Genomic DNA, 69,888 nt, shown 5'->3' on the forward strand with positions numbered 1-69,888 from the left:
CATTCCGTCTTGAGTGACTCTGCTAGGAGTTTAGTCTCTTGATAGAGTCTAGACCCCTTAAGGTATTGCTCTCAGCTTCCCTGACACACACAAACCCCATCACCACATTAAGGTGTGCATCCAGAAGGGGAGATATTATACTGCCCTTGTACAAATCCATGGTGAAACCACACTTGGTATACTGTGTACAGTTCTGGTCACCACACCTAAAAACGGGATATTGCAGAGCTTGAAAAGAGCAACCAAAATGTTCAGGGGTCTGGAGACCAAGTCCTATGAGGATAGGTTGAAGGAGCTAGGTATGTTTAGCCTGAAGAGGAGAAGGCTGAGAGGGGACATGGTGTGGAGTATTTTTCTGTTGCCCCAGAAGGTTAGACCAGAACCAACGGCTTGAAATTAAATCAAAAGAATTAAACATTAGGAAGAATTTTCTGACAGTCAGAGCGATTCCTCAGTGGAACAGGCTTCCTCGGGAGGTGGCGGGCTTTCCTTTGGAGGTTTTTAAGCAGAGGCTAGATGGCCATCTGTCAGCAATGCTGATTCTGTGACCTCAGGCGGATTGTGAGAGGAAGGTCAGGAAGGTTTGCATCAGTGCTTGCCTCTTGTGGCCCTTTCTTGCATGCCCAAGGAAATGTTAATCACCACTTTGGGGTCAGGAAGCAATTTTTCTCCAGGCCAGATTGGCTAGGGCTCCTGGAATGGTTTTTTGGCCATCTTCTGGGCATGGAGTAAGGGTCACAGGGGGTGTGAGGGGGGAGGTAGTTGTTAATTTCCTGTATTGTGCAGGAGGTTGGACTAGATGATCCTTATGACCCCTTCCAACTCTATGATTCTATAGCAACTGCCCTATGAGGAGCGGTTAAAACGTTAGGGCTGTTTAGCTTGGAAAGAAGGCGGTTAAGGGGAGACATGATAGAGGTCTATAAAATTATACAGGGTGTGGAAAGAATAGACAGGGAGAAGCATTTCCCCCTCTCTCATAATACCAGAACACAGGTCATCTGCTGAAGCTGGAGGGTGAGAGATTCTTAGGGGTCAGGCTCTGCCACGCTCTCCGGCGGATTGTCAGGTGGTGCGTTCTGTGAGACCGCCCTGCCCGGGCACTCTTGTGCCACAGGCAACCTTTCAGAACCAGGGCCCAGGCCACGCATGGGGATGTGTGGCCACGTTGCATGAGATTGCAACAGGCATGTGTGGATGTGCATGTTCTGTGCTCAGTTGCGGCCTGGCAAACGGCTGGGCTGCCAGGAGGCATCCAACACACCCCAGCTTTGGAAAAGCAATCGGGTCCTTCTTGGCAAGTCCTGCAGATGGTGGCGTCAGCCACGCAGCTGGGAAAGGGGGCCTGGGATTCCTCTGCACCCCTCCCCTCCGTCAGCACCCCTGCTGCCAGGCGCCTGGACTTTCCACTTTAATTTGTCCTGGAATGTCTTGGGGAGGAGAAGCCCCCTCCCTCTGCCACCCATAATCTGCAGGGAGATCCATTTCCTTTGGCATCTGCTGAATGCCTGCCGGGCCTCAGAGACAGAACTGGGTTGGCAGCTAGAAATCTTATTTTTCCACCCTCTAGGCCAAAGGAAGGGTCTTTGTGTCCCATGATAACAGGTATGCTCCTTCTGGTTCTTGGGAGGTCACCCCCACAGACCCCAACTGCTGTGAGATGTTTGGTCCACTCAGTTTCGAGGGGGCATCTTTCCTGCCCCTGAAACTAGCCAGACCTCCATTCCACCACCTGCTCTCGCCATTCCAGGCTCCCAGCCTGCTCAAATGCTACAGCAGAACAACGCTGCAGCTCAAGTTGACAGCCAGCCTGGCATCGTGGTTAAGAGCGGTGGGCTCTAATCTGGAGGGCGAGGTTCGATTCCCCACTCCTCCACATGAGCAGCGGACTAATCTAATAGCGGGAGATCTCCAGCCACCACCTGAAGGTTGGCAATCCTACCTGATTGGGAAACGCCCATGACTGAGGCGCTGCCTGCTGCAGAGTCAGGGTTTTAGTCAACCCAGCTAGGGTTGCCATCCTCCGGGAACTAGCTGGAGATGTCCCGCTATTACAATGGATCTCCAGGCGAGAGATCAGTTCCTCTGGAGAAAATGGCCACTTTGGAAGGTGGACTCTATGGCATTATACCCCCACTGAAGTCCCTCCCCTCCCCAAACCCCGCCCTCCTCAGGCTCCACCCTCAAAATCTCCAGGTATTTCCCTACCCAGAGCTGGCCACCCTAAACCCAGCTCAGAATTATCTGCTCTGTCTGGCAGCTAATCTTCAAGGTGGAGAAAAGTCATTCCCAGCAGCCACTACCTGAGATCATAGAACCCTAGAGTTGGAAGGGACCACCAGGGTCATCTAGTCCAACCCCCTGCACAATGCAGGAAATTCAATGCAGGAAATTCAATGTAGGAAATGCAGGACATCTCCTTGGAGACCTACTGCACACAGAGTGGGTGTTCTGCTGCCACACTAAGTCCCTAAGAGGGTGGGCTGTATGGCATTATACACCCTGCAGTGGTCCCTCCCCTCCTCAAACCCCCACCCTAACCCCAGGTTCCACCCCCAATCTCCAGGAATTTCCCAACCCAGAGCTGGCAACCCTTGTCAGACCTGTGGTTATGGTTGCCAACCTCCTGGTGGGGGCTGGAGATCTGCCACTATTACGACTGATCTCCAGGAGACAGAGATCAGTTCCCCTGGAGAAATTGGCTGCTTTGGCAATGGGATTGAAGTCCCTCCCCTCTCAAAACCCCGCCCTCCTCAGGCTCCACCCCCAAAATCTCCGTGTATTTCCCAACCCGGAGCTGGTCACCCTGACCCTTGGTCCGCCCACCCCAGCACCAGCTGCTGTGGTGGCTACAGGGTCCCCAGGCGCTTTGGTTGTGAAAGACTTTTCCCATCTTCTGCCACTGGTGGACCCTGTAGGTGGACATGTGGAGGACCCAATGAGGGGTCTTCTGAGTGCAAAGCTGAGCTGCCCCCCCCCCCCCACTGTCAAAGGATGCTTCAGTCTGGAGCTGACAGCCAGTCTAGGAGACAGCTCATGGCGGAGCATTACCTGAATAACACCCACAAGAAGACATAAGAAGTCCCTTCGTGTGAATTTGAGCCACCTCTGCCGGCCCTGGGCTCCTGACTTTTAGGGGAAATCAGAAGATTATTTCTTCATTGAAGGTGCGCCCACTCGCCAGCCCCGTCGCTCGCCAACTGTGCTCACAAGATTTAAGGGCATTTTGAGTACTGAATAAGCAGTTCTGCCTCCTGCCAAAAGAGCTGCAGCAACAGCCATTAGCCTTTTATGTTTTTGTGAACTGTAGCCAAAGTTTGATTTACAACAATCATTATACATTATTCTGCCTACGTGAAGCTGGCAAAGGGAGTTTTGACTCTCAGAAGCTTATACCCTGGAAATCTTCTTTTTGTTTCAGAAAAGAATACTATACAAACATACATTTAGACATTATATTACAACAAAAAATCATAATACTAGAACACGGGGTCATCTGCTGAAGCTGGAGGGTGAGAGATTCAAAACAGATAAAAGGAAGTATTTCTTTACACAATGCATAGTTAAATTGTGGAACTCCCTGCCCCAGGATGTTGTGATGGCTGCCAATTTGGAAAGCTTTAAGAGGAGAGTGGACATGTTCATTGAGGAGAGGGCTGTCCATGGCTACTACTCAAAATGGATACTAGTCGTGGCGCATACCTATTTCAACCCGTTCATTCTAGTCCAGCCTTCTGGGGGAACAGAAAACAACTCGGCACCCTCCTCTATATGACAGCCCTTCAAATAGTTGAAGATGGTTATCATATCCCCTCTCAGTCTTCTCCTCTTCAGGCTAAACATACCCAGCTCCTTCAACCTTTCTTCATAGGACTGTGTCTCCAGACCCCTCACTATCTTTGTTGCCCTTCTCTGGACATGTTCCAGCTTGTCTACATCCTTCTTAAACTACGCTTCCCAAAACTGAACCCAGTACTCCAAGCGAGGTCTAGCCAGAGCAGAGTAAAGTGATACCATCACTTTGAGTCATGTGGACAGTATACTTTTGTTGATGCAGCCCAAATATTATAGATGAACAAATCACACTGGCAAATGCTAAAGCTGTTTAAAAATAAATGAGCATACTGGCTGAATCCAGATCTGAGACGTTCCTATATCACATAGTGCTAGGAGTTTATATAGTGTGTGTGAAAAACTACGTTCCTGCTAAATTGTCTATTTTATGATATTCCTCTGAGTATAGATGTGATGCTTTTGCAAACTGAAGGCTTAGTGTGTGTGTGTGTGTGTGTGTGTGTGTGTGTGTGTGTGTGTGTGTGCCTCCAAAATGTCCTATCTTTGACAGCCTTGCTCAGGTCTTGCAAACGGAGGGCCGTGGCTTCCTTTACAGAGTCAATCCATCTTTTGTTGGGTCGTCCTCTTTTCCTGCTGCCCTCAACTTTTCCTAGCATGATTGTCTTTTCCAGTGACTCTTGTCTTCTCATAATGTGACCAGAGTACGACAGCCTCAGTTTAGTCATTTTAGCTTCTAGGGTCAGTTCAGGCTTGATTTGATCTATAACCCACTGATTTGTTTTTTGGGGCGGTCCAGGGTATCTGTAACACTCCTCCAACACCACATTCCAAAGGAATCTACTTTCTTCCTACCAGCTTTCTTCATTGTCCAGCTTTCACACCCATACATAGTAATAGGGAATACGGTGGCATGAATTAACTGGATCTTGGTGGCCTGTGAGACATCCTTATACTTAAAAGAGTCTTTTCTAGCTCCTTCATGGCTGCCCTTCCCAGTCTCAATCTCCTTCTGATTTCTCGGCTGCAGTCTCCCTTTTGGTTGATGATGGAGCCAAGGAATAGAAAGTCTTGAAAAATTTAAATTTCCTCATTGTCAACTTTAAAGTTGAGTAATTCTCCTGTAGTCATTACTTTTGTCTTAGAATCATAGAATAGAATCATAGAGTTGGTACCACCAGGGTCATCTAGTCCAACCCCCTGCACAATGTAGGAATTTCACAACCACCTCACCCCCACACACACCCAGTGACCCCTACTCCATGCCCAGAAGATGGCCAAGGTGCCCTCCCTCTCATGAACTGCCTGAGGTCATAGAATCAACATTGCTGACAGATGGCCATCTAGCCTCTGCTTCAAAACCTCCAGGGAAGGAGAGCTCACCACCTCCCGAGGAAGCCTGTTCCACCGAGGAACCACTCTAACTGCTAGAAAATTCTTCCTAATGTCTAGATGGAAACATCTTCTTGATGTTCAGCTGTAGTCCTGCTTTGGCACTTTCTCCTTTATTCTGTTTCCTGGGATTTGTGCTGGTAGACAAACAGCTATTCATAAGAAGTGACTTCCACTATTCTCAGAACTGGTTGTTGCTAGCTGAATAAACTTCGAAAAGGTTGCTGACTATGCATCAGAACAACGGTGGCCAAAATGCCTGGCTGAAATTGTTACAGGAACTCCTAGACAGATTAAGTGAGCCATTCTTAATTCAGGCTAATTTATGCTAACTGATGAAGCAAGGCCTATAAAAATACATACATTCAACATACCATTTTTCATTAAACCCCACAGCAGAGGGGTTTGTTGCCTGGGAGGTAACTGTGATAAAACCACTGCCCCACATAAACCAGAACCCCTGCACGTATTCAGGGTGTGGGGGGCATACTTCAAAGGCTGACTTTGGACAGATCAATCAACAGAGGCTCAAAAGTCTTCCTTTCAGCACCTCCTGGGGGGCTTTAGAGTAGGGTTACAGGCTCCGGGTTGGGAAATACCTGGAGATTTTGAGGGCGGAGCCTGAAGAGGGTGGGATTTGGGGAGGGACTTCAATGCCACAGAGACCAATAGCCAAAGTGGCCATTTCCTCCAGGTGAACTGATCTCTATCGGCTGGAGATCATTTGTAATAGCGGGAGATCTCCAGCCACCACCAGGAGGTTGGCAACCCTACTTGAGAGGCTGATGGGGCTGGGCAACAAGCCCTGAGCCATCTTCACCACAGTGGGCCCCACAAGCAGCTTCACAATTTCTCCCCTTACGACTCACCCCTTGGGAGGATGGGGGAAATGCTCACGGTGATATTGGTAGGAATGCAATAAAACTTGGGAGCGAGAAGAGCATTGCAAAGGACACCAAAAGGACCAGGGCAATGGGATAACTTTAGAGAAGGGGGAAAGGAACAGGTGCTCGTATGCCGGTGCTCAAAGGCGGTGCAGGGGGAGTGCTTGGTGCTCAATGACCACGTCGGTATAGCGGGTGACTCAGAAACGTGGCAGAATGGGGAAAATCTTATGCCGGGCCGTGACAGTTACTTAAAAGAAAGGATGTATTATTACCCACCCACCTCCCGAACAAACCCTTGAGGCTGATCTTGAGATGCAGCAGGAAATAAGAGAGGTGACTAAAGCAGAAAATGTTGCAATACTGGGTGACTTCAACCACCCTCCCACTGACTGGGCCCGTATGTGCTTGAGTCATGCCATAGAAACAAGCTTTCTTGGCATCATAAGTGACTGTGCTTTGAAGCAGCTGGTCACAGAGCCAGCTAGAGGTGTAGCAACTCTTGACTTGGTTCTGAGCGGGGGTTGACACCTGATGCAAGGTGCTGTTGGACCAATTGGGAACACTGACCACAATGCCATTAAGTTCAGCATTCTAGTCAATGGAAACTCGCTCCCCCCCAAAGTCCAAAACTATCACGCAGAACTTAAAAGAGGGGATTCTGCCAAAATGAGGAGACCAGTCAGAAAGGAGTTACAAATTCAGAGAATGAAATCCCTCCAGGATTCCTGGAAAATGTTTGAAACGACACAAACGGAGGCCCAGATAGAATGCATACCTCATATGAGGAAAGGCATCACCAAGGAGACCTCCATGGTTAACAACTTGAGTCAAGGAGGCCAAAAAGGTCTAAAAGGCTTCTCTTAAAAAGTGGAAGGTTGAACACAATGAGCTTATTGTGGGTACGAGGAATCAGGTGGGGGGTTGCCTAAGACGGACGTCACCTCCCAGGAGCCCTCTACCACCCAAGGCCCCCTGTCTGGCTGCAGCCTCTCTTGACTGGGGGTTCAAACTAGGGAGGGCCAGAGTACCCCCTTCCCTTACCCCCTCCACCGGTGAGGGCGTTGCTGAGCTTGAGAGGGGAGGGCCCAGGCCGACGAAAACAAACTGAGTCATCGCCAAACAGGTGGGATGCAAAAGCACTTGTGAGCATGCATAATTTTATAGACCTCTATCATTATAGACCTTAACCGCCTTCTTTCCAATCTAAGCATCCCTAAGTTCTGTAACCGCTCCACATAGGGCAGTTGCTCTAGTCCCCTAATCATTTTGGTTGCTCCTTTCTGCACCTTCTCAAGCTCCACAATATCCTTTTTGAGGTGTGGTGACCAGAACTGTACATGGTATTCCAAGAGTGGTCTCACCATAGATTTGTACAAGGGCAGTGTGATAGCAGCAGTCTTATTCTGTATTCCTCGTCTTATTATGGCCAGCATTGAATCTGCCTTTTCCACTACCATCCCAAGATCCATTTCTTGGTCCATCACGGCCAGCACAGATCCCATCAGTGTAGATGTGAAGTTGGGATTTTTTTGCCCCAGTATGCATCACCTTACACTTGCTCACATTGAATCTCATTTGCCCTTTTAATGCCCACTCCTCCAGTTTGGAGAGATCCGTTTGGAGCTCTTCACAGTCCAATTTTGTTTTAACCACCCTAAATAATTTAGTGTCATCTGCAAACTTGGCCTCCTCACTGTTTACCCCCAATTCCAAGTCATTGATGAACAGGTTGAAAAGCAACGGTCCCAACACAGATCCCTGAGAGACCCCACTGCTTGGTTAAATGACAAGAAGCAGAGCGCAAGAATAAATGGAAGCTTCTCCCAGTGGAAGGGAGCAAGCAGTGGGGTCCTGGCCAAGTCTTCAGACGGGCCAAAATTTTTCCGGATGGTGAAAACCAAGGCAGGCTGCGAAGAGCTCCAGGAGGATCTCCACAAATTGGGTGAGTGGGCAAAAATGTGACAGATGTCAGTTCCATGCAGGTAAGTGTAAGGTGATGCACACTGGAACAAAAAATCCCCCCCCCCAAATCCCAACTGTAAGTGACTGATGAGATCATTGTGGGTGGGGTTGTAGTGGACAGCTCAGTGCAGAAGTCAGCCCTGTGTGCCACAGCGGTGAAAACGGCAAAATCTATTCCTGGGGATTATTAGGGAAGGGACTGAAAATAAAACTGCAAGTGTTGTAACACCCTTGTATAGACCTATGACACCCCTCCGTTTGATAATACTGTGTGCAGTTCTGGCCACCGTATCTCGAAAAGGACATTGCAGAGTTGGGAGAAGTCCAGAGAAAGCAACCAAGATGATTAGGGGGATGGAGCTCCTTCCCTATGAAAAAAGGCTGAAGAGTCGGGGACTTTTCAGTTTAGAAAGGAAATGACTAAGTGGGACATGAGAGAGGTTGATCAAATTATGCATCCCCCAAAATACTAGAACTGGAGGGCATCCAATGAAGCCGATGGGCAATAGATGTGGAATTTGCTGTCAGAGGATGTAATGATGGCCACAGGCATAGATGGCTTTAAAAGGGGGATTAGACAGTTTAATGGAGGAGGGGTCTGTCAGTGGCCAATAGCCTTGGTGACTAAAGGGAACCTCCACATCCAGAGGCAGTCAGCCTCTGAATTCCAGTACCAGGAGGTAACATCAGGGGACTTACCACCTCCCAAGGAAGCCTGTTCCACTGAGGAACCGCTCTAACTGTCAGGAAGTTCTTCCTAATGTCTAGGTGGAAACTCTTCTGATTTCATTTCAACCGGTTGGTTCTGGTCCGACCTTCTGGGGCAACAGAAAACAACTCGGCACCCTCCTCTTTGTGACAGCCCCTCAGGTACTTGAAGATGGTTATCTCATGTCCCCTCTCAGCCTTCCCCTCTTCAGGCTAAACACATCCAGCTCCTTCAGCCTTTCCTCATAGGACTTGGTCTCCAGACCCCTCACCATCTTTGTTGCCCTCCTCTGGACACGTTCCAGCTTGTCTACCTGGAGAAAATGGCCACTTTGGCAATTGGACTCAATGGCATTGAAGTCCCTCCCCTCCCCAAACCCTACCCTCCTCAGGCTCCGCCCCAAAAGCCTCCTGCCAGTGGCGAAGAGGGACCTGGCAACCCTAGTCTAGAGGGGCCCTCACTGGTCTGACCCAGCAGGGCTCTTCTCAAGTTCTCATCTTCTGACACAGGCCCCAAAGGCAGGGGGGGCTTGTCTGTGTGACTCCGTGGGGTCTCCCTCCTGCATGGAGCTGTGGGGGGAAAAGTGGCTTCCTTTTCAGCCCCCTTCCCAAAGCCCCGTGCTTCGAGGGTGCCATTTGTACCATAACCGTCTGATTTATTGATTGATGAAAAGCCTGCTCTCCCACCTTTCCTCTTGGTCCAGGCAGGGATGCAAAGTGAGATCCCTTTTCCGTCCTGTTGGGAGATTGGCAGGGACCGCGGAGGAGTCACGGTGACGTTGGCTGGCCATAGAGAAGCCAGCAGGGGCTGCGCTGAAGGCCGAGCCGGACAGCAGGACAATGATCGGACCCTGACCCCCCCCCCCCCCGCACATGTACACACCCATTCTTACCTAACCACCCGTGTGTAACTCAAGAGCCTCGAAGAATCCACCGACGGGGCCTTACAGTATCTCCCCGCCCGGCCGGCTCTCTAATTACCCTTCTCTCCGCAAAAGTCCATCTTAATTTACTTCAGACTCATCTCCTCTTATTTTTAGCCTGCCCTCCTTCCCTTGGAGCCCCCCCCCCTCCCTCTGGCCTCGCACACCTCTGCTCCGGTCCCCCTTTCTTAATAAGGCGATAAGAAAATGCCGTCAAATTTAGGCCATGAGAAGACCAGGCAGAGAGGACAGGAGAGGGGAGGGAGGGGGCTTGGATGAGAACACACCCAGGGAATTTGGGGGTCTCCAGCAGAGCAGCCCACGACACCCCTCCCACACACACGCATAAACACGCATGTACATGCATGCGTGGCACAGGCAGGCGTTTTCAGCGGGTCCCCGCGGTCGAGGGATCCTGGCGGCCCAGGTTAGGGAGCCCCGCAGCTTACAAGGCTCCCGATCGCCCATATACATATATAGGCAGGGAGTGAAGGGGTGGGGGGCCTGGGCATTGCCAAATGCCTCCGGCTGCGACAGCCCCCCGGCCCCAGGGCCCTCCCCCTCCAGCTGCATTTATGGGCTGCCTGTCACTTTTCTCCTTTGCTTGTGGAGCTTTGCGCCCCTCGGAGTGGCTGTCACCACCCGGGAGCAGGGCCCCCTCCTCCTCGAGCTCGCCTGGCCTCCTCCTGTGTCAGCAAAGAGCCAAGAGCCTCGACTCTGGTTCCCTGCCCCGCCAGCCACCTTAAAGAGAGGAAGGGAGCAGGCGAGGCAGGAGAGAGGGAGGGGAGGAAAGAAGGAACCCAAGAAAGAAAGGAAGGAAGGAAGGAAGGCGGGAAGGAAAGAAGAAGAAGGCAAGAACCAAGAGGACCCCCTCTTCCCACCACCATCTTTTGGGGCGCTTTGGTCTCTTCATCCACAGGGGAGGGGGAAGGACCAAGGAACACAGGAGCATCTCTTTCCCTCTCTCTCTCTCTCTCTCTGCCCCTTGGCTCTGGGCACCGCACCCCACCGGATCGGGATGAAGTGGGTCGGGCTGGCGTTGGCAGCCCTGCTGCTGGCCGTAGTCAGCCCCCTGGCCCGGGGTGAGGATGGGCTGGATTTCCCGGAGTACGACGGCATCGACCGGGTGGTGGACATCAACGCCAAGAACTACAAGGCAGTTCTGAAGAAGTACGAGGTGCTGGCCCTGCTGTACCACGACCCCGTGGAGGACAACAAGGCCTCGCAGCGGCAGTTCGAGATGGAGGAGCTGATCCTGGAGGTAAAGCTCAGGGGTGCCCACGTTGGAGCCAGCTGGCAGGCACGGGGCCGCCCGTGGTGGCGCATCTGGCAACTGGTGAGGGGTCTGGAGACCAAGTCCTAGGAGGAAAGGCTGAAGGAGCTGGGTGTGTTTAGCCTGGAGAGGAGAAGACTGAGGGGGGACATGAGAACCATCTTCAAGCACTCGAAGGGCTGTCACATAGAGAGGAGGGTGCCGAGTGGTTTTTGTTGCCCCAGAAGGTCGGACCAGAACCAACGGGTTGAAATTAAATCAAAAAAGTTTCCATCTAGAGATGTTAGGAAGAACTTTCTAACAGTCAGAGCGGTTCCTCAGTGGAACAGGCTTCCTCGGGAGGTGGCGGGCTCTCCTTCTTCGAAGGTTTTTATGAAGAGGCTAGATGGCCATCTGTCAGCAAGGCTGATTCTATGACTTTAGGCAGATCCTGAGAGGGAGGGCATCTTGGCCATCTTCTGGGCAAGGAGTAGGGGTCCCTGGGGGAGTGTGGGGGGAGGTAGTTGTGAATTTCCTGCATTGTGCAGGGGGTTGGACTAGATGGCCCCGGTGGTCCCTTCCAACTCGATGATTCTATGGCCATGATGCAAGCCCGCCAGGCAGCTGCTTCCGAGTGGCGCTCTGGGCACCGAGGAGCGAGGCCAGGAGTGGAGTCAAGGGAACAGAGCAGTTGGGGCCAAGTGGGAAGGGGGGAGAGGAGCTGTCAGAGGTGGGGGGGCTGAAGGTTGTGGTGGGGCTGTTCTCCGTTGTTCCGCTGCTCACCGGGCCCCTTTGCTGGCTTCTTCTGGCCAGGCCGGCTGCTCTGTGGAACCCGGGGGGGGGGCTTCTCCCACATCCCTGGGTGAGGGTGCCAGGCAAGGGCTGCCTTTCTTTCGTGGCAATTCACCCGTCTCTGGGGAGGAGCAAAGACTTGGAGACCAGAGGAGGCAGGAGGGACTGGGGCAGACCCCCGTGGGGCTTCAGCCCAAGCTTGCGGCTGGCTGCACTGCTGGACTACGGGGCCCAATCCAGCAAGGCACCCCTTGGGTCCTCGGTGACCCTTTGAGATGGAATTGCGAGGAGGGGGAGACATTCACTAGGCTGTAATGAGGGCCCCCGGTTTGTGGTGGGCATGGAATCGGGTCTCTGAGCAGCAGGGGGGGCAATATCCGGCGGTCACAAACCACCCCACCACCCTCATCTGGCTGCTGGGAGATGGCGCTGAAACTCCTCGCATAATCTGCAGCAAGGCCGGGCACCCTAGTGCCATTAAGCATGCCCACGGTCCTGGTTCAAACCATGCCATCTCCAGCTAAAGAAGCACCAGGGAGGAGGGTGATGGGAAAGAGCCGCTGTCAGTCCCAGGAGGCAAGATTGACCTGGGGGGGGGTTAGGGTTAGGGTTAGGGGGGGCAGGGTCTGACCGGGAGGAGGCAGCTCCGGGAGGGTGCCCCCCCCTCCCACCTCCTTCCCCAGAGCCAGGGGGCAGCAGAACGGGAGCAGCAACGGGGCTAAATCTGCCCTCGCCGTAATTGGAGTCTTGCTAGGACAGGAACGAGAATCTCACCCTTGCTCTGTCCTTAAAGGCCTGGAATAGTTTCCTTGCAAATCTGGCAGTGGGGGGTGGAGGGGCTGGGGGCTGGAAGTCTGCATGCCAGCTACAGGCACAGGTTTGTGGAATGGACATTCTCAAAGGGACTCGCCAGGGTGTGCGGCTGTCCCTTTAGGGAAGTGTTAGTTGGGCATTCCTCAGACTTCCACCCCACCCACCCACCCCAAGCCAAGGAGGGGATTAAGAGGCTGGAGAGGGAGGAGGGGTGATTAAAAGGGGTCAAAGGGGAGGAGGAGATCAGATGGGGGGGTCTCCTGCCACAGAACATGGAGGGATCCAAAGGGTGCGATCCGGCTCCTTCCCTCCCTGCCCCCCCGGCATTCTGGCCTGGCCATGGGGGGGGCGGGGAGGATGCGCTGCTGCCCCTATTGCTCCAGCCGGGGGGGGGGCGTCTGTGCTGGGCCCCACTTCTGCCTCTGGTCTCACGGTCAGGATTTGGCAGCATTGCCCAAACCTGCCGAAGACGTTTGCCGTGAGAGAGAGACCCCAGTGGGAAATGATGCCCGGAAAGCTACACCATTCGTCTAGGCTGGGGCATCTTTGCCCACTGAGCTGAATGAGGGGTGGGGGCCGAGGGAGAGCCCGCTGAGGCTCGACTCGCTTCCTGCGTCGCGTCCAGCCTGGAGTTCTGCAGTGGCCAAAGGATGCCCGGGGGCCCACGTGCCAGCCGTCAGGGGACAGGAAAGGCAAGGTGTGTTTGGAGACCTACTGGGGGTTGCAACCAAGCACTTGGAAATGCAGGTCCCTCCCCCTGGATGCCTACAAGGGGGAGGGGTCTTCTGCTAGTCACTGGCCAGCCTGTGTGGCCCCTGCCCTTCTCTCGGACCCCTGCCCCTGGTTCTCCAGAGCTGCCCACTCCTGAAGCGGCATCCTCCACCTCCTTGGGCACTGATTGGTGCATCGGGCAGGGGAGGTGGTGTATTACCCATGGTTCGGTAAAGAAATGATTCCAACAGGCAAGTGTTGGGGAAAACAAAGTACACAGTTTTATTAAACAAAAAATACACCCTTTTACCCAAGCTAAGTAATCTTTCAACAAAAATAACCTTTTATCCAGGCTGAGTCTGAAATAAGGATGGGAAGTTGTCTCCTGGGAGGCAAGCAAGCTGCTTCTTCTCTGGCAGCCGTCCTGGTTCTCCAGACGCCCTCCTCCTGGCTGGCTCCTTATCTGAAGCCCTCCCCTTCTTTTAACAGAGAGTGAAAACTAACCTTTCCCCCCATCACCAGGTGCTCATCATTTACAGTGCTGTGTGAAAGTTAACTCTCTAATGACCTGAGATTGCTCTCACATGGGGAAGGGCTGCATTGATCACCATCTACCTCCTCGTAATACAATGGTCTTCCACAGTTTCCACTACAGTGGCTCCATTGCCCCCCCCCCACATGCCCCCCCATTCCCCCCCCCCACATGGTCCAGCGTGCCCTGGCTGGCGGCCTCACTAGGAGTCCTTTGGTGCCCGGAGGAGGAGGAGGACGGCGTCAGGGGCAGCCTGTGCCGGCCCTTGAGCATGGCTGAGATTCCTCTGGAATCCGCCGGATCCTTGGAGCAGGATTCCAAGAGCGCCCGAGAGTGAAGTCAGCTCCTCTCCTAAAATATCCTCGGAAGTCTGCTATTCCCACTGGGCAGGATCTCTCCAGGAGCAGAAGGAGATCCGTTCCAATCCAGTGACTGAACCACTATGGAAAGATGCAGCAGAGAGAAGACCCTGGGCAGATGCCCCTCGCCTCTGGCTCTGCCCTCGCTTGTACCCAAAGACTGTGCCCGAAGCACTCTGATTCTGGGCACTGCCTTCTGCAGAATTTCCACCCACCTGAGACAGGGTTCCCCTGATATTCAGTCACCCGAAACGCATTGCCTAGAAATGAAAACTGTCTGTCCTTCGCCTCCTCAAGAAGTCGGTATACTGGCTGGAGAGAACAGCCGAGGTGGGCTATCCCGCTCTCCTGACCCAGCAGCTGTTTAGGGCAAAAAGGGCCACCCACCCTGAACACATGAAGCTGCCTTATACTGAATCAGACCATCAAGGTCCATCAAAGTCAGTATTGTCTACTCACACTGGCAGAGGCTCTCCAGGGTCTCAGGCAGAGAGGTCTTTCACATCACCTGCTTGCCTGGTCCCTTTCAATGGTGATGTCTGGGATCGAACCTGGGACCTTCTGCATGCCAAGTGGAGGCTCTCCCACTGAGCCATGGTCCCTCCTCAACCCTGCAACATCCACACCAGACCTGCTTGCTGTGTCTAGGTGATGGGAGGTTGCATGGGACGAGGGCTGGGGACAGCGGGACAACATGGTGTGGGCCTCAAGCCTCCATCCTAGCGATGTGGTCAGGCATTGAGGCCCAGTTCCCCACTGGCCATTCTCCACAGAGTCAGCATCACGTGCTTGCACGGCCAGGGGAGTGCCAATTGAGTGCCGCCTTGGGGTCAGGAAGCCATTTCCCTCCAGGCTAGATTGGCCAGGGATCCTGGAGGGGTGTTTTTTGCCATCTTCTGGGCATGGGGTGGGGGGTCACTGGGGTGTGAGTGGGGGTGAGGCAGTTGTGAATTTCCTGCATTGTGCAGGGGGTTGGACTAGATGACCCTGGTGGTCCCTTCCAACTCTATGATTCTATGAAATGTTAGGGCAAAGGTCAGCATCAGTCTTGCTAATATGCCACTGCATTTGATAGTTGGCACATAACGGCTGTTGGCACCATGACACAGACACGGGCATTGTGGGAGAGGGGGCTGCCGATGCTAGCTGATAAGCAGACGGCCACAGTCAGCAGTCACGTTCTGAACTGAGACCAAACTGAACACCAGCGCTGTTCATTTTCTTCTTCTAAATCTGATCTCAAGGGCCCAAGGGGGTTCTGGTGCCAAAACCCCTGCTCAGATCCAAGTATGAGTGTCTCTGACCATATGCAGATTGCATTTCTTGCACCCCTGACAATCAACAGCCAGATTTGCATGACAGAAGGAACGGGCAGGAGCTTGTTGTGACTTCCACGCCTGCCTGAGCCCTGGTACCTCTCTCGACAGACACAAAGCACCCTTTGGAAGTGATCAGTATCCCCTGCCTCACAAAGCACAGGAAGAGTGGGAGGGGGCTGTCAGCTCACCTTCTCAATGTTCAGAAACCTTTATGCAGGTGTGTACCTATGGTGAGGGGAACAGAGCCCTGGAATGGGGCCATGTGTGAATGCAGGCTTCAAAGCATTGCACAGCACAAGGGCAATCATTCTTTCTGGGAGAGACCCCCTCCCCAGTTCCTTTCACACCCTTGTGAGGGTTGGGCGTTCCCACCCTCCAAAATCCAGTGGCCCAAACGGACCTGCTGCTTTTCTCCCTGATGTGTGCCATCATGCTCTGTCTGCATCCTCTTCCAGGCCCAGGAGCTCGGCCACAGTGGGATGGAAGGAAAGCGGCAAACAGGTGCCCAGACAAGGAAGCCCCGTGGCCCTCCCCAACCCCCTCTCTTGCAGAGGGGCCTGGACCTCCCCTTCTCCAGCCAGCCAGGAAACAGGGGGACAGAAGGCTGGGATCTAGGGAACCGGGCACCCATTCCAAGTCAGACTTCACCTGGGACTTTGGTTGCCAACTGACCAGGGGGAAAACCCGCCTGGCCTTCTGTTGTAATCGGCCAGAACCAGCAGGCAAAGCTTCTCACAGCCGGCACGATCTCTTGGTCTGTTCTGGAGCCCAAGCTGCTGCCAAAGGCGCAAGAACAAATGTCAACGGGAAAAGCTGGCAACCCTCCCTGCTGGCCAGTCCTGCTGTGGTCAGGGGGGCTTTCGGCTCTTGCTCTGCCCCAGCCACGAAGCTCTCTGAAACGCTTGCATTCTCTCTCTCTCCCTTCCCTCTCTCTGTCTGTCTGTCTCTCTCTTGTCTCTGTCTGCCTCTTCTTCCTAGTTAGCAGCCCAAGTCCTGGAAGATAAAGGGGTGGGCTTTGGCCTGGTGGACGCCGAGAAGGATTCTGCTGTTGCCAAAAAACTAGGTACCTTGCGGGCCTGGTGCATCTTCGGAAGGGGGTGTTGCTGGGGGTGGGTGCATTGGCCTTGCTGATTTGGGGGGTGGAGCCTGAGGAGGACGAGGTTTGGGGAGGGGAGGGACTTCAATGCCATAGAGTCCAATGGCCAAAGCGGACGTTTTCTCCGAAAGAACTGATCTCTGTCACCTGGAGATCAGTTGTAATAGTGGGAGATCTCCAGCCACCACCTGGAGGTTGGCAACCCTAGTGGGGGCTGTTCAACCAAAGCTCTAGGGTGGCTTTTCTGGGCCCTGCAGACAGAAGTTCAGCCGGGGGAGCTTCTGCCGGCCACTAAGGCTGCCGTCGCCTTCCCTTGCACAGGGCTGACTGAGGAAGACAGCGTGTACGTCTTCAAGGAGGATGAAGTCATCGAGTACGACGGGGAGTTTTCAGCCGACACCCTAGTGGAGTTTCTCCTAGACGTAAGTGCCCTCGCCTGGAGCCCCAGCTTGGCCCTTCCCCCCCCACCCCCGGGGTCTCCGTTTCACTGACTTGTGCATCCTTTCTGCCTTCTCTTTGTCTCTGTCCTCCCCAAATGGAACAGCCTGAGGCATTTTGACTGGCTGCACTGAGCGCTTAGAGCAGGGGTGTCAAACGTGCGGCCCGCAGGCCGAATCCGGCCCCTTGAGAGTTCTTATCCAGCCCGCAAGCCAGCTGAGGCGGCCACCACCACCACCACCACCCTGCTCCCAATGGAGTAGGGTTGTCAGGTCCCCCTCCGCCACTGGTGGGAGGTTTTTTGGGCGGAGCCTGAGGAGGGCGGGGTGTGGGGAGAAGAGGGAACACATGAACACCTGAAGCTGCCTTATACTGAATCAGACCCTCCTGGGTCCATCAAAGTCAGTATTGCCTACTCAGACCAGCAGCGGCTTTCCAGGGTCTCAGGCAGAGGTCTTTCATGTCACCTACTTACCTAGTCCCTTTAACCGGAGATGCCGTAGAGTCCAATTGCCAAAGCGGCCATTTTCTCCAGGTGCACTGATCTCTATCGGCTGGAGATCAATTGCAATAGCAGGAGATCTCCAGCTAGTACCTGGAGGCTGGCAACCCTATGATGGGGGCTGGCGAGGCGTGGCCCGTCCCGACCAAGTGACATTTATATAATACCCCAGCTCTTGTAACAAATGAGTTTGACACCCCTGGATTAGAGTCTTGTGGCTCCCTTGGAGTCCAGGGTAGCTGGAAGCTTGGCCACCAAATCCCTCCTCACCTCCCCCACCCATGAAGGGGAGCGGAAGCTTGGCTTGGTGATCAGTTGTGGCCGACTTGAGCTCAGGTCTGGACTCCCAAATGAAAACCACACCAGGATAAGCCAGTTTCTCACGGCTTTCTGCACACGTCTGCCCCTTCCGCCCGTCCTACCTCCATTGTTCATAGGGTCTCCTCACCAGGCCCTTCCTGGTAAAGTCTGCCTTCTGGCACCAGCGGCTGGCATCGGGGAGAAGTGATGAGCCGTGTCTCTCCAGCCTCTGGATGCCGAAAGCTCAGGCCTTTGCCTGCCCGTCTTCCCTGACAGGTGCTGGAGGACCCGATTGAGTTCATCGAGGGAGATCACGAGCTGGAGGCCTTCGAGAACATTGAAGACGAACCCAAACTGATTGGCTACTTCAAGAACGAAGATTCAGAGCGTGCGTGCAGCACGGGGCGTGGGATGGGGAGGGCTTGCGTGGCTTCCTTTACACAACGTGGCGAGCTGACCTTGTGCGTTTCGGATGCCAGGTGGGCCACCCGGGCCACCCAATCAGCCACACACCTGCCAGCCACCTGATCCCATCAGCAGCCCTGCTTCAGGCTGGCACAAAACTATGGGGCAGGAAGGGGTTGCGTCAGGATTTGGCTCTCGTGGCCCCTTCTTACATGCCCAGGGGAATGCCAATCGATTGCCACTTCGGGGTCAGAAAGCAATTTTCCTCCAGGCCAGATTGGCCAGGGATCGTGGAGGGGTGTTTTTTGCCAACTTCTGGACACGTAGGGGTCACTGGGTGTGGGGGGGGAAGGTAGTTGTGAATTTCCTACATTGTGCAGGGGGTTGGGCTAGATGACCCTGGTGGTCCCTTCTGACTCTATGATTCTATGTACCAGTCCTGAAAGCTAACTTGGGGGAGGATCCGGCAGCCTCCACCTCTTTAGGTGACGGCCATTCTGGACACAGAAGTGTAGAAAGAGAGGGCTTTGGAGGCTGGGGAAACAGCCCCGATCCAGCTCTGCCGCGGACTTCTTGCTTCCGTTCTGCCTGCGAGGTGCAGGAGTGCCCCAGTGCCAAGACCTGGCCTGGGGCACTGCTCTTTTTGGCCTTTAGCAGACATGTGCAAAAGGGTCTGGAAGCACATTGGAGGCAGCCCAAGATGGTTCAAACCTCAGTCTTGACCCAGCGGCAGGCGGCAGGTGCTTCCATGGCTACCGGCGGGGGCACATGTCTCTTAATCCTGCCTCTCGTTCCGTGTGGCTGGCGGGGACCTTGTGGGGCCTCGGCTGGCCACATGCCTTTCCTGAGCAGGGGCCGGGGTTGCCAGCTCCAGGTTGGGAAATACCTGGAGATTTTGGGGGCGGAGCCTGAGGAGGGAGGGTTATGGAGAAAGTGGCAATCTGACCTTGTGCATCCTAAGGGTCAGCTTGCCACTTTCTGTAAAGCATAGAGTCCAATTGCCAAAGCGGCCATTTTCTCCAGGGGGACAGATTACTGTCACCTGGAGATCAGTTGTAATAGCGGGAGATCTCCAGCTACCACCTGGAGGTTGGCAACCCTAGCAGGGGCTTACTTTACAGAAAGGGGAGAGCTGACCCTCCTCCTCCTCCTCCTCCTCTCCCCTTCAGATTTCAGAGCCTTCGTGGATGCTGCAGAGGAGTTCCACCCATATATCCCTTTCTTTGCTACCTTTGACAGCAAGGTATGTGGCCATGCTGGGGAGTGGGGTGCATGGGTGGGTGTGCGGCTGTGCGCATGTGTGCAGAGTATTGTCAAGTCACAGCTGACTTGTGAAAACTCCTTATGGGGTTTTCAAGGCAAGAGAGGTTCAGAGGTAGTTTGCCATTTTCCGCCTCTGCGTAGCAACCCTGGTATTCCTTGGGGGTCTCCCATCCAAACTCTAACCAGGGCTGATCCTGTGGGGGACTCTGATCTGGAGAACCGGGTTGGTTTCCCCACTCCTCCACATGAAGCCTGCTGGGGGACCTTGGGCTAGTCACAGTTCTCTTAGAGCTCTCTCAGCCTCACCTACCTCACAGGGTGTCTGTTGTGTGGGGAGGGGAAGGGGAGGTGATTGTAAGCTGGTTTGATTCTTCCTTAAGTGGCAGAGAAAGTCGGCATATAAAAACCAGCTCTTCTTCTTCTTCTGAGCTTCTGAGATCTGACGAAAGCCACCCAGGTCAGGGGCCTGCTGGGGATGGGGGAGCCCGATGAGGGGCCAAGATGATACATGTATTTATTTGCTGCATCTAAAGTCTGCTTTTATTGCTGAGCCTCAAGGAAGGTTGGAGTTGTGGGGAGGGGGGGCTGCAAAGACCACCCGGGCAAAGCTGTACTGAACCATCTATTTATCTGGTAACGTTTTATCCTGCCCGCCCTCCAAGAAACTCGGGCAGAAAACATGATTCCCCACTCCCGATTTTATCCCCACCACAACCCTGGAGGTAGGTTAGGCTAGGGGTGTGTGAATGGCTCAAGACCCCCCCCCCGCCCCGTGAGATCCTAGTCCAGCATTCTCCCCCAAGAGATTAATGCTCCCCTTGCCCCTCCCTTCCCTTACTCCAGGTTGCCAAGAAATTATCTCTCAAACTGAACGAGATCGATTACTATGAGCCCTTCATGGAGGAGCCGGTGACCATCCCTGACAAACCCAACAGCGAGGAAGAAATCATGCAGTTCTTGGAGGAGCACAAGAGGTGAAGAGAGGCGGGGGGGTGGGTAGGAGGCTTCTCTGCCAGAGGAGGTAGCGACGGCCACAGGCAGAGATGGTTTTAAAAGGAGATTAGACAGCCTCATGAAGGACAAGCCATGGGGACTCAACAGAACCTCCACGTCCAGAGGCGGTCAACCTCTGAGTACCAGTGCCAGGAGGAAACCTCTGGGGAAGGCCTTGGCCTCTGTACTCTGTTGCTGGACCGCCGGAGGAATTGGCGTGAGACAGAGGGTCGCCAGGTCCCTCTTCGCCACTGGCGGGAGGTTTTGGGGGTGGAGCCTGAGGCGGACGGGGTTTGGGAAGGGGAGGGGCTTCAATGCCATGGAGTCCAATGGCCAAAGCAGCCATTTTCTCCAGGGGAACTGATCTCTAACAGCTGGAGATCAGTTGTAATAGCGGGAGATCTCTAGCTAGTACCTGGAGGCTTAGAATTCAAGGTGCAAGCACCAGCAAAAGTAAACCTAAAATAAGGTAACTACAATACAAAATTGCTCTTAAAATGTATATTAAAGGTAATTACTAACAGGCACAACCTTGGTTGAGCAAACAGGAAATTTACAAAAGGTTCAAAGTGAATTCAATGTAACATCATATAAGCTTTACACAAAGATAAATATAGGCAAAAGTGCTCAATGCATATCATAATTTCAAGTCCATGCATGTAGATTGCAAAATTCAAGCAACGGAGACAAGACGTGGTGCAATGGAAATCCGGTATAATTCCATTTCATATGAAACTTTATCAAGCTCTTAGTCCTTCCGTGCTAAGTTCATTCAATATATGAAGGAGTGTGCCTTCCTTGTATTCATGTACGGCAAAGTAAGACGTCTCAACCAAGGTTGTGCCTGTTAGTAATTACCTTTAATATACATTTTAAGAGCAATTTTGTATTGTAGTTACCTTATTTTAGGTTTACTTTTGCTGGTGCTTGCACCTTGAATTCTAAACTCCCGAGTAGCACTTGCAGCCGAATTTTGACTAGTACCTAGATGCTGGCAACTCTAGTGAGACAGGATGCTGGACTAGATGGACCCTCACTGGTCTGATCCAGCAGGAGATCTGCTTAGGTCCTCTCCAGGGGAAGGCCTCTGCCTCTCTGTCCGGTTGTTAGCCCCGCAGAGGAACTGGCCGGCCACTGTGGGAGACGGGATGCTCGACTGGATGGACCCTCACTGGTCTGATCCAGCAGGAGATCTGCTTATGTTCTTGTGGGGAGGGGGAGGCAAAGAACTGCAGTGTGGGGCCCCTTTGCAGGAGAGACCCCAGCCGGGGAGCCTGCTCTGCAACCCAGCTCCTCTGCAGGAAGCTTCTCCTACGGCATCCCACCTGCTGTCCAAGACCATACTTTGCTCCTTGGGCATGTGCAGAGGGCACTCCTAGACCCCCTGACCTCCCTAAGCCCACCCTGGTCGGCCACACTCTTTTGGCAGGGAGCAGCATTTTTTCACGGGTCAGAGAGGCCTGTGTCCATCTTGAAGGCAGCCGACAATGTCCATAAAACAGCAACTGCCCATAAGTAAAAACTAAATCCATCCAATGCAGTCTGGAATAAAACCATCTTCATCTGCCTCCTGAAGATTGGAAAAGAGGGGCCCAGGTGCACCTCCCTGGGGAGGTTGTTCCATAATTGTGGGGCTGCCACTGAGAAGATCCTTTCTTGTGTGCCCATGACAGAAGGGGAAGGGAAGGTTTGGGAAGTGGGGGACCTCCATGGGGTACAAGGCCACAGAGACCACCCTCCAAAGCAGCCATTTTCTCCAGGAAACTGATCTCTGTGGTCTGGAGGTCAGTTGTAATTCCAGTATATCTCCAGGCCCCACCAGGAGGTTGCTCCAGATAAGGACGCCCCTTCAAGAGCTGATTGTGATTGAGGGCCCCTTCTGCATCTAGGCTAGCTGATGGGGATTTGTGTCCCTCCCCCATTCTGCTCTCATGAACACATGAAGCTGCCCTATACTGAACCAGACCCTCGGTCCATCAGAGTCCGTATTGTCTACTCAGACCGGCAGCGGCTCTCCAGGGTCTCAGGCTGAGGTCTTTCACATCACCTACTTGCCTGGTCCCTTTAACTGGAGATGCCGGGGATTGAAGCTGGGATCTTCTCCCCAAGCAGATGCTCTAACACTGAGCCACGGCCCCTCCTCATTAATCATTAATACAAACAGAAGAGGTTTTCATATCAAGTCTATGTCTAGCCAATGTAGGGTTGGCATTTGCATCCAGAGATAGGGAATACAAAAGGCATACAAAGGCATGCAAGCATCCTTGCAACAGCCCTGTGAGGTAGACCAGTATCTTTACCATTACAAGCGATGACAGGACACAGAGCCCAAGAGAGGTTTGTCTAAGCCTACCCAACCAATTTGCAGCAAAATTCCCATGCAGGCCTTGCAGGGATCGGGGCCTTTGGTGCCTCCTCTCCACATCTGAGACCCCAGAATTCAGTGGAAGGCTTCCCCACCCAACCCCAGCCTCTCTGTCTCTCTGAGCATGGCATGAAATGGGGCCAGGGTTATTTCTCCCTGGTTTTGTAGCACGAGCCCCCTACCCCACCTCCAGCCCTCCCCAGCCAGCCGCGGCTCCTCCTGCCTGCCTGCCTGGCGCACGGGGCTGGGTTGCCATGGCAGCCGCTCTCCGTTCCATCCTCCAGATTAGGGCTGTGTCTCATCCTCGGTGGAGCGATGCTGGGGTCTCGGTCCCCCCCCCCAACTCCTTCTGCTGCTCGCCTGCCCCAAAGAGGGTCGTGGAGCCAAGAGCTCCCGGTACAATCTCCCCTTCACGTCTCTCTCGGCAGAAACGGTCTCGGACGGTGACTCACCCAAGCTCAGGCGGAAAGAAACGCCGCCAGCCTTTCAGGTGCCCCCCCCCCATGGTGGTTTGGTGTTGCCATGACAGGCTCACACGCACACACACGCACACAGCTCAGGACAGCCAGGCCCAGCAGGATCAGCCCCCTGCCCCCCACCTTGGGACTCCACCAGACCCACACCTCAAAGGTCACGTTCATGGTTGAAGGGCGAGAGAGAGCTCTCTCAGCACTGCCCCAGCCCGTGGGACGACTGCTAAATTGCAAATAGGTTGTAAATTGCATTTAGGCTGTAAAGACTGGCAGGTATCCCAAGATGTTGTTACGAGATAGTTAAACCTGGTAGCTAATTTAAGTAGAGTAAATAAAATGAAAGATAAAAGAAACACTCTCCTGTCCAGAGCCATAAAACTGCGACTCACCTCGCAGCGCCCATTTCCCCTTCCCCTAGAAACTTATGTCTAAGGGTGAAAGAGCAGAGCCCCCCCCCCCCGGGCCAGGAGACCCCAGTGCATTTTTCCCCTGTCCCAGCGGAGGGTTTGGCTGCGGGTCTTGTGGACTCTTTGGGGCCAGCAACCGCGTGCAGAAGCAGAGAATTGCAAGAGACAGTCTTGGGGAAGGATCAAGAGGGGAAGACTCCCCCCCCGAACAAGGCCCCCATATTCCTGTGAACTCCAGCCCCCCTTCCCTACTCTCCAGAGACCCCCTGAGAGAAAGAGGATCATGCCCACTCTGAATGGCCAGCACCAGGAGGTCTTGGAGACTTTTGCTAGGTGGGGGACAGAGGCGGGGGGGTACCTGAGGCAAAGCTCTGCCAGTCCCCAAGACGACAGGGCTCTGCATGGAGAAGACTGACGGGCTCTTCCAGATTTCCTGGCTGCTTTCACGAAGCCGAAGCCCCCGGCCCACAAGTAGCCGTCTCCTTTCTCGCTCTTTCTCTCTTCACGTTGCATTCCGTGTGTCCGTTTCTTGCAGGCCAACACTGAGGAAACTCCAGCCGGACAGCATGTTTGAAACCTGGGTATGTCCAGGGGGAAAGGGGGAGCTCCAAAGAGGGAGGGGCTCCTTGACTCATGCATAGGGTGGCTAGTTCCGGGTTGGGAAATACCTGGAGATTTTGGGGGTGGAGCCTGAGGAGGGTGGCGTTTGGGGAGGGGAGGGTCTTAAATGCCATAGAGTCCACCTTCCAACGAGGCAATTTTCTCCAAGGGAACTGATCTCTATCACCTGGAGATCAGTCGTAATAGCGAGAGATCTCCAGCTACCACCTGGAGGTTGGCAACCCTGCTCATGCACCACATTTGCATTATGGCAGGCAGACATACCACCTGGAAGGGGGAAGGGGGCACGGAGCCCTGGCACTCCAGGGTCCATGGGCCACTTCTCCCCTACCTACGTCCTTCTCACAGGGGGCTAACCACAAGCAATGCAGCACAAAACATGGGGCACAACAGTGTAGTTGCCGGTGTAAATGGGCCCCTCGCCTTGGGCAGCTTAATACCCAATCCATTGTCAGCTAGATTCCAGTCAGGAGCACCTGAGAGACCAAGATGTCATATAGAGGAGGGTGCCGAGTTGTTTTCTGTTGCCCCAGAAGGCGGACCAGAACCAACGGGTTGAAATGAAATCAAAAGAGTTTCCATCTAGACATTAGGAAGAATTTTCTGACAGTCAGAGCAGTTCCTCAGTGGAACAGGCTTCCTCGGGAGGTGGCAAGTGCTCCTTCCCTTGAGGTTTTGAAGCAGAGGCTAGATGGCCATCTGTCAGCAGCAATGCTGATTCTATGACAGGGGTGGGGAACGTCAGGCCCAGGGGCCGTATAAGGCCCGTGAAATCATTTGGTCTGGCCCTTCATGGGTCCTGGCAGATCTCTAGCTCAGAAGGATGCTGCCCTGCCTGAATCTCTTGGGCCCAGCTGGGGACAGCAGAGCTCAAAAGCGAGTCGGTCTACGTGGCAGACACTCGGAGTCGTCTCCGGTCGTGCCTCTTGGCTAAATGTTTGATCAAATATAGCAGGCTAATTTTTAAGTTGATAATTTTGTATGGCCCACAAATGATGTTATAAATATCCAAATGGCCCTTGGCATAAAAAAGGTTCCCCACCCCTGTTCTATGACCTTAGGCAGTTCATGAGAAGGAGGGCACCTCGGCCATCTTCTGGGCATGGAGTAGGGGTCACTGGGGGTGTATGTGGGGAGGAGGTAGTTGTGAATTCCCTGCATTGTACAGGGGGTTGGACTAGATGACCCTGGTGGTCCCTTCCAACTCTATGATTCCATGAATCTATATCTGGGCTGGGAGCTTTTTTAGAGAAAAGCTCCCTGCATCAAATCCCTGAGGAAGGGAACGCTGACTTTCGAAAGCTCCAACCCCCACAAAATCTTGTCGGCCTCTAAGGTGCTCCTGGACTCGAATCCAGCTGTTCCAGGGCAGAACAGCACGGGCTCCCTCCTGAGACTGTAACTACTTCTCATGGGTTTCCCTTTGAGCAGCTGGCCATTGGGCTGATTCTCCCGGTGCCCCCCCCCCACAGCCGACAGATGTAGCCTAAAGGAGGGGAGGTGCAGTTGGAGAGATTGGGGGGGCTTTGAAAACTTCCTGCCAGTGGCCCAAATTGCCTGTTGATGTAGGAAGGCCGAGTCTTTCGGGGAGTTCCCTCATGTGAGCCCCATCTGCGACTCCCATGGGGCTCAAGCATGTGAGGAAGCTCCCCCCCATCTTTGCACCCAGTGGGACAGAGGCCGCTCACGCCCCCTCTCTTGACTCTTCCCTCCAGGAGGACGACATTGATGGCATCCACATCGTGGCCTTCGCAGAGGAAGATGACCCTGGTAAGTGGCCCTGGTCCTTGGGCTTTAATGGCATCTGGCCAGTTGGGGGAACATGGCACCAAATCGACTTCCTTCCCCCAACCCCTGTGAGTAGCATTTACAAGTAGCTCATGTCAATCAGCTGTCAAAAAATGCAGGCTTGTGTGTGTGTGTGCATTGGTGTGACTGTGAGGGGCGGGGCAACGTGTGTGCGGGGAGTGTGTGAGTTCCAGCTGCTGCCAGGCAGGGTGTGTGTGTGTGTGATTCCCAGTGTATTTTTTTTTAGCACGCACTTTATCCTCCAGCCTGTGGGGGATTCAAGAGCATGTGGTTAGGTTGCCAAAATCCAGGGCTGGAGTTTCCCCCAAACAAGTGATTTTTTTGACTAGGGAGAGGCTGTGGTTGTTGGAGCATGCTTTTATAGCCTGCAGACCCTATCCCCCCTCTAAAAGCATGCCCATTCAGCTTTTTCCCAATCATGCAGCATAGGGCAGAGAGAGAGAGAGAGAGAGAGAGAGAGAGAGAGAGAGAGAGAGAGAGAGAGAGAGAGAATCGAAGGTTTCATAAAACCCCTGTAAGGAGCAGGGGGCTTGGGTGTGTTTTTTTAACTGTGCTTACCCCACAGCAGCTATCTTAGTGAAAGAAAGTAACCGGGCTGTAGAGGTCTATACAGACGGAGGAAACGCCTCCGTTCCCTACCACCTGACCCGCAGTTAAGAATTTGATAGGTTTAGTTTCAGAGGGAGAAGGGAGGGGGGAGAGGCTAGATGCCTGCAAGAAATCTAATTTGTAAGCCTCTGATTGGATGAATTGTTACAAAACACGCAGGCATTCCTGCAGACAGCTCGCTACATAGGCATCAGGGGTCTTTCAAGGCAGGTTTCTCATTGGTTGACTTATCGTAGCATTGCATTCTGGGGAAAAGAACACGCGGGAGCTTGCAAAATGAACTCCAGGCTGTCTGTAAAAGAACTCTTCAGTAATCTACTGACATCCACACACTGGAACAAAGTGAAATGTATTTAAAAGCACAAAAACAGATCACAGACGCATGTTGCATGGGGGAAGGGGCTGAGGGGTTGGTAGCACCATAGGAAAAGCACCCAAGACACGACTGGGGGGGGAAATGTATTTTTCTGTGCCTTTCCTAGCCCCCAAAGCAGCCCTGCAGTGTAGGCACATGTGACCCACAGTGGTGAGCGAGTTTTACAGAACGCTGTGCTTTCACAAGGTGCGCCCCCACCTTTTTAAAAAAATAAGCCACGTCTGCTGAGCTGTAAGGGTTGTAGAGGGTGGGGGGTTGGGGAAAGTGCTTATCGACTTCCCCAGGGAGGGAGGGATGTGTGTGTGTGTGTGTGTGAGAGAGAGAGAGAAAGAGAGAGAGAGAGATGCCTCTTTCTACCCCCTGCAAAAGCCAAAAACCTCTTTCTACCGGCTAATGCCCTTATCAGCGGCTATGCAGAGCATGATTTTCAGACTGCATGAGAGACAGGGCATACGTGTGTGTGTGTGTGTGTGTGTGTGTGTGTGTGGCTGCCTGTGTGGCAGCCCTTCTTTCCCCTCCCTTTTTTGCAAAGCCAATCCACCCCACCCACGCCTAGTCTAGGCTTTAAAAGCCAGGCTTTGCCCCATTTCTCCCTGCAGCAGGCTTTCTGATTTTGCAGAGAGAGAGGCTTTGACCCGCCATGGCTACCACACCCTCTGGTTCTGGACGAGTGCAGCAGCAGCACCATCCTGCCTGTGTTCCACCGCACCCCCAATAACAGACATGCTCCTCTGATACTAGAGAGAATAGGTATGCAGCGTGACTAGTATCTGTTCTAACTAATAGCCATAAATACCCCTCTCCACTCCCCTCTTCAAGCCCTCCAAGTTTACGTGAAAGTAAAAAAATAAAACACAGAGGAAAGTTTTCCTTTCTTAAACTCTCCTGTTGAAAAGAGAGGTTGGATGGTTAATTCACACAAACAAAAAACACTCACACGAGCATCCCTGACGCCCAGCCCCAAGAGAGACCGAACAGGGCCTCCTGTTTTTGCCCGCTTGTGTGGTTTTTTAAAAAAAAACGCGCCAGCCCCGTCAGGCGGGCCACCCCAACACACCAACTTGCAGGGAGAGCCGGCCAGAGCGCCAAGCTTTGGCACAGAGGTCAGGGGCGGCAAGCTTGGGCGCCCCACCGATTTTCACGGAATTCGGAGCTGGTTTTTAAAACACAACGCCGACCTTGCCGGGCGGGATCTTTGCACTAACTTGCAGAGAGAGCCAGGCAGAGTGCTGAGCTTTGGCACGGAGGTCAGGGGCGGCAAGCCTGGACGCCCCCCGTTTATTTTGTGGAATTCAGAGCTGTTTTAACAACAGCTCTGTCCTGCGTGTGTATCGTCGAGAGGATAGCAACCTACCCATCGCTGGATGCGTTTAGGTGAGGGGTGTCGGCCGTGTCACCCTCGAGGGCCTGCGGGGTGGCACGGAGGAATGGTGGCGTAAAATGACCCTCCTCACAGCTAGATGTTGCACTTTATTAGGCACAGGGGAAAAGATTGCCTAAACCTGTTCCATGAGGTCGGTAAAATGCCTTCTAAGGACCATCTTCCTCTTTAAGAACATAAGAACATAAGAAAGGCCCTGCTGGATCAGACCAAGGCCCATCAAGTCCAGCAGTCTGTTCACACAGTGGCCAACCAGGGGCCTCTAGGAAGCCACAAACAATGTATGATGCAAACATACAAATACATAAAGACTCCAGAAACACGCACCAACCTTTCCCCACCTTGGGGCCACATTGTATAGGTAGGGATTCATGGTTCAGCTCGTGCAAGATGTACAAACTGAAGATCTTTTAGCATAGTTGCACTTTAACGGTATACCCGTCTGATATAAGACATAAAACTGTCTCATCATGAGCAGAAGATGTGTTCTGCCTATGGAAAAGAAACTGAATCTAACACAGTTTAGGAATTAGCTGCAGATTAACCACTTATTCCTCTCCTGCACCAAATTTCATGATACCTAGTTTAAGCTTGCTAAATATCATTTCAGGGCCCTAATCTAGATAATGTTTGGACGGCCGCTGTAGTGTCCGCATTAATACCTTTGATATCGTACCCCTATATTCTGCAGTAGCCCACTTAAGATTAGAAATCCTAAGAAAATATTTCGGAAAAATCCACAGCTTGGTTATTTAACCAGCATAGTTTTCATGGGCTTTTTTATTTATATTAATTTAATTGTAAACCTCCTCGAGCAGGACTCTGAAGTATCCTAAATAAATAAACTATCATAAACGTCCTTGCATCTGATTTTACAACACTTTTGAAAGATGCCCAAGGTTGAGGTGAGATGAGAGATTAGTGTGGAACGCTCAGAAAGGTCTCAGAGAAGTAGTTAGAAAACCTGATAGAGAACTTCTGGCAAAAGGAGGTGTGTAAAACAAGGACCACGGGTGGGGGGGAAGTGCGATTCTTAAATACTCATTTTACTCTTCATCAGAAACCTGAATAAAAATGAGCTGTCGTGAGAATCGGGGTGCCCAATGGAAACTGATGTATGGGTGTTTTTTTTAAAAAAAATCTAAGCCTTCTTGTTGTAATGCATCAGGCTGGAACAGGTCATCATGCCTTCTCTGTTAGGTATCTAGGCTGCTGTGGTGGTGGTATCCGATTAGACCATGGTTCTGTTAATTTTTCCTGCTATTTCGAGTGGGGATCTATAACGTAGTGAGGATTGGAGACCGGATATATCCTGCTGCTTTACAATGTAAATCAGTAAGATTATTTCTTGGAAAATGCCCCCAAGCCTTAAATTATGGCTGAAATAATCAAATGGAGAAGACGCGAGGAAGACACTTCCCACATAAATTTAAAAAGAATAGGCATGATGCTCTTTAGTACCATTCCTATGAAAGGACATTATACTTATACTCATATAAGTATATACTCATATTCTTAGGGTAGACGCGTAGGACCTTCGACTCAATCGTTCTTACAAACAGACATTAACTGTCTCTTGTGCTCATACTTTGTGTACTGTTCCCCTAGCATGGGCAGATCCCCCCCAGACTCATGAATGGATCTAGAATCGAGCTTTATGACATACAGCATCTGCGGATTTCTGAATGCTTGCGGGAATGTAGTGATGCATGAATTGCCTCAGTGGGGCTGGAGGTTACAGAGTCATCATAGGGGGGAAATTTTAAAAAGCTACCAGTGAACAAGCATGTGGTTGTGCAGCTATGTTCAGACTGTGACCAGCACATGGTTTTTTACATGCTTTCTGTGAGGGGTTAAGTCACCTTATAAAGTAGAATATTTCATAATACCAATGGACCTCGAACTTGTTTTGTTTTTAAAGTTATTTTTGATTATTGCCAGGATAGAAAATATGTGGTCTGAAAAGAAAATATTAAAATGGCCTTTCAATCTAGCTTTATATTGAAAATTAAGAGAAAGTGCTGCTTTTCTTTAGGATATTCCCCAATGGAGTTTCTGCAACATGTGCATTTATTTTAATGTAATTATTGGAAAGCCTGACAGTTAAGTAGCGACAATAAATTTAAACAGTTTGTAGTCATTTTTTTAAAGCATGACTTTTTCTGTCAATTTCTGGTCATCTTTTGCTTGCAAAGTAGAACAATACAACCGTACTTTAATTAACCTTAGATTGTTAAATAGTAAAGTAAACAACTTTGTATTAACAAGTATTACACTTTTGACCTATTAAAGCAAGGAAGACTTTAGAGATCGGTTGTTTTAGAGTAAGATCTGTTAATATTTTCACATTAATTCACAAGTTTTTTTGCTAGCCGTATAAATAGACTCTGTTAAGATGACGGTCTTAAGTCTAGCAACACGTGGTTTTTAGTTGCTGTAGAACTTTAATAAGGTAATAAGGAAACTGACGATCTTGTTACATTTTATAAATACATTCTTGAATATGTAAAATTAACCTGAATTACTGTATACTTAATGTGCATTGGTAAGTTGGAGCAGAATCTGTGCAGACAGATCTCATCTGTATTCAGAAGTTAAGGGCTTACACAGGAACAGGTTTTCCTAGGGAGGTGTTAAGTGCTCCTTTCCTGGAGGTTTTCAAGCAGAGACTGGATTGCCAGCGGTTAGCGATGCTGATTCTATAACCTTAGGCAGTTCATGAGAGACCGTTCATGAGAGGGAGGGCATCTTGACCATCTTCTAGGCAAGGCATTGCAGAGCACGGCCTGGGGCAAAACACTCTTCTCCACTTGTGAATAGTGGGGATCATATTCTAGTTGCATCCTGATTAATACTGAAACCAAACTAAGTCAAATCAAAAAGGCACCCAGGTGGTAGAAAAACTAGCCAGTATGATTCAGATCCAGACAATAACTTGTTTGGGGGAAACTCCAGCCCTGGATTCTGGCAACCTAACCACATGCTCTTGAACCCCCCGCAGGCTGGAGGATAGAGTGTGTGCTAAAAAAAAATACACTGGGAATCTCACACACACACACACCCTGCCTGGCAGCAGCTGGAACACCCCCCTGAACACACGTTGCCCCGCCCGCTCACAGTCACACCAATGCACACACACACACAAACCTGCATTTTTTGACAGCTGATTGACATGAGCTACTTGTAAATGCTACTCCTGTGGTTCTTGTAGGTTATCCGGGCTGTGTGACCGTGGTCTTGGTATTTTCTTTCCTGACGTTTCGCCAGCAGCTGTGGCAGGCATCTTCAGAGGAGTAACACTGAAGGACAATGTCTCTGTGTTACTCCTCTGAGGATGCCTGCCACAGCTGCTGGTGAAACGTCAGGAAAGAAAATACCAAGACCACGGTCACACAGCCCAGATAACCTACAAGAACCAATGAACTCTGACCGTGAAAGCCTTCGACGCTACTCCTGTGGTTTATCATGTTTTCCCACTGAAATTGACTTTGAACCAGTGAGAAGCAAAAGAGATTAACAGAGCATTATCCCAGAGAAGCGCCTTCAGAAAATGAGCCCACAGCTCTGTCTGACATCAGCTTTCACACTGAAGTACACAGAAATCTTGTGGACGATCATCCCACGCTGGGATGGCCTTTGAGTCCCTTTAGCCGGACAGAAGACCTGTGGGGCCAGACAGCAGGCCCCCATGCGGGGAACTCTGCAAGAAGGACCCATCTGGCCCCAGGGATGCGCCCCCAGTGTCCTCCACCGCTCAACCTCCCCATACCTCACCCCTCCTCTCTCCCACTTCTGCTCTCTCCGGCCACAGACGGTTATGAGTTCCTGGAGATTCTTAAGGATGTGGCTCAGGACAATACAGACAACCCAGACCTCAGCATCATCTGGATTGACCCCGAGGACTTCCCACTGGTGAGCAGGCAAGGGGGGTTGACGTCAGGGAAGCTGCAGCTTCCTCTCCAAGACCCTCTCCCGGCCACTCTGTCTCACAGACCACCTTTCCACCCAGAGAGGTCCCCAAACCTATACAAGGTTCTCAGCCAAGCCCCAGAATTCCCTAGGGCTTAGGGTTGTCAGGTCCCTCTTCGCTACCGGCGGGAGGTTTTTGGGGCAGAGCCTGAGGAGGGCGGAGTTTTGCGAGGGGGCTGACTTAAATGCCATAGAGTCCAATAGCCAAAGCGGCCATTTTCTCCAGGTGAACTGGAGATCAGTTGTAATAGCAAGAGCTAGCACCTGGAGGTTGGCAACCCTACTAGGGTCTCATTAGGGTTAGACTCATTAGTGAGGGCAGCGGCCTCAGATCCCACAGGGCCATCTCAAGAGGGGAGAGGGATTTGCTGCCCTTATGTGGAAGAAAACCATGTTGTACAATTTTCCCATGGAAAGAGGAGGTGGGGTTTGGTAGAGACTATTTATAGAGCAATTCCGGATCCTAGCTAGCCCCTCCAGCCCCCACCCCTGTCCCTAGGGGAGGGCAGAAAAGGGCTTGTGCTTGGTAGATGTGTGTAAGACATCAATCTTCTCCCCCTCCTTCTCCTGCCCTTGACAGCTGATCCCATACTGGGAGAAGACTTTCGACATTGACCTGAACCGGCCTCAGATTGGGGTTGTCAACCTGACCGACGTAAGTACCGAAAGCTCACCGGAGCCCCTCAACTGGAGCCTCGCTGCAAAAATTCTTCCGAAGTACCCCGTAAAGCCCAGTGAGGACACTTGATCAGGGAATGCGTGAACGACGCCCTTCCTGCGTTCGCAGTCCTCTGCAACAGGGTGCTGCTTTTGCCAGGGAGTCCGAGACAGGCTGGGCAGCCTCCGGCTGCTTTACTTTAGGGGGCAGCATGGAACAAGGAGTAGGGGGTCACTGGTGGTGTGTGTGGGGGGGAGGCAGTTGTGAATTTCCTGCATTGTGCTGGGGGTTGGACTAGATGACCCTGGCAGTCCCTTCCAAATCTGTGATTCTATGAGAGGAGAACCCTCAGCAGAGCCCTGACTCCTGGTTACTTATTGAACACATGAACACATGAAGCTGCCTTATACTGAATCAGACCATCAAGGTACATCGAAGTCAGTATTGTCTACTCAGACCGGCAGCAGCTGTCCAGGGTCTCAGGCAGGGGTCTTTCACATCACCTACTGGCCTGGTCCCTTCAACTGGAGATATTCCCCCATTGAAGGCTTGCCTTTTTCACGAGGGCACAGTGGGACTCCTCAGCCCCCATTCTTCAGCCCCAGTCTTCCTTCTTTCCAGACAAATGGGCACAACCTGGCCCACTTCTGTTCTTCAAGAACTCCATACCCATTTGTGACAAGAACGACACCCCTCTCTCTCTGCGCCTACCATGCCTGACCAAGGGAGCTCAAAAGCTTACTCTCTTGTCAGTCTCTCAGGTGCTCCTGGACTCTAATTTAGCTATTCTACCGCAGACCAACACGACTACCCTCTGAGCCTCCCCCCCATATGCCCTTTCTGAAGAACTGCCGTTGTTTCCTACATAACCCAACAGGAAAAACTGGCAGTGAAGCCCCAGAAGCAAAAGTGCCCCAGCTGATTCCCTGTGGCGTGGGGGCCCCCAGTTCCTTTCTCTCCAAAGCCTGTCAATGGAAGACAGAGAGAGAGAGAGAGATCTAGGTCATTGGGGAGGGGCTGTGGCTCAGTGGAAGAGCCCCTGCAGGAGGCCCAGGGTCTGACTCCAGCAGCATCTCCAGTTAAAACATTCAGGCAGCACGTGATGTGAAAGACCTCCGCCTGAGACCCTGGAGAGCCACTGCTGGTCTGAGTAGACAATACTGACCTGGACGGACCCATGGTCTGATTCGAATAGGTCAGCTTCATGTGTGCTCGTGTGCTCATGTGAGAAGGAAGAGGCTATGGCTCAAAGAAAGAGCCTCTGCTTGGCATGCAGAAGGTCCCAGGTTCAATCCCCGGCATCTCCAGTTAAAGGGACCAGGCAAGTTAGAGATGCAAAAGACCTCTACCTGAGACCTCGGAGAGCCCCTGCCAGTCTGAGTAGACAATACTGACTTTGATGGACCAAAGGTCTGATTTAGTTATAACGAATTAAAAGTTGAGCTAATATTATACACATTGTTATTATAATTTATTATAGAGTGTACACGCATTAAAAACACTAGGGCCCAAAACGTATAGGCTTCAAATTAAAATTACTAAATATCCAACAGTGTTGATGATCTGTAATAAATGCCAATATAAAACCAGACGCATTTTGGCCTTCCTCAGTGGTCATATATAAATTCATACATATTTTCACAAACACATCCCAAAATACATACAAGGTATGCTGAAAAGTAACCACCTTATATCTTGTGTGGCCCGTTGTCAATTGTAGTGAAAGATGTTGTTTTCACCATTTAAAATTGGCACACACACAAAGGTTCTTATAGTATATTTACAATGTCCTGTGGGTGTGTAAATCATCAAATAGTGATACAAGGCAAAGTATAGTGTTGGATATTTAGTAATTTTAATTTGAAGCCTATACGTTTTGGGCCTAGTGCTTTTAATGCGTGTACACGCTATAATAAATTATAATAACAAATTGTATAATATTAGCTCAACTTTTAATTCTTTGTGTAGTTAGGTTGAGTTTTTTCCCTTTTTGTTTTTTCCTACTGATTTAGTTATAAGTCAGCTTCAAATGTTTGAATCAGTCCAATCCCCAGTGGCATCGCCAGTTAAAAGGACCAGGCGGGAGGTGACAGGAAGGACCTCCCACCGAGACCTGGAGAGCTGCTGCCAGTCTTAGACAGTATTGACCCTGGTGGACCGAGGGGGGCTCGTTCAGCATAAGGGAGTTTCACATGTGACCGAGGGGCACACAATGTGGCCGTCCAGAACCCCGTCCCTCCCCCCCCGCCTCCCCCACTCCCTTGACCGGATGTCTTCCAGCGTGGTGTCGTGGTTTGGAGCGGTGGACTCTGATCTGGAGAACCGGGTTTGATTCCCCCACTCCTCCACATGAGCGGCGGAGGCTAATCTGGTGAACCGGGTTGGTTTCTCTACTCCTACACATGAAGCCAGCTGGGTGACCTTGGGCTAGTCACAGGTCTCTTTGAACTCTCTCAGCCCCACCTACCTCACAGGGTGTCCGTTGCGGGGAGGAGAAGGGAAGGTGATTGTAAGCCGGTTTGATTCTCCCTTAAGTGGTAGAGAAAGTTGGCATATAAAAACCAACTCTTCTTCTTCTTCCCGGCAGGCCGACAGCATCTGGCTGGAGATGGACGATGAGGATGACCTGCCGTCAGCCGACGAGCTGGAGGACTGGATCGAGGACGTGCTGGAAGGGGAGATCAATACCGAGGACGATGATGATGATGATGACGACGACGATGATGATGACGATGACGACGACGACTAGAAGCCGCCACTGGCAGCTCGTGGCCCCGGGCCAGGCCCTGCCTGGGGTGCCCTCTGTGTCATCCCTCCCCCCAGAGTGTCACACAGGGGGCCACCGCAGCAGGGCTCTCGGCCCACACCGGCGCCCCCAGCCCCCGACAAGAACATCTTTTTATATTGACCCTCTTTAAGCCAAAGGTCCCCACCTCGTCCTGCCCCCCCCCCCAGCTCTGGGCACCCCATTCTGCGCTTTCCCAGCACGGGTGGAGAATCGGGTTCGCCAGAGGGTCTCCCCCCTCCCCTCATCGGCCCCGTCCCTTCCCCACCTGGCCTTGCCATATCCTGTTGGGCTCCTGTCTTGAGAAGAGACACCCTGGACCGAAGAAGAAAAGCAGAATCTGCTCCCAGGACAGGACCCCACGGCTGGCACGGCCCTTCTTGGCCACGGGAATCTCTTTGCCCCCATCCCACGCCTCAGCATGCCAGCCCCACAGGAAGCTGGGGGTGTGGAGGGGTTCCAACCCAGCACAGCCTGAGATGCCATTTCCCCAAAACAACAGGGGGGGATTCCACCCCAGGCCTTTGATTGGCAGCACGTGCAAGGAGCGTGTCCATGCAGGAGGCTCCTGTGACTCTGCCGAGGAGGGGTCCGCCCCACCTAGGCAGCTGTTTCCTGATCGGGTCTTTCAAGGGGTCCTGGTAACTCAGCACTCCCCTTCCCCATCCTAGATGTGCTATCCTGCTTTGTACCTCTAGAGGGCAGCAGCACCCATGAGGCAGATGTGAGATCCAGCTGTTTGTACAGGGGAAGCCGGCAGGGGAGACTCCCTCTGGACCTTGTTTTAGACGTAGGGCCTACAAAGGGGCCCTCCTTGGGTCTCAGAATTCCCTCTGCCCCCTTTCTATCTTCACCCACCCCCCGCCCTAAAAACCCCCTCCCCGGTTCCTGCTAGCAGCCCCACCACCACCAACAACAACCCTGCTGAACCGTCCACACTCTCCATTGGCCCATCTTCTGCTCCCTGCCGGTCCACAATCTATCCCAGAGATAAAAACGAGGCCCGTGTTTGGGCTTTGAGGTAAAGATCTTCCCATCCCATCCCATTTCTGACACAATAAGGGGGAAAGGGCCCAGGACCCTGGTGGGTGGACAATGTACAATTTGTATATTTTCAAACAACTTTGTACAGATCAACCACGGTGATTAAAAAAAGTCAAACCACGGAAACTGAGATTGGTGGTGTGCTTTTCCCTCCGTCCCCCTCCTTGTTTGGGGAGGGGCCATGGCTCAGTGGCAGAACACTTGCCTGGCATGCAAGACTGTATTATGTTCAGTTTTGGGCACCGCATTTTAAGAAAGATGTAGTCAAGCTGGAGCGTGTCCAGATTAGGGCAACAAAGATGGTGAGGGGTCTGGAGACCAAGTCCTATGAGGAAAGGTTGAAGGAGCTGGGTATGTTTGGCCTGAAGAGGAGAAGACTGAGAGGGGATATGATAACCATGTTCAAGTACTTGAAGGGCTATCATACAGAGGATGGGTCGGACCAGAACCAACAGGTTGAAATTAAATCAAAAGAGTTTCCATCTAGACATTAGGAAGAACTTTCTAACAGTTAGAGAGGTTCCTCAGTGGAACAGGCTTCCTCGGGAGGTGGTGAGCTCTCCTTCCCTGGAGGTCTTTAAGCAGAGGCTAGATGGCCATCCGTCAGCAATGCTGATTCTATTACCTTAGGCAGATGATAAGAGGGAGGGCATCTTGGCCATCATTTGGGCATGAAGTAGGGGTCACTGGGGGTGTGGGGGGGAGGCAGTTGTGAATTTCCTGCATTGTGCAGGGGGTTGGACTAGATGACCCTGCTGGTTCCAACTCTATGATTCTGTGATTCTATGTGGAAGGTCCCATCTGCAATCCCCGGCATCTCCAGATCTGGCAGTGGGTGGGGTCAAAGACCTCCGCCGGAGACCCTGGAGAGCTGCTGCCAGCTTGAGTAGACAAGACCGGCCTTGATGGGCTGAGGGGGGGAGTCTGGTTCAGTGGAAGGCAGCTTCGGGGGGTCGGGTCTGGTTGGGTGGAAGGCAGCTTTGCGTGTAGGGGTGGGGAGCCTTCCAGGCGAGCACCAGTTGGCTGGGCAGGAAGAGAGAAACGGGAGCTTTTGCTGCAGGGCTGCTTTTGTTTCTGCCATGACTCTTCCATGACCCAGCTGGCTGCCCGGTGGGTCTGGCCTGGGGGCTGATTGGAGGCTGGGGGAGGGGTGCTTTTGGGTTGGAGGGAACCTGAGCCCTTCCAAGACTCTTCCCCGCCCTCCCCTGTGCTCCTTTGTGCTTTGGGTCGCCAAGGATACAGCAAATGCTACCGTAGAAACCGCCAGCAGCCGGGCTGGAGAGTCACTTTGCAGCAGGAGGCGCGTTGGCTGGGGAGGGGGCACAGGTGTGCCAGGCAGGGAAGGCGGGCTGCGGATCCACGCACTCACGCTCTGGTGGCCGTGTTGGCACAGCTGAAGCTCCCCACCCATCTCCAAAGCACGCTACTCTCCCCCACACCAGAGGACTTCGGCCGAGGGAAGGCCTGGCCAGCCTGCATCTGGAACAGAGCGGGAGGAGGCCCTTTAGCAGAGGTGCCCATGGAGGGGGGCAGTGCTCACGACCAAGGAGTGGGCCCCGCCATGGGGGCAGCAGGGCCGCTTTGCTCAAGGATGCCCTTGGTGGCGGGGGGGGAGGGGCAGCCGCAGGCCTCACTGCCAGACCCTTAAGGTTGCCAGGTCCCTCTACACCACCGGCCGGCGGGAGGTTTGGGGGGGCGGAGCCTGAGGAGGGCGGGATTTGGGGAAGAGAGGGACTTCAATGCCATATGGTCCAATTGCCAAAGTGGCCATTTTCTCCAGGTGAACTGATCTCTGTCTGCCGAAGATCAGTTGTAATAGCGGGAGATCTCCAGCTACTACCTGGAGGTTGGCAACCTTACAGTCCCTCCACATTAGTCGGCTGCCAGAGGGGCAGCATGCCCGAGAACAGCCATCTGCGAGGGCAACGTGCCACCCAGCACCAGAAAGCTTCTGTGTCCCATTCGACAAGGAACGCCCCCCCACCCCAGGCTCAGGCCTCTGTGCGGAGGCTGGGGGCCCCTCCGAGTCCTCCCCCAGCGGACGCTTCCAACAGACCAGCGCTGCGTCTCAGCACTGCTGGACCTGCCTTGATGGGTCTGGATGAATAATGGATGGGGGAAAGAAAGCCTCCTTCTCAGGCTCCGCTCCGAGCTCACATCCCAGTCCCCCCCCCCAATTACAGCACTTTGAACAGCCGCCGCCGCCCCCTCTCTACAAAGAGCTTGGCCAGGGCTCCCTGGCTCGCTTCACATTCAAGGCCACCTAGGGAGGGGAGGCGCAAGTCCCAAGTCTGCCAGGACGCGGGAGGAGGCGGGGGGGAGCCAGGGAACGCTACCCCCCCCCGTTGTTTCTTCCTGGAGGATGCTGGGGGCCCTCTGGCCCTCCCTCAGAGTTGGCAGCTGGGAGCTGGTTCGATTCTCTGGGTGGGGTGAGGGGGGCTCAGGAGCAGCACCCCCTTCCTCACTCAACCCCCCCCTTTCTCACAAGGAGCTGATGCAGGGGCCATGGGGTCACCCAAAGAAATGGTTCAGCAGACAGGGCAAAGGCACCTTATTAGGGTTGCCAACTCCAGGTGGTGGCTGGAGAGCTCCTGCTATGACAACTGATCTCCGGCCGACAGAGATCACCTGAAGAAAATGGCCACTTTGGTAGCCAACTAATGTGGAGGGACTGTAAGGTTGCCAACCTCCAGGTACTAGCTGGAGATCTCCCACTATTACAACTGATCTCTGGCCGACAGAGATCAGTTCACCTGGAGAAAATGGCCACTTTGGCAATTGGACCCTATGGCACTGAAGTCCCTCCCCAAACCCTGCCCTCCTCAGGCTCTGCCCCAAAAACCTCCCGCCAGTGGTGAAGAGGCACCTGGCAACCCTTTAGCTCAGGGAACTACGGTTGCCAGCTCCAGTTTGGGAAATACCTGGAGATGCTGGGGGTGGAGCCTGAGGAGGGTGGGGTTTGGGGAGGGGAGGGACTTTAGTGGGGTATAATGCCATAGAGTCCACCTTCCAAAGCGGCCATTTGCTCCAGGGGAATTGACCTCCGTCACCTGGAGATCCGTTATCATAGTGGGAGATCTCCAGCCACCACCTGGAGGTTGGCAACCCAACATGGAACTCACTGCCACAAGACACAGGACGAGGGCTAAGGCAGCACGGGAGAGGACCTCGACCTAACTGCGGAGGAGGAGATTCCAAGTCATCAGGGCCCCGACTTTTTAGCCGGAGGGGGCAACAGACTGGTTAGTGCCGCTTGGTGGGGGGTGGACAAACCACTGCGGGGGGGGGCTGCTTTCCTGCCCTTTGAGGCCTCCTTAGGAGCCAGGAGGTAAGGCCACAGGAGCCCGGCTGGGCCAGACCCAGCAGCCCAGTGTGGAGACCCTCCAGCATAACCGGGCCGGGGGGGGGGTCTGCTTCAGAGCACCCCTCGCTGGCCGGCTTCCTCTCCCCCCCCCCACTGCCATGTTCAGTGGCCCAAAGCTCTGTCTGGGCCAGAACCCCTGAAACTGCCTCTGCGCCTGGGGGGGGGGTCTCCCCCCCGCCCCTGCAGCATTGCAAGTCTCAACCCTTGCTCTGGCCCCAAACAGAACGAAGCACCCCCCTCCCCGGGCTGTGTGCTGGAGGAGGGCTTTATTGGGGTGGGGGCATTAAAAGAAACCTTTCCAGTAGATGAATATCAGGTCTTGCAAAAAAAAAACCTTCGGCACCCAGCCGCAGAGGACGCCAGCCAGATCGTCGGGCCTGGCCAAGGGTGGATCTGCCCCTGGCCCATTCATGGGCTCTCCTCTCTTGTGCTAAATCTATGTGCTAAATCATGCATCTATCCTCAACCAGAGCCAGGGCTTTTTCGGCCCTGGCCCCAGCCTGGTGAAACTCTGTCTAGTGAGACCCAAGGCCCTGCGGGATTTAACCCAGTTCCTCAGAGGAAGAAGAGGAGTTGGTTTTTATATGCCGACTTTCTCTTCCATTTAAGGGAGAATCAAACCGGCTTACAATCTCCTTCCCTTCCCCTCCCCGCAACAGACACCCTGTGAGGTAGGTGGGGCTGAGAGAGTTCAAAGACACCTGTGACTAGCCCAGTGTCACCCAGCTAGCTTCCTGTGGAGGAGTGGGGAAACAAATCAATCAGAATCAGATAACCTTTATTGGCATAATAGGAAACAGATCCAGTTCATCAGATCAGCCTCTGCCGCTCATGTGGAGGAGGAGTGGGGAATCAAACCCGGCTCTCCAGATCAGAATCCACCACTCAGGGCTTATGGTTGAGGACAGCGACGGAATTACACCTTGAACTCAGCCTCCCTTCCCTTTCCCCTGTCTTTTCCCTTTCCTTCCTTCCCTTCCCATTCCTTCCCTTTTCCCTGTTTTCCCATCCTTGTGTCCTGCGGTCTCCATCCCCCCTGAAGAATGGCATAGATCTTGGCTGTTGGCCCTCCTGGCTGTCATCCTTGGCTCACAGCAGCCTTCTCGGGCCATCCTCCCTAGGCGTATGAGTGTTTAGGGGGCCATCTATGGTCATTTATGCAGGGGACTTTTATTTGAGGTTTGCTGCTGGCTGCATCCACACTTTCCAGTTGGGAATCTCTGCACCAGCGGTCTCCAAGCTCAAATCAAAATTAAATTCTGCTTTGTCCAACGAGGAAAGGTTGAAGGAGCAGAATATGTTTAGCCTGAAGGGGAGAAGACTGAGAGGGGTTATGATAACCATCTTCAAGTACTTGAAGGGCTGTCATATAGAAAATGGTGCCGAGTTGTTTTCTGTCGCCCCAGAAGGTCGGACCAGAACCAATGGGTTGAAATTAAATCAAAAGAGTTTCCGTCTAGACATTAGGGAGAATTTTCTAACAGTCAGAGCGGTTCCTCAATGGAACAGGCTTCCTCGGGAGGTGTTGAGCTCTCCTTCCCTGGAGATTTTGAAGCAGAGGATGGATGGCCATCTGTCAGCAATGCTGATTCTATGACCTTAGGCAGATGATGAGAGGGAGGGCATCTTGGGCATCTTCTGGGCATGGAGTAGGGGTCACTGGGGGTGTGGGGGGAGGTAGTGGTGAATCTCCTGCATTGTGCAGGGGGTTGGACTAGATGACACTGGTGGTCCCTTTCAACTCTATGATTCTATGAAGGCTGGCTCCTGCAGAAGGCCCTGCTCAGATGAGCAAAGCAAATGGCTTTGGGTCCAGGAGGCGCCCTGCTCAGATGAGCAAAGCAAATGGCTTTGGGTCCAGGAGGCAGCAGGGCTGACCCGGTTGGGTCACGCAGCAGCCCAAAGCTTCTTCACTTCGGGTCCTAAAAAGCCCCAGCCCCACATCCCCACACCCACAGTGAGCCCCACGGCCTTTGGGTTGCTCTTGTGTTGCTGGAGCGGGGCCCTGCTGACTCCCCATGGCAGGACACACACACAAACACATCAAGAACACACACGTTTGTATGCAGAATAAACCCCTCCAGCTGCTGCCAACTGATTTTCAGTAGCAGCACTTCGACCAAAGAGCCGCTCTTGTTCACCCCCTCACACGGTCTGCAATGGGAAAGCGTGTGGCACATCATGTGGCCTGAGGGGCCATGAACACATGAAGCTGCCTTCTACTGAATCAGACCCTTGGTCCATCAAAGTCAGTATTGTCTGCTCAGACCGGCAGTGGTCTTTCCAGGGTCTCAGGCAAAGGTCCTTCACATCACCTTCCTGCCTAGTCCCTTTAACTGGAGATGCCGGGGGATTGAACCTGGGACCTTCTGCATGCCACGCAGATGCTCTGCCACTGAGCCACAGCCCCTCCCCGAAGCCAGGTGCCCCCACCAAGCAGCTTCCGGGGAGGCCCCAGAAAGCGGGCTGGAGGCTCCTGCCGAGGCCCGTGTTGCTGCTGCTTGAACGGCCCTTTGCCGTGTCAACAGACTCAGGCACATCAGCTGTGATTAGCAGCCCGAGAAGGAGGTGTTTTGTCTAAAAGTAGCTCCTGGGAAGGGAGTGAGACAGGCGAGGTGACGCCAGCTGGCTCTCTGGGGAGGAATCAGCCTCATTCTCTTGGAGAGGAGTGACAAGTAGAGTGCCTCAGGGATCTGTCCTGAGCCCTGTGTTGTGCAACATCTTTATAAATGGTTTGGATGGCTCAGATTAAGGAATAGAGGGGATGCTCATGAAATCTGCAGATGATACTAAATTGGGAGGGGTAGCAAATACGGTAGAAGACAGAGCCAGGATACAGGGTGATCTTGACAGGCTGGAAAACTGGGCTAAAACAAATACAATGAATTTCAATTGAGATAAATGTAAAGTTCTGCATTTAGGTAGGAAAAATCAAATGCATAAGTATAGGGTGGGGGAGACTTGTCTGAGCAGTAGTGTGTGCGAAAAGGATCTTGGGGTCTTAGTAGACCAAACACTGAACATGAGTCAGCAGTGTGATGCAGTAGCTTAAAAGGCAAATGTGATCTTGGGCTGCATCAACAGAAGTATAGTGTCCAGATCACACAAAGTGATGGTATCGCTTTGCTCTGCTCTGGTTAGACCTCACTTGGAGCATTGTGTTCAATTTTGGGCACCACAATTTAAAAAGGATGTAGACAAGCTGGAATGTGTCCAGAGGAAGGCAACAAAGATGGTGAGGGGTCTGGAGACCAAGTCCTGTGAGGAAAGGTTGCAGAGCTTGAGAAGGTGCACAGAATGGCAACCTAAATGACCACGGGGCTAAGAGCAACGGCCCTACGAGGAGCGGTTAAAACACTTAGGGCTGTTTAGCTTAGAAAAAAAGCAGGTAAGGGGAGATATGATAGAGGGCTATTAAAGTACATATGGTCTGGAGAGAGTGGACAGGCCCTCTCTCACAATACCAGAACGTGGGGTCATCTGCTGAAATGGAAGGGTGAGAGATTCAAAACAGACGAAAGGAAGCATTTCTTCACACAACGCATAGCGAAATTGCGGAACTCCCTGCCCAATGATGTGGTGATGGCTGCCAACTTGGAAGGCTTTAAAAGGGGAGTGGACATGTTCATGGAAGAGAGGGTTGTTCATGGCTACTAGTCCAAATGGATACTAGTCAGGATGCACACCTATTCTCTGCAGTCTCAGAGGAGCATGCCTACAGGCAGGATAATGCTGCTGCACTTGCCGTGCTTGTGGGCTTTGTGGTTGGCCACTGTGTGAACAGACTCCTGGACTTGACGGGCTTTGGTCTGATCCAGCAGGGCTTTTCTTAGGTTCTTAAAGGTTGAAGGAGCTAGGTATGTTTAGCCTGGAGGAGACGACTGAGAAATGATATGATAGCCACCTTCAAGTAATTGAAGGGGTGTCATATAGAGGATGGTGCAGAGTTGTATACTGTTGCCCAAGAAGGTTGGACCAGAACCAACGGGTTGAAATTAAATCAGTGGAACAGGCTTCCTTGGGAGGTAGTGGGTTCTCCTTATTTGGAGGTTTTTAAGCAGAGGCTAGATGGCCATCTGACAGCAAGGCTGATTCTGTGAACTTAGGCAGATCGTGAGAGGGAGGGCAGGAAGGGTTGTGTCAGTGTTTGGCTCTCGTGGCCTTCTTAATTGCCCAGGGTAATACCGATTGCCATTTTGGGCTCAGGAAGCAATTTTCCTCAAGGCCAGATTGGCCAGGGCTCTTGGATATTTTTTGCCTTCCTCTGGCCATAAAGCAGAGGTCGCTGGGAGAGTGGGGAGGAGGTAGCTGTGAATTTCCTGCACGGTGAAAGGGGTTGGGTTAGATGACCCCTAGGACCCCTTCCAGCTCTATGTTGCTCTGTTTCTCAAGGTCCCCCCAGGCCCAGCCCCCCCCCCACTTCCTTTCAGCTGCAGCATCCAGACAGAAGAGCCCAGTGGAGCACACAGCCAGCTCGGCACCTCCTGCTCTCAAGAAACACCACCTCCAGCCTCACAGCCTGTAGGAGACAACTCTCCTGAGCTGGATCTTGCCAGCATCCCTGGAAAAACTGGAGGCCTACTCATCAGGGAGGGGCCATGACTCAGTGGTAGAGCATCTGCTTGGCATGCAGAAGGTCCCAGGTTCAATCCCCGGCATCGCCAGTTAAAGGGACCAGGCAAGTGTGCGTGTGGGTTAAGTGCTGTCAAGTCGCTTCGGACTCATGGCGACCCTATGAATCAGAAATGTCATATTTCTGACAGTGTTGCTCAGATCTTGCGGACTGAGGGCTGTGGCTTCCTTTATTAAGTCTAGGCAAGTAAGTGCTGTGAAAGACCTCCTCTGCCTGAGACCCTGGAGAGCCCCTGCCGGTCTGAGTAGACAGTACTGACTTTGATGGACCAAGGAGGGTCTGATTCAGTACGAGGCAGCTTCATGGGTTCATCAGCACAGTGGCCACTGCTGGCTCTCACAGGCGATTAGAAAATTGCTGTGAAAAATAAATTGGGCCAAGGCAGTCATGGCAGAGGGCGGGCAGAGGGAGATCAGCAGGGGGCGGGGTCTTGAAGGGCACCCCAGCACACAAGAAGGGGACTGGAGCTGTTCCTAGCACATTAACACACACACCCCTTAAAAAAATAACCCTCTGCGGGGATGGGGGCATGGCCAAAAAGCCCAGGTCCATTCCTTAGAACAGTTTTGGAATGTGCAGACAGATGGTCCTTAATCAACAGTGTCGCCAGGAATGATCTGGACAACCTTCTGGTGCCTCGCTGATGCCGCTGCAGGAGAGAAAGAGAAAGAGGGAGGGAGGGAGAGGGAGAGATGAGTCGGCACCGACTGTGATGTGACAGGCGCACTGGCCAATTGGATGGCACGTGCCCTTAGTACCACCAGGGAGGGCTTGGGGGGTTGAGATAAGAATGCTCCACCCACCTTCTCCCAGGGAAGCGGTCTGCATCCTGCCTCCCCCCCCCCACAGCCTGAGAAATGCCTCCCCGTGCCTACTCTGCCAGCAAGGTGGAGGTCTGTGGCCTAGAAAGCAGGGCTCCCGCTCCCACGGAGAAGGAGCACACAAAACAGCCGCCACGGAGGAAGCCGGGACGCCAACCACTCCAGGGGCCAGCAGGAGAGGGAGACCGACACAGGAGTTCCTGCTCTTCGCACACGCGCATGCTGCTGATCGCTCGGCACAACCAGGGCTGAACGCCCTCCTGCACTCTGTGCGGCAGCCCCACAGCCCCTCGCTGATGTCTTGTGTGGAGTTGTGGGGTTCAGGTTCAGCTCCACCCCCACCCCCCAAAGTCTCTCACCTACAGCTGGAGGAGAAGCAGAAGGAACTGAGCAAACTCAGCCCCCCCACCCCAATCCCTCCTTCTCTTTTTCCAAAATAAGCACTGATCTCATCTGCAGCCACACTGGGAGCGTGTGTGTGTGTGTGCGGAGGGACCAGAGTTTGCTCAGATTTGACGAGTTCCTCATTTCATTCTTTTTCAGGCTCCGCGCAGACAAAAACGGATTTCCTGCTGCATTCCTGGCAGGGCTGGATAGGGGAGTCTGGCAGCAGCAGCTTCGTCCATTTGGGGAGGTGTCGGGAGGCCAAGAGCCGGTTCTGCAGGCAGCAGGTAAGTCCCCCCCTCCCCACTCACACCTGTAGCTGCTGCTGGAAGCACCACCGGGGGAGGCGCATGAGAGGGCCTGGTCAAGGGGATGCAGGCCAGAAGCATCAGCAGTGAGCGCCTGGCCCCCAGGCCACGGGGAGGAGGAGGAGGGGGCAGGCATGGCTGCCAGAGGCCCACCCAGAGGCGGGAGCCGTTGAGCTGGCTTCCCCTCCTCTCAGGCACTTTCGGCCAAAGCCCTGAGTCAGACGGGCTCCCATCACGTCACAGCTGACTTATGGCGACCCCCTTGTGGGGTTTCCGAGGCCAGAGATGTTCAGAGGGGGTTGCCGCTGCCTGCTTCTGCACAGCAGCCCTGGACTTCCTTGGGGGTCTCCCGTCGGGTCAGCTGGGCTTTTGGGCTGCTCTGGCTCCCAAAAACTCTCCACAGACGTTGAGTTGATGTCAAGGACGGCGGGTGCAGCGGCTGGAGTCGGGCCTAGGGCTCAGAACACGCCGTGGGGCCGGTACCCCTCTCTGGCATTCCCTCTTGAGGTGGCGTCCCTCTTGCCGCAGCCTGAGGGAGAGGGGGAGACCTGAGCATGGCCCCTTCTTCATGGGCCTGCAGGCAGCGCCCCTAAGAAAGGACCCCAAGGGCCAGATGTGGCCCACCTCTGACTGACTCATTGCCCAGAGATCAGACTGGACTACTCGCAAGACTTGCCCTCTTTGCATCCTGCCAAAACCGAACGGGAGAAACAGCTGCTGACTTCCCTTCCTGCCCAGGCTGGTTTCGGCTCCGGCCTGCAGAGCAACTGCCCTGCTTCAGAACACACGCGCACACACACACACACACACACACACACACACACACACACACACCTATGGCTTGCAGCTTGCCCTGTGCCAAGCAGCCCCCCTCCCCGCAGCCAGCCCTGCCTCTTCCTCAGTTCCAGGTCCGTTGCCAGCAGGAGGAATGGGGAGACGCCTCCCAAGGTGGCGGAGGTCTTATGTATTTGTTGATTTATAAAATTAATATCTCCCCCCTTCTGCCTGCACCAGGACCACCGAGGCGACTAACAGATGAGAGACATGCACAATAACAACACGTTTAAAAAACCATTACAATATGACAAGGACACAACATTCAAACAATTACAACCAGAGCTAAAATACACCCCCCCAAAACAAGTAAAACACTGGGTGGGAAACCGGGAGCGCGGAGGGAGCGCCATGCAAACCAAAATGCTCTTCCCCTGCCGGTGGAAGATGGCAACAGGAAGGGACAGGGCAGGGGAGCAGAGTTCTGTTGCCCCAGGAGGTCGGCAGAGCAGAGCCAACAAACTGACACGAACTCCAAAGACTTTCTGGCTAAAAACGAGGCGGTTCCTCAGTGGTGGAGGCGGCTTCCTCGGGAGGTGGCGGGCTCTCCTTCCCGGGAGGTTTGTAGGCAGAGGCTAGGTGGCCACCTGCCAGCAGGGCTGATTGTGCAACCTGAGACATGAGCAAGAGTCTAGTCGCCCCCGAAAGAGCACCACGTTTCTGGCCGGCGAGGAGCTTTGGCGAGTCACCGCGCCCTTCTTCTGTGGAAAGGAGAGGAAGGGTGGCGGTCCGTGTTGGGCCCAGGGGGACCCTGCCGGCCACTCGGGAGTCAGGAAGCCATTGCCCTCCAGGCCAGGTTGGCCAGGGAGCCTGGCGGGGTTCGGGGGCCCCTCTTCCGGGCGGGGAGTAGGGGGGTCACGGGGGCTGCGGGCGGGGCGGGAGGGAGCCGTGCGCTTCCCGCGTGGTGGGGGGTGGACTCGATGCCCGCGGCGGTCCCTTCCCATCCTCGGTCTCTAGGCGGTGGCGAGGTGCGGTGCGGTGCCGGCCGCCCTTCTTGGGGAGCGGCGCCCTGGAGGCGGCTGCAGGTCGGGTCGGGCGACCTGGGGTCCGGCGGGCGTCACGTGCGAGCGCGCCCGGCCCCTCCAGCCCTGGCCCGGCCCGCTCGCCCGGGACGGAGGGAGCGCCGCCGCCGCCCCTGCTGACATCACTGGCCGCGAAGGCGGAGGAGGAGGAGGAGGAGGAGGAGGCGGCCGCCGCTGCCGCCGCGGGTGGGCCGGGCCGGGCTGACGGAGAGCCTCGCCGCCCTCGCCCGCCCGCCCGCCCGCCGGCTGGTCGCTGCTGCTGCTGCTGCTGCTGCTGCTGGCCGAGGCGTCCGCCGCGCGCGCTGCGCTGCGCTGCGCTCTCCGCCCAGCCTCGCCCGGCCCGGCCCGTGGGGGCAGAGTCGGCCGCCCTGCGCCCTGCTGCGCCCCGCCGGCCTCGGCGCCGCCCTGTGCCGCCGGTAAGTCCGTCTCCCTCCCTCCCTCCGTCCGTCCGCCCCGTCGCGGCCGCCGGCTGCGGGCGCGCTGCACGTGCCGTGGGGCGGCCGCTCGGCCCCGGGAGCAGCCGCGCTCCTGGGCGGCGTCCCCGCGGCCGCTCGCGGGCAGCGCGCTTGGGGCGGGGGGCTCTGGCCCCGCTCGGCCGCCGGCACCCGTTCGTCCCTTCGCGGCGCCCCGCCCTTCTCTCCCCCCGGCGCACTGCCTCGGCCCACGGAGGCTCGGCGCCGCTCTTCTGGCCCCCAGCCCAGAGGAGAGGAGAGGCGGGGCGTGCCGGGGGCCCCCTCTGCTTCCGCGGGGCCCCCAGCCTGGGTTGCGGCGGGAGGCTGGCTGGCCCCGGCCCCCCCCCCCCGCCGCCGGGGGGGACGGAGCGAAGGCGGCTTCTGGTGCGCTGGGCTTGGGTTCCAGCGCGTCCCAAGCTGGGGGGGGGGCTGGGCACAGTGGGGCCCTTCGGAGGACCGGACCCCACACGCACCCTGCTGGGAACTCCTTGCAGACCGGGCAGGGCCGTGATCCAGGAGCCTCCAAAGAACAGCGTCATCCACCTTGGTCGCCATCTGGGGTCATCACAATAATCCCCCCCTCCCCTTCTACTTGTGGAGCTCAGAGCTAGTTTTCACCTAATGCTGGGTGGGGTGCAGGCATGAAGAGGTAGGGGGGAGGTAGGTGTGAATCTCCTGCCTTGTGCAGGGGGTTGGACTAGATGACCTAGGTGGTCCCTCCCAACTCTGTGATTCTATGTAGCATTTCCACAGTAGGTTCAGAGCACTTCTTGTGCAGGCCCCGTCTTAAGAATGTCCTTGCACACCAACCCTGCAAAGTAGGCCAGTGTTATATTGCGTGTGCAGAGGTGTGTGCAGTGTTGCATGCTCTCCCCCCACCCTCCTTCCCGCCCATCCGAGCCTGGAAGTGGGGCTCGGCCAGCTTGGGCTTCGGAGCCGCGTGACAGCTCCGGCCGAGAGGTCTGTTGGGTGGGTGGGGCTGTGGGAGCGAGGGTGGGGCGCCGACACAGCTGCTCCCAGCATGGGCACCCAGTGGAGGCGGGCAAAAGGGTGCCGCCTTGGGCAGAAATCCCCAGGAGTCAGGCCACTCCTTTTCCTGAGGACCAACCGAAGCAGGCTGGAGTGAGCCGGGCCCCTCCCCCTCCCGGACCCCTTCTCTGTGCCTCCCCATCCGGGAAAGAGTCTGGAGAGTCCAGAACGCTCCCTTGGCTGAGGATAACTAATGAGACACAACCAATGGTGTGTTAGTGAACTACTGCCCTCCCCCCATGTACCCCTGTGCATTAACACACACACACACACACACCTTGAAGTCTGCCTGCCTCCTTGTTATGTGATACCCTGAAAGTCTCCGGCCTGCTCTAGGTTTGAGCAATTTTGCATCCCGGCTAGAATTTCCATCTGTGTTTCTCTCTGGGCTTCCCGTCTGCGGAGCCGGCAGGAGTGTCTGGGAAGGGGCTGCCCCCCCTCCCCGGCCTCTGGTCCTTGCCACACACGCACACACTGCCCATTCCGGTCAGACCGGCTTCCTCTCTCTGTACCATTAGTCACAATAGCTCGGCGGAAAGTCCCCGTCCCAAGGCAGCCCACTGCATGGTGTTCCAGATTTGGAGGGCAGCCTGGGGAGAGGCGGTCCTCTCTCTGTGCTGCTGGGGGGGGGGCTGCCTCTCGTGCCCCAGCTCCACCTACCCAGGTAGCGCATACCAACTTAGGCTAAAATGGATTATACTACGTTTTAACAAATGGTCCACATCTTCTCGAGCAACCAACTGCCCTATGAGGAGCGGTTAAAACGCTTAGGGCTGTTTAGCTTGGAAAGAAGGCGGCTGAGGGGAGACATGGTAGAGGTCTATAGAATTATGCATGGTTTGGAGAGAGTGGACATGGAGAAGTTTTTCTCCCTCTCCCATAATGCTAGAACACGGGGTCATCTGCTAAAGCTGGAGGGTGAGAGATTCAAAACAGATAAAAGGAAGGATTTTTTCACACAACGCATAGTTAAATTGTGGAACTCCCTGCCCCAAAATGTGATGGCTGCCAACTTGGAAGGCTTTAAGAGGGGAGTGGACATGTTCATGGAGGAAAGGGGTATTCATGGCTACTAGTCAAAATGGATACTAGTCATGATGCATACCTGTTCTCTCCAGGATCAGAGGAGCAGGCCTATTATCTTGGGTGCTGTGGAACGCGGGCAGGACGGTGCTGCTGCAGTCGCCTTGTTTGTGCGCTTCCTGGAGGCCCCTGGTTGGCCACTGTGTGGACAGACTGCTGGACTTGATGGGCCTGGGGCTGATTCAGCAGGGCCATTCTTATGTTCTTATGTTCTTAACCTTGGAGCAAAAGGTTCAGTTCCTCTTAGAGGACTCTGACCCTCAGCGTTCTTATTTTGTTGCTCGTTTTTTGGAGGCTGCAGAGAAGAGACGAAGGGAAGTGTTTTTAGAGATGGGTCTTATCTAGGTTTTATGGTTTTATTGTTCAAGACCTCAGTCTAAGAACAGGGGGAAAGAAAGAAAACCTGCCCAGGTGGTGGAGGAATGGCAGGGAGTGGCTGCGTTGTTCCCACAAGAGATGCCGCTAATGGCTGCTGGCAGATTTCTGACCCGTTGCGCAATTGCTGTGGAAACTCTTGGTCTCCTCGGGTGAGAAGAAGCTGCGGACATTTTGCTGGGGGTGCAGGTCAGGCACTGAAGGTGAGGGTCGTGGGCAGAGACGTGAGAAAGGGTGCAATATGAATCAGTCTGTCCAGCCCCGTTGCTTTTTACCAAAAAAGAAGCAAGGTTTGAGCCCTTCTGGCTTTGGCGATGGGTTTGGAAGTGTGCGGTGTTGGCCGCTGCCTGCTGAAGTCTCTGGAACCAAGGAAGCTACCTGTGCCTAAAATTTCATTAGGGAGGACCAGAAGAGACCACCTGGAAGTGGACGTTGCCCAAAAAGGAGGGTTTTTGCACCTTCTCTTGGCCTCTTGGAAACTGCCAGGGCTGGGCCAGTGTGCTCTGGGGGCCAAGCCATCCAGGAGGGGCTGTGGCTTGTGAGGTGTGGCCACCTGCTCCACTGCAGTGGGAACCCCCCCCTCCACCAGGGGCAGCATTCCCCCAGGCCAGGTGTTGCGTCCTTCAGAAGAGCTGCTGCCGATGGGATTGATCGGAAGCCAGTGTGAAAACTTGGCTGCTCCTCTCCCTCCCGTTCAACAGGTGTGCCCGTGGGAGGGTGCCCTCTGGCAGGCCCCTGGCCCTGAGGGGGCTTTTGGGCGCCTGGGAGTGCCCCGTTTGAATTCCTGCTCTCTGCGAATCTTGCTGCGTGGCCTCTTTCCCTGCATAGCGTATCGCACAGGATTGCTGTGAGAGTAAAATGGTAAAGAAGACCCGTGTACACAGAGAGAGAGAGATTCCATGTCAACCTAACCTTTGGCAGCAAGGGGCATGGATTTATCTCTCCCCCACCCCCCAGCCATTTTATTTGCACAGGGGCCTGCAAAGTCAGCGGCTGCCCCAGATTGCCCTGTGAATGCCCTTGGTTGGATGGGAGCCGGCCCGGGCCTCACGCTCGGTCCCCCGCTTTTATGGCTTGCCCTGTCCGAAAGGCAAAGAGCTCTTCGGGATGTGAAAAGCAGAGAGCTTCAGCCGAATCCTCTCCCTGCAGGGGCTCCACCCCGTCTGGAGTTCCAGCGGGCGCTCTGGGAGATGTGATGGAACGCTTGGCGTGTAGGGCTGGCCGAGGCCTCGAGAGTAGGCCAGGCCCCGTCCATCCCTCTGCTGGAGCAGACCCTGGACGTGTCCCGGACCGGGCCTGCCTAGCTGCGGTTGCACTGGGCTGCTTCTTTGCAAAGGGGGGGGGCGTCCAGGGAGTCCAAAACTGGCAGTCGGGGGCGAGCGTCCACGAGGACCAGCCCGGACAGCAAGGAGGAGATTATCCGCTTTCCTCCAGCGCTGAGCTCTGGGGCCCGTGGTTGCTGTGGAAACCTTGAGAGGCCAGAAATGCAAAGAACCTGGCCGTGCCTGCCGCCATGAGCAGCGCTCTGCCCCGGGCCCTGTGGGGGCTTCTGCCCCAGTTCTGCCTCTTCCTGCACCCGGTCTGGCATGACGTGGGGGGGGTGGTCGCCTGGCCTCTCTCTGGCAGATTTTGGTCCATCTGTGGCCTCCTGCTGGCTGTGACTGGCTTTGGGAAGGGGACTCTTTTCCCCCACACACACACCCAGACTCCCCACTCACTCGCAAAACATTCCTGCCGCGTCCAGGAATCCTGATTCATCCCCGGGCTGCTGATCCAGCTCTCTGGCGGAGCCCCTCCTTCCGGTGGCTGCCTGCATTCTTCTCCCCCCCCCTTAGAAACAGCTGGGCCTTTCAGTTTGCTCCCCGGGCTGCGTCTCTTGCTGGATGTCAGTCGGCGCAGTCCCCGGCCATTGTCTTGGGATTTGGGCGCTGGGCAAGCGGCACAAAAGCCCCATTGTCTGGGCACTGCCATGGGTATCGCTGGCCGGCCTGGCCTTTGTTTTATGTCCCTGGATGTCCCCCCCCCCCAGCCAGCCGGACATTCCATTCCATTTCCGGGGGAGGGATGGGGGGGAAGAGGACAGGCAGCGAAGCTGGGCCCGATGCTTGTGTCTGGGGGGTGCAGGATGAGAGCAATAGGCTGGGGAAGGGGGGGTGTTGAAGAATGAAGAAGTGGCAATGGGGAGAGAGAAACCGGCTGGTCCGAAGCCTGATGGCCTCCCCATCTGGGCGGAGGGAGCCCTGACTTACAGCATCCTCCCACACATGTGGGGAAGAGGTTCCCTTTCTTTTGGGAAAGGCCCCCTCCCTTAAGAGCCCAGCCATGGCCCCTGGCCAGCCCGGGAAGGAAGGAGCCTGTGGCTCCCTGGGCCTGTGGCTCCCTGGCTGTTTTCTGGGTCTGCAGGACCGGCTTCTCTGAGGATGGGGTGGGCAGGGGGCCCTGGGAGGGCAGCCGACGGCTCAGCCCGCGTCCAGAGTTCTCAGCCCATTTGAACGGGGCTGGCTTGGGAGGATCTGGCATAGAATTCCCCAGCTGTGATGGTGCTTCGGATTGCAGAGTTAAATTGTGGAACTCCCTGCCCCAGGATGTGGTGATGGCTGCCAACTTGGAAGGCTTTAAGAGGGGAGTTCTTGGAGGAGAGGGCTATCCATGGCTACTACTGAAAATGGATACTAGGCATGATGCATACCTGTTCTCTCCAGGATCAGAGGAGCAGGCCTATAATATGAGGTTCTGTGGAACCCAGGCAGGATGGTGCTGCTGCAGTCGTCTTGGTTTGTGGGCTTCCTAGAGGCACCTAGTTGGCCACTGTGTGAACAGACTGCTGGACTTGATGGGCCTGGGTCTGATCCAGCGGGGCCTTTCTTATGTTCTAGAAAAGGGGTGTTCCTGTCCCTTGTGGCCCCCTCCCCTTTTGGCAATGTCATAGGAGGACCTGGGGTTGTAGAGAGAAGGACCACCATGTGTAGACGTGCCAGGGACCAGGAGCCAGCTGCAGCCTGATGTGGGACTCTGCAATGAGGAGGAGGAGAGAATCATCATGGTGGATGTGATCATCCCCTTTGAGAACTCCCTGCCCCCAGGATGTGGTGACGGCTGGTTGGCCACTGTGTGAACAGGGGGCTCAATGGGCCCCTGGGGCCGCTCCAGCACGGCCTTTCCTATGTTCTTATGGAACCAGAGGCTGGGATACGGAAACTAGCTTCAGGCTGTGTAGAGGGGGCCGCTGCCCCCTTCCTTGATGGCGGTAATTAGTATCGCTTGAGCTACGCCGAAATGACGCTTATTAAGGCCAAGAACAGGGTGGCTGGAAATGGGTGAGGCCTGAGCGGGGTGCCAGGGCTGCTTATGCCAGCCCAGCGCCCTGGTCTACCCCAAAGGCTCCTGATGGGGAGGGGGAGTGACTGAGGCTGCTCCTTAACCACTGACCGCCTGCACGGGGGTCCCCACTCTGGCTCTGCCCCCTCTCCCCCGCCCATGCTTAGCAGTATGGCTTCCTCAGACCCTCCACCAGCTGCTGTGGGTGCCGGGCTTGGAGAACGGGTAGCCCGCGTGTCAGGAAGCCAGGGAGCATGCTTTGGGGGGAGAGGGGCTTGGAGGAGTCGCTCTTGGCCTGGCCCACCTCGCAAGGTCGATTAAAGTTCCAGCAGCCAACTAGGAGCCCAGGCAGGATGGGAAAGCAGAAGAGAGAATTCAGAACTGCAAATGGTGGCAAGGAAGGGCCCAGAGGCAGGGGGGGCTAACCCGGCATGCCTTGGAGCAATGGTGGTGGTGTAAACAACCTGTGAAGGAGGCCTTGGGAAGCAGAGCGGGTGTTTTGCCGTCCCACCCCCCACCCCCCAAGATCCCTCCAGGACAAGGTCCAAGGAAGCCTGGCTAATCCCCAGCAATCGGAATGTCATCAGGTGTGTTTGTGTGTGTGTGTGGGGGGGGGGGACTTTGACATTCATCCACTTGCTTTAGAGCCTTCCACTTTTTTAAAGCCGTGCCATCAGCCTTTCTTTTGCTTGCGTGTATGGGGTATGGAGGGGGAAGTGTTCTGTCACCCAGGGTTGCCAGGTCCTTCTTTGCCACCAGCGGGAGGTTTGTGGGGTGGAGCCTGAGGAGGGCAGGGTTTGGGGAGGGGAGGGACTTCAATGCCGTAGAGTCCAATGGCCAAAGCGGCCATTTTCTCCAGAGGAACTGATCTCTGTCGGCAGCAGATCAGTTGTAATAGCAAGAGATCTCCAGCTAGTACCTGGAGGTTGGCAACCCTATCTGCCACCCCCACCCCCCACACACGGATCTTGCGGCTGTCCCACCTGACACCTGCGGGGTGAGGGGAGAGACAAAGACAGGAAGAGGCTGAAGGGAAGGCGGACGCAGAGGGCACCCGGCCAGAGCCTCCGGTGGGCGGGGGGCTCTCCTCTTCCTTCTCCTCCTGTTTCCTGAGTTCCAGTTCCTGTGTTGACATCTTGGGGTGGGTTGAAAACATGAACACGCATGAAGCCGCCTTCTACTGAATCAGACTCTCCTGGGTCCATCAAAGTCAGTATTGTCTACTCAGACTGGCAGCAGCTTTCCAGGGTCTCAGTCAGAGGTCTTTCACATCACCTACTTGCCCCGGTCCCTTTAACTGGAGATGCCGGGGATTGAACCTGGGACCCTCTGAATGCCAAGCAGATGCTCTACAAACTGAGCCACAGCCCCTCAACCCCTCAATGTGGGCGCTAGAGCCGGGCAGGCGACGCAGAGGAGGCCCCGTCGGTTGCCCACACCGGAGGCCATTTCTCATGAGGCAGTCCAGGGCCTCTCCTCTGCATGGGAGCCCCTGCCCAGGCAAACGCTCAGCGTGCTCTTGGCGGGCCCTTTGCTTGCCTGTCTTCCAGTGGGGCTGGGCTCGCTTTGTGTGTGTGTGTGGGGGGGGGGCATTACACTGTTTGCCGTTGTTTTGTTGGTTTGGCAGAGTTCTGATGGCGTCCTTTGTGGGCTTTTTCGTTAATCCCTATTGGCCTGACCCTGGTGCAAAGAGCCGCCCGGCAACCTTCTGCCTCCTCTTCCTCCCCCACCTTCTGACAGAAGCAGAGTCACTGTTTGGGAGAGCCTGGAGGGGGGCCGTGGGGGGTTTCAGCCAGGCAATGCCATGGGTCACAGCGCTCCGGCTGAGTGGGAGGGGAGGCCCTGCCCCACAGGTGAGGCCTGCTTCCAGACCGACTTGGGGGGTGCAGATGCCGTCCAGAGGTCAGTCCGCTCTTTAGGGATTCTGTCTCTCTTGCTGCTGGTGTCAGATGTGCTTAAGTGTTTGAGGGACAGCTTGGAGGCTGAAGAGGGGGGCCAGGCCAGCAGCTCTGACTGACCCCCTCCCCAAACTTTTGAGCCTCTTCCTCTGAGGAAGATTCTCCAGCCTGGCTTGCCCTGGAGAGCTGTCTCTAGGGCAGCCCTTGGGGGCGACCGTCTTCCCCGCTCTTCCCTGCCCAGCTGTTGCTGCTGCCTGGTCATCTTGCAGCCCCGGAACCAAGGCCTGGGGGCAAAGGGTGGGTGGCCACTGAGGGCCCATGGGGGTGATGCAGGAAACACACGTTGCCCTGGGGGGTTGGACATGGAGCCAATGGATGTGGGGGGTGGTTATAGGGCAGACAGGTTGTTGAGGAAGCAGGAAGAAGAAGAGTTGGTTTTTATATGCCGACTTTCTCTACCACTTAAGGGAGAATCAAACCGGCTTACAATCGCCTTCCCTTCCCCACAACAGACACCCTGTGAGGTAGGTGGGGCTGAGAGAGTGTGACTGTCCCAAGGTCACCCAGCTGGCTTCGTGTGTAGGAGAGGGGAAACCAACCCAGTTCACCAGATTAGCCTCTGACGTTCATGTGGAGGAGTGGGGAATCAAACCCGGTTCTCCAGAACAGAGTCCACTGCTCCAAACCACTGCACCACCCTGGAGTCTTGCCACACAGTCCTGGGTGTGTCTGTGCAGAAGGAAGTCCTGCTGGGTGACCCCCAGGTCTGGGCGCATTGGGGGAGCTCAGCGGAGGGAGGGTGTCCAGTGCTGGATTGGGCAGGGAGGGGGGCAGAGCAGCCTCAGCTAGCAAGCCAGATGGAGAGCTCCCCTCCAGTGAAGTAGTTGGGGCGTGCTGGGTGAAGCGTTGGCTGGAACAGCCTCCCCACCAAAAAAAATGAACCTGAAGGGGAGGAGGCGATGCATTTTGAGTGGGGGGAGAGCTGCGCATCTCCGAGCTCGGTCCTGTTTGGCTGTTGCCATGGTGCTTCCTCCTGCTGGGGCCCACTCCGGCAGCCGGCTTCCCTCCTCCGCCGCCCCCACGGCTGAGCGGGCCGCCGCCTTCCCCTTCCCCTGGCTGAGCTGAGTCGCCAAACTGCCCTCGAGTGACCAGGAGGGGGGTCAGCAGAGCGTCTGTGGGCATCTGCGTGAGCGAGAGGGAGCCGTCCTGCTGGGCACTGCCAACCTCTGCTTCTGGCTGCTGGCATCTCTCTGGAGCAGAGTCCTGTCGCCCCCCCCCCCCCCGCCGCTGCTGCTGCCGCCGCCAGCGATATTCATGTGCCAGTTGCATCCCGCGCTGGCTGATCCTCTCATCCTCCGTTAGCTGCTCTTGCATTTGCAAAATCCCTGCCTGCCTCTCTCACGTGCGCAGGCACGCAGCTGCCTGTTCCTTCAGCTCTCAGCCTCCTGCCCATTCCTTTTTGTCCTTGGGTGGGGTCTCTCCCTTCCTTTGCTGGGGCAATTCACACATTCTTGTTTGCCTTGGGCACAGCAGCCTTCTTTGGGAAGGATGGAGCTCTCCCATGGCACAGGCTGGGCTCCGGCAAGGCGGCTGGGGCAGGCAAAGCCAGGAGTAGCTTGGTTGCCAACTCCCCACCCCCATGCGACTATGAGTGATTTTGCACGCGGCTGACAGGGCAGATGATCGTCAGGCTGTGAAGAAACAGTCTCTGGCAGGCACGCGTGGAGCAGCAGGGATGGGCTGTGGCTCCCCGACTCTGCTCTCAGCTGCAAGCAGCCACATTATGCTGGCCAAGCTGGGAATGGAGTTCCCTGCTGCTGAGATCACTTGGTGCTGCTTTTGTCTTGCTGTTGGAAACAGGCCTTAGAATCAGAGTTGGAAGGGACCATCAGGGTCATCTAGTCCAACCCCCTGCACAATGCAGGAAATTCACAAGTACCTCCCCCACACACACTCTCAGCGACCCCCCACTCCATGTCCAGAAGATGGCAAAGGTGCCCTCCCTCTCATGATCTGCCCAAGTTCACAGAATCGGTCTTGCAGACAGATGGCCAACTAGCCCTCTGCTTAAAAACCTCCAGGGAAGGAGAGCTCACCACCTCCCGAGGAAGCCTGTTCCCCTGAGGAACCGCTCCAACTGTTAGAAAATTCTTCCGAATGTCTAGACGGAAACTCTTTGGATTTAATTTCAACCTGTTGGTTCTGGTCCGACCTTCTGGGGCAACAGAAAACAACTCGGCACCCTCCTCTCTATGACAGCCCTTCAAGTACTTGAAGATGGTTCTCATATCCCCTCTTAGCCTTCTCTTCTCCAGGCTAAACATACCCAGCTCCTTCGACCTTTCCTCATAGGATTTGGTCTCCAGACCCCTCACCATCTTTGTTGCCCTCCTCTGGACACGTTCCAGCTTGTCTACATCCTTCTTAAATTGTGGTACCCAAAACTGAACACAGTACTCTAGGTGAGGTCTAACCAGAGCAGATTAAAGCAATACCATCACTTTGTGTGATCTGGACACTATACCTCTGTTGATATAGTGATGTGCAGGGCCAGGGGTCGAGGGTGGGAGGAGATGAGCCGTAGTCCATCCCTGTTCCAGCACTGGACAGCTAGATGTTTCTGGGACGTGGAGGCAGAGGCCTTGCCAGATTTGCATCCCCAGCATCTGGCATCCTGAGCTGCCCTGCTTCTATACGTGGCCAGCAGTTGTCCAGCCCTCTCCCTAACGTTTCGGCATGGGGAGCCCCAGGCCTGGCAGTGCTTCTGCCCCCCCCCTCCCAGGTGACCAGGGGAGTCGCTCATCACAGACAGGGCCGAGGGGCTGTCCTAATCGCTGGCTTCCGTCATAACAGTTTAATGCCGACAGTTTCAACAAAGACAGATTATATTCCCCGGCAATGAAACAAACCTCCTCCTTTCCCCAGCACCCCCCCCCCCAGTTTTTTTTTTCTCAGTCTGTGAGAAAATATTCTTGGCAGGACAGGAGGAAAAATAGGCTCCCATCACAATTCCTGCCCCCCCCCCCCGTGCCAACCCCCAGCTGCTGTGCCTGCAAAATTGGTCCTTTTCATGAATGAGCCCCCTCATGCATATGGATGGCTGCTTTGCATATGAGCCATGAATGGGGGCTCCTTCATTTATTTATTTGTTCTGCCATGCCGAGCCTGCCTTTGGCTGGCGAGTCTCACGCACACACACACACACACCGTCTCTGGGGATGAGCTCATGGGCTGGCTTCCCCAGGCCACCATTCAAGGGCAGGTTCACACGTTGCTGGGGCTTTTGTGCAACAGCAGACTGCCCCCCCCCCCAGGCTCTGCGTTCGCATCACGCCTCGCTCGTCTTCGGTAGCCCTCCTGGCCACAGTGGGCATCCTTGCCTTACACAAGTGTTGCCACAAGAAGGGATGGCAGCCTTTCACAAACGGAAAGTGCCACAAAAGTGGATAGGGTGGCCAACCTCCAGGTGGTGGCTGGGGATCTCCCGCTATTACATCTGATCTCCAGCCAATAGAGATCAGTTCCCCTGGAGAAAATGGCCACTTTGGCAATTGGATTCTATAGCATTGAAGCCCCTCCCCAAACCCCGCCCTTTACAGGCTCCACCCCAAAAACCTCCTGTTGACGGCAGAGAGGGACCTGGCAACCCTACTTGTGGCCCCTGCAAGCGGCTGAGGCCTGGCCTGTGCCCCAGGGTAGTGTTTTCTTAAAGGGCAAGTGGAGCCACAAAAGACCCCTCACTGAGAGAGATACTTGGGGGGCTCTGTGGTTCCACCATAGGACTTCACTTGTTCCCTCTGGGGCTTTGCAAGACAAGCAAAGTAGCCAGGGTGGGGGGAGAGGATTTAGTGCATCCTCTTCCTTTGTGGAATTCCAAGCATAGAAACTGATTGGCTCCTGGCAAGCTGCTGCTGTGTCCTTTCAAAGACCCCCGCTTGATAAGAAGGGCCCACAGGTACATGGCAGGGGCTGGGGCCCTTCAGCCTCCCTCTCCACCCGCCATGCCACCCTTGCTCTGCAACAGAATGGGCCTGGCGGTGGCCCCCTCTGGACCATTTGCTGAGCGAGGCCCCTTTGGCGTGGGTTCTGGGGCGCGGGGTGCAGCGGGCTACTACCAAAGCCCCAGCAGGCCCGGGGTTTATGGAGAGAGCAGGGCTCCCTGGTGGAAGATGTGCTGGGAATGTCCTCTGAAAGGCTCCCTGATTCAGGGCTTTTCCCCTTAGGAAATCTGTTGCTCAGTGGGAAACAATGAAGTATTTGCCCAGTGGGAGGGTGAATTCCTCAAGCCCACTAGCAAATGCCAAAGTTAAATAGGCTTTTTACAGTCCACTTGTATGGAAGGAATTCCGTGCTTGATTATTGGCTGGCTGGATTTCAGGCTTTGCTCTTTCACTGGCCTTCAGTGCCCATCTGCATGCATGGCGGGTGGGGGAGCAGGCCAAGGGAACTGAATGGGTGTAAGCAGTTGACCGTGTTGTGGTGCCCAAGAGTGCATTCCAAGGGCCCCAGGGCGTGCGGGGCATGCTGATGCCCCCAGCTGGTGATTCTTGAGGCACTCAGACCTCCAGGGAGCAGGCTGCCCTCTCCTTGGGGAGGCAGAAGGTTGTGGGACGGCTCTTTGTCCATCAAAGTTAGCATTGTCTCTCCAGGGTCTCAGGCAGGGGTCTTTCACATCACCTACTTGCCCAGTCCCTTTAACTGGAGATGCCGGGGATTGAACCTGGGACCTTCTGCGTGCCAAGCAGAGGCTCTAGCACTCAGCCACGGCCCCTCCCCTAAAGTGCAGCCCTGTCCAGAACAGGAGACACCTCAGGTCCTGGGCCAGCCCTTCCATCCGCCAGTATGGATTAAGCTTTCGTTTCCTGTCCGTCATCCAGTACCAAACTGCCTCAGGCCAGGGCCGGCGTCAGCATCCCCGGAGGCGGGGCAGCTGCCGGGGCCCAGGGCTGCTGGTGGGGCCCAGGGCTGCTGCTGACCCCCGCCCACTCATGCACCTCCCCTGCCACCTGTCCCCATCTGCTCGGTGCCACAGTTGGAAACCCCCCCCCCCACCGCATGCACTGGCCAGGGCGGATGGGGAAAGGGGGAGCAGCAGGTACAGGCGGCTGAGCCTGGACAGTGGGGGCGCACAGATGGGGGGGGTGTGGAGAGGAACGAGAGGGGCCAGGTAGCGGCAGACGGGGGGCCTTCGGGCACTCAAAACCTGGAACCGGCCCCGCTCCAGGTGCCTGTTCAGGGTTTCCGCAGCCTCGCCAGGATCAGCTGGAAGCGCAAGAGAAACCTGCGTGGCATCTGCCCAGCCCAAACCTCTGGGTGTCCTCATCCAGCAGTTTCATGTTGGCTGTTGAAAAACAGGGGGGACAAGATGGAGCCTTGGGTGGGGCCATCGGCCAGGAATTCAGAAATGGAAGGAGCAGTTTGAAGCAGGAAACTGTGACCCACTGACCGCTGGGTGGAGGAAGCCCTATGGAGCCAGACTGGGGGGGGGGGGCTGCGAGAGGGAAGCTGCTCACTGACCCGGATTTCAGGCAGATGGCTGAAGAGCGGCGGATAAACTAAGCCGCAGAACGCCCAGATTATATCCCAGCCGGCGGAGGAGGGGCAGACCCTCGTCCCAGGCCGGGAGGCGGCCCTCTCTTCTGAATTTGGCAGACCTGAGCCAACCAAGTCCCCTCTCATTATAGGCTCAAGGGCTGTCAAAATGTTATAACCAATATTTAGCATTTATCATCAGGATTCAGTTCGGTTTGGGGGCAATAGGGTTGCACTGTACAAAATGGTTTACCAGCTTGGATAAATGATTAGGGACGGTGGTCTGTGCTGCCGGGTGTGTAGCCTACTGTAAGTAGGATCCTGTTACGTAATTCTTGCACCACTCCGCGTTAATACTGACGCGGGGCTCAGCTTCCGTTCTTTCTGGTTGGTTCCAGACTCCTGCGATCCTAAAGCTTTGTTTATCGAATGTCCCATTTTGTGGGTTGCATTGGCTCACAACGTATATTCTGCCTTGAGTCTCTGTGAGAAAGGCGGACTGTAAATAACACAAATACATAAACTAAGATTCTACCAGAGTAAAATCTTCCTCCTAATTAAAAAAAAAACCCTTGAGCCTCAATTCATAATGTTGGAGGAGTCATGATTAATGCAGTAATTATCACAGATCCATCAAAAGAGTTGTGGGGATTTGCCCAAACATTTAATAAAAATTACTAGGGAATCTATCTAATCCAGGAATCTTTTCCTACAATAATTGATCTCATTTACTATCAATTGAAGAAGTAGTTTGTATTCTGGATTCTACTAAGGCCCTTAAAGAGTATGAAGTTGGAGAAATATTTCTTGTTCCTGGTAGCTTGGACAGTTGATAAGTGAATGGCTTATTGGATTTAGCATCTTTTCCAGAAATGTTTTATGTCCACAAAATTTCTCAGTCTTGAATATCCAACAGTGTAAAGTCCAAGGAAGCTTTCCCAAAATAGGAGAAACAAAATACAACCAACCCCTATAAAAGTAATTATGTCCAAATGAAGCGTGAGTATAGTCCATAACTCCTGAACGCAAGTATCTCTGAGCATCTTCCAAAAACCCGGGAGTGATACATGCCTGTTCCTCATGACCAATGAGCTGAAGGAAGGACCATTTAAAGAGAAACTGGGAATACTCTGTCCTTTGGGGCTGCATTCAGATGTCAGGAGCAACTTTCTCCTGCGCCTCCTCCTCCGCCCTCTCCCTCAAAGCAGAGGGATTAATTGCAGTTCTGCTCCAGTTTGTTGTGTTCCCACCACAGGTCAGGCTTCTTGGTGTGCCGGGCACTGACAAAACACCTGCGGGGATGCCTGCCTGTGGCCTCAGTCTTGGTCTTGTAGTTCACATTTTGGAAGGAGGTCTGCCAGGACCTCTAGCTGGAGAGCCAGCGTGGTGTAGTGGTTAAGAGCGGTGGTTTGGAGCGGTGGAGTCTGATCTGGAGAACCAGGTTTGATTCCCCACTCCTGCATGTGTTCGGCAGACTCTAATCTGGAGAACTGGGTTTCATTCCCCACTCCTCCACATGAAGCTGGGTGACCTTGGGCTAGTCACAGCTCTCTCTGCCCCACCTACCTCACAGGGTGTCTGTTTTGAGGTGGGGAAGGGAAGGTGATTGTAAGCCGGTTTGATTCTTCCTTAAGTGGTAGAGAAAGTCGGCATATAAAGCCAGCTCTTCTTCTTCTTCCCCCGGCCGTTCGCTTTGCCCTTCTCAGAATAGTTTCCCGTGCTGTTTGGTCTGAGAGTTGTTGGTGATTATTAGTCGAGGTAATTGGGTAACATTGACAGGGATGGAGGCTTTTGACCAGCAGGGATTCGAACTGACTGTCCAGATTTTCAAAAAGAAAAATTGCTTCAGCAGCAGCTGCCACCACAGTACAGGGATATTCACTGCGTGACTGAAGGTAATGCAAGGAAATATTTTTAAACAATATGTTCATTTAAAGAGGCCTCTTGTTAAGCAGAGCTTCTGCCTGCAATGCTGAAGTGTTGCTATTGGAGTTATGTCACTACCTGACATTTTGTGAGTTTCTCTCGTGGCCATTTTGTAGTTGAAGAAGAAGAGTTGGTTTTTATATGCCGATTTTCTCTACCTTTTTAAGGAGAATCAAACAGGCTTACAATCGCCTTTCCTTCCCCTCCCCACAACAGACACCCTGTGAGGTAGGTGGGGCTGAGAGCTCTAAGAGAGCTGTGACTAGCCCAAGGTCACCCAGCTGGCTTCATGTGGAGGAGTGGGGCATTGAACCCAATTCTCCAGATTAGAGTCTGTTCGCTCATGTGGAGGAGTGGGGAAACAAACCCAGTTCTCCAGATTAGAGTCCACCGCTCTTAACCACTACACCAGGCTTCTTATGACAGCCATTTTATGTTTGGTAACACCTCACACCATCGTATTCCCTGTTACTATGCATGGGTGTGAAAGCTGGACAGTGAAGAAAGCTGATCGGAAGAAAATAGATTCCTTTGAAATGGGGTGTTGGAGGAGAGTGTTACGGATACAGTGGACTTCCCAAAAAACAAATCAGTGGGTTATAGATCAAATCAAGCCTGAACTGATCCTAGAAGCTAAAATGACTAAACTGAGGCCGTCGTATTTTGGTCACGTCATGAGATGACAAGAGTCACTGGAAAAGACAGTCATGATAGGAAGAGTTGAGGGCAGCAGGAAAAGAGGAAGACCCAACAAGAGATGGATGGACTCAATAAAGGAAGCCACGGCCTTCAATTTGCAAGACCTGAGCAAGGCTGTCAAAGACAGGACATTTTGGAGGACTTTCATTCATAGGGTCGCCATGAGTTGGAAGCGACTTGACAGCACTTTAACACACACACACCTCCTGCTGCAGCCATTTTGCAGTTGCGCCCACTACCTTCTCAGAATTTCGAAGGCGCCTGTGGGCTTAAAAGGTTGGAGACTCCTAATCTTGGGTCTCACACACACCGGCACCCACAGCTAATCTCGCCTCTGCTGTCGTAATAGACCTCAGTCCAGTGTCCGCAGTGTCTTGGACTTTAATGAAAAAGTGGTAACAAACAGTGTTGTTATTACCATTACAGGAAACCTTGTTATGGCAACGTGCAAGGATGAGCAGCAAAACTGGCTATATATGGTTACTGGCGCACAGAGCCGCTCTGCAAGCCACAGCGCACGGGGACCCATATCCCACATCCGACATGCGACCTATGACAGATGCCCCTTTTCCTGAGATGATGGCCTGGCCGTTTTTCTTGGTGGTCTTCTGAGACCGTCTGAGCAATGGGGCAACCGTGTCCACCTTTCCCCAGAGACTGAATCTAAAGGAAGAGCAGTCACTGCTATGTCTGGGCATTGCCAGCATGGTTGTGGGGGATTGCCAGAGAGCGCAGACGGAGTGTCCCCCAGTTAATTCCCAGAGCTTCTTTCCACCTTTGTGTTTGTCCCAGCCCCTCCCCTGAGCTTTCCCCTCTCTGTGATCAATCCCTTCTATGACAGGCACAGTAGGCCTCGTTGGAGTTGAATCATAGAATCGTAGAGTTGGAAGGGACCACCAGGGTCATCTAGTCCAACCCCCTGCACAATGCAGGAAATTCACAACTACCTCCCCTCCCACATCCCCAGTGACCCCTACTCCATGCCCAGAAGATGGCCAAGGTGCCCTCCCTCTTACGATCTGCCTAAGGTCATAGAATCAGCCTTGCTGACAGATGGCCATCTAACCCCTGCTTAAAAACCTCCAGGGAAGGAGAGCTTACCACCTCCCAAGGAAGCCTGTTCCACTGAAGAACCGCTCTGTTAGAAAATTCTTCCTAATGTCTAGACGGAAACTCTTTTGATTTAATTTCCACCCGTTGGTTCTGGTCCGACCTTCTGGGGCAACAGAGAACAACTCGGCACCCTCCTCTATATGACAGCCCTTCGAGTGCTTGAAGATGATTCTCAAGTCCCCTCTCAGTCTTCTCCGCTGCAGGCTGAACATACCCAGCTCCTTCAACCTTTCCTCATAGGACTTGGCCTGCATGTGGCCTGATTGATGGGCTGTCCCTGGTAGATAGTCACTATTGCCCCCCCCTCCCAATCCTCTGCCTCTTCTGAGGTAGGTTTGGTGGCAATCCAGATCTGCGCAGCCCTGAGGGGCGTGAGGCCTTGGGAAGTGAAGCTCCGCTTGCCTGAGAGGGAGCGGCAACCTTGGACATTGTGAGCAACCAGAAGAAGTTGGCTCTTGGGGTCGTTTGTCAGCTGGATGCATTAATGGATGTTGAGAGTGGGAGAACACATGTTTTGCACACGTGATAATTGAGTCCATGTGGCACTCAGGCAAACATGCTCGCCAGACTGTGGCAGGTTTCTGTCCGTGTCGAGCTCCCCTCTAGGAAGGCAGCTCTTGATTTCTGCCCAGGTTTCATTTATGGAAATCTCTGAATCTCCGTGCACATTAAAAAAAAAAAGGGAAAAAAAGATCCGCTTTGTATATTTTTGCTGCATTTGCAAACATCGTTTGTTTAAAGAATTTTTTACACTCCTTGTCATCAGAAAATTTCAGAGTGGAATACAAAATGAAAATATATTTTTAAGTGTTTTGAGAGCCAGGTGCAGCCCCACAGCGGTTGGCCCCCAGCTGGAGGTGGCCCAGCATTGGCTGGCCAGGAACTGCCCCAGTGGCCAACGGGCATGTAAAGGCCATCTCCCCCATATCCTGGCCAGAAACCAGACTGGGGAGGGTGCAGCGCAGATGAGTGACCCACGAGGACCTGGAGCTGGGTCTCCTCTCTCAGGCCGTTTGCCCAGAAAGTGTAGATTAGAGACTAGGTGAGAATTGGCCCCATCATTTTTTTGTGAGGATGTTTTTTTAATAGTGGCTGGATAACCACCTGTTTGAATGGCCAAGGGAGGCATTGTGAGTCAGCAATTGATTTATTAATTAATGTGGTCACTGAAATGTAGAATGAAAAAGTTGGAAGGGGCCTAAAGACCCCTCTGTCCAACCTCCTGTACCACACAGGATGTGTGGCTCAGTGGTAGAACATCTGCTTGGCATGCAGAAGGTCTCAGGTTCAATCCCCAGCATCTCCAGTTAAAGGGACCAGGCAAGTAGGTGATGGGAAAGACCTCTACCCGAGACCCTGGAGAGACCCTGCTGGTTTGAGTAGACAATACTGACTTTAATGGACCGAGGGTCTGATTCAGTATAAGGCAGCTTCATGTGTTCATGACCTAAAGCATCCCTGACAAGTAACCGTCCAACTTCCGCTTAAACACCTCCAAGGAGGGAGAACCCGCCACATCCCTGGGCACCCAATTCTGCCTCTGAGCTGTCCTTATTGTTAAAAAGTGTTTCTTAATATCCTGCCAAAATCTCCCCACCCGTAATCTAAAGCCAGTATTTTGAGTCCTGCTCTCCACTGCCAGCTGAAATGGAGCCCTGCCTTCCTCTAAGTGACAGCCCTTCAAATACTTAAAAAGAGTAATCGTATCCCCCTCTCAACCTCCTCTTCTCCAGGCTGAACGTTCCCTGTTCCTGCAGCCTTTCTTCGTAAGGTTTAGTCTCCAAACCCCAAACCATCCTCGTCGCTCTCCTCTGCCCCTACTCTGAAGTTTCCATGACCTGCCTATAAAAAGGCCTCCAGAACTGGACACTGTCTTCCAAATGGGGTCTGACCAGTGCAGCCATACCGTGGTACTGTCACCTCTTGTGTCTGAGACACGAGGCATCTCTTCATACACCCCTTGGTCAAATTTGCTTTCTTTGGTGCCACCTGAGACTGGCTACTCGATAACCTTTGCATGACTTCGGCAGACAGGGTGGACTAAGGTCCAGAGTGCGAGGGGAGGCCTTCGCTGGTCTGATCCCAAAGAGATGACTCAGCATCTTGGACAGATTGGTATCCATCTGGTGAAAAAGGACCAAAAGCCACAACTCCTAGGCAATCTAACAAGCTGTTGTGGTGACTCATCAACAGATGCAAGGATCTGTCTCATGGAGCTCATTGACCAGCACAATCCAGGCATTCTTGAACCACCACCCCATCCCCGAGCAGGTGTGCAACCAGGTTGGAATGGCTGTGGGGCAGCTGCAGCAGCTTTGCCCCAGGAAAGAAGAAGCGGGGCCCAGCCCTCCCCACTTGTCACAGAAGGCTCTTTGAGGAGCGACCCTGGTGTTGTCTTCTCCAAAAGCTGAGGTAAGGCCCCCCTTCCTGATGAGGGGTGAATAATTTCAATGAGGGGAAACATAACTTTCACCCAGCAAACGGAAGAAGGCATCTCCGTAGGGCCAGTGAAGGGCAGGGTGCCCTTACTGACAGGCCTTAGTGGGGGCACATCCCAGTCAGACCAGGGGGGAGAGAGGTTGTCCACAGAGGGTCTGGCCAGAATATCACAGCCCGTGGCCCCACAACACCAGCAGAGGGGTTGGGCCCCCGGTCAATTGGTCATGAACTACCTTCAGCGGCTGAGCCTTCAATAGGGACCCCAGAGACGCTTTGCAGAGGTTGAGTTCTCCACCTGGGCTCTTTGAGACCTTGCCCAACCTTCTTGGTTTTGCCCAGCTGCCTAGCAAACTTCAGAGCGGGGGCCTTTGGGGGGGCAGAGGAGGCGGGGGAGGAAACCAGTCTGCCCCCCTCCCCTCCAGGTTATGTGCCATTTCGGTCAGTTCCCCTGCAAAGCCACCCGCCAGAATCCCCCAGAACATCCTGAAGGCCAATTGAATATATTATTTATTTTATTTGTAAATAGCTTGATCTAATCAGATCTTGGAAGCTAAGCAGGGTCAGTTCTGGTTGGTAATTGGATACTGACCGAGGAATACCAGGGTCGGTAGGCAGAGGCAGGCCATGGCAAACCACCCCAGTTCATCTCTGCCCTTGAACACCCCTTGAGGGGGTCTCCATGAGGTGGAATAGAATAGACTAGAATCCTAGAGTTGGGAGGGACCACCAGGGTCATCTAGTCCAACCCCCTGCACAATGCAGGAAATTCACAACTACCTCCCCTCCCACATCCCCAGTGACCTACTCCATGCCCAAAAGATGGCCAAGGTGCCCTCCCTCTCATCATCTGCCTAAGGTCATAGAATCAGCATTGCTGACAGATGGCCATCTAGCCGCTGCTTCAAAACCTCCAGGGAAGGAGCGCCCACCACCTCCCGAGGAAGCCTGGCCACCACTGAGGAACCGCTCTAACCCTCAGAAAGTTCTTCCTAATGTCTAGATGGAGACTCTTTTGATTTAATCTCAACCCGTTGGTTCTGGTCCGACCTTCTGGAGCAACAGAAAACAACTCGGCACCCTCCTCTCTATGACAGCCCTTCAAGTCCTTGAAGATGGTTCTCATGTCCCCTCTCAGTCTTCTCCTCTCCAGGCTAACCATACCCAGCTCCTTCAACCTTTCCTCCTAGGACTTGTTCTCCAGACCCCTCACCATCTTTGTTGCCCTCCTCTGGACACGTTCCAGCTTGTCTACATCTCTCTTAAATTGCGGTGCCCAAAACTGAACACGGTACTCTAGCAGGCCCACTGACCAGATCATGGCTGCTTGGCGCAGCAGAGAAGACCCGGCATGTGTTAGGGTTGGATTCAACACAAGCCGGGCCCAGTCGGATGGTCATCATGGCAACCATGAAGTGTTGAGCGTGGCCCGACACGGTGGCCTCAGCGTGGCCACGGAAGCGCCTCAGGACAGCCGCCTCCAGGGCCCTTCACACTGGATCCAAGACCAGCCCTGCCACGCGGATGGTCAACCCTCAGGATTTCTGTCCCCCCCTCCTCCACAGAGCCCAACGCAAGGGACATACAGCCCAACGTGGCCTCTTGTTTGCACTGGAAATTTACAGAAAGAGACTCACCGCAGGGGGCAGCCTCCCCCTCCCCTTTATTCTCATTCCTGGTTTCAGGAGGACCCCGTCCCCATCTGACTGGAGCTAACTCAGAAGG

The 69,888-nt window shown here is 54.1% G+C and overlaps 2 protein-coding genes across 3 annotated transcripts in view; both read left to right on the forward strand.

Annotated features, from left to right (window-relative positions):
* The first annotated feature begins 10,679 nt into the window (after positions 1–10,679).
* Positions 10,680–35,877, forward strand: CASQ1 (calsequestrin 1). The gene is made up of 11 exons (XM_056852978.1): positions 10,680–10,925; positions 16,421–16,505; positions 16,860–16,960; positions 18,055–18,166; positions 19,353–19,426; positions 20,290–20,420; positions 24,220–24,265; positions 26,021–26,075; positions 32,292–32,392; positions 33,030–33,104; positions 35,695–35,877. Exons 1-11 carry the CDS (start codon positions 10,683–10,685, stop codon positions 35,854–35,856), a joined length of 1,185 nt encoding a protein of 394 aa, XP_056708956.1. The 5' UTR covers positions 10,680–10,682; the 3' UTR covers positions 35,857–35,877.
* Positions 35,878–46,380: 10,503 nt separating this feature from the next.
* The window catches only part of PEA15 (proliferation and apoptosis adaptor protein 15), a 34,476-nt gene continuing 10,968 nt past the window's right edge, over positions 46,381–69,888 (forward strand). The window contains exon 1 of one of the 2 annotated variants that reach the window (XM_056852977.1): positions 46,381–46,425. The gene's annotated coding sequence lies outside the window, so the exon portion shown is untranslated. Of the gene's footprint in view, positions 46,426–48,532; positions 48,548–69,888 lie in introns of those variants that run through there. The other variant, XM_056852976.1, reaches the window with a different exon arrangement.

This window comes from Euleptes europaea, chromosome 7 (genome assembly GCF_029931775.1).
Source record: "Euleptes europaea isolate rEulEur1 chromosome 7, rEulEur1.hap1, whole genome shotgun sequence".
In the NCBI taxonomy this organism is placed as follows: domain Eukaryota; kingdom Metazoa; phylum Chordata; class Lepidosauria; order Squamata; family Sphaerodactylidae; genus Euleptes; species Euleptes europaea.

Excerpts from the sequence above, each read along its gene's own strand:
- CASQ1 (XM_056852978.1), top strand. The coding sequence starts at position 10,683 with ATGAAGTGGGTCGGGCTGGCGTTGGCAGCCCTGCTGCTGGCCGTAGTC. Across the intron at positions 16,506-16,859 it reads TGCTGTTGCCAAAAAACTAG|GGCTGACTGAGGAAGACAGC; the intron begins GTACCTTGCGGG and ends TCCCTTGCACAG. Across the intron at positions 32,393-33,029 it reads ACCCCGAGGACTTCCCACTG|CTGATCCCATACTGGGAGAA; the intron begins GTGAGCAGGCAA and ends TGCCCTTGACAG.